This window comes from Leptodactylus fuscus, chromosome 2 (genome assembly GCF_031893055.1).
Source record: "Leptodactylus fuscus isolate aLepFus1 chromosome 2, aLepFus1.hap2, whole genome shotgun sequence".
NCBI lineage: Eukaryota > Metazoa > Chordata > Amphibia > Anura > Leptodactylidae > Leptodactylus > Leptodactylus fuscus.
The window spans coordinates 112,963,968-113,036,056 of record NC_134266.1 but is presented as its reverse complement, the minus strand read 5'-3'; positions in this window follow the sequence as shown (position 1 = coordinate 113,036,056).

Sequence of the window (72,089 nt, the reverse complement as noted above, 5' to 3'; positions counted from 1 at the left end):
GAAATGTGTACAGCCCAGCCATAAGGCATAAACTATGGACAGCGTGTAAAGCAATACAGCCACTGGCGATACAGCCAATCGACATCCATTACAAAGTTATTGAACATTTAGACACTCAAGAAATTGCTAAAAATGTGAGAAGTAAATACTACTGCAAGAACGCCATCAAATAAATATATGGAACATACACTTAGGATAACTTTACGCAGTCAAAAATAAAGAGGAATTTGAGCCATCATTAATTGTTACTCGTGGTTGATTAAGACCTACGTGAATGAGCCTAATGTACCGACTGTCTCTAGCCATAGAAATTTTTTCAGCATCCCCCTCCAATTTCAGAATACATTGGGAGGCAGAATCAGGGAGAAATCTGACACTAAATTTGGGGTGAAATCTGTCTCAAAATCAGCAGTAGACTTATGATACAGTCCTATGAAAAAGTTTGGGCACCCCTATTAATCTTAATCATTTTTTGTTCTAAATATTTTGGTGTTTGCAACAGCCATTTCAGTTTGATATATCTAATAACTGATGGACACAGTAATATTTCAGGATTGAAATGAGGTTTATTGTACTAACAGAAAATGTGCAATATGCATTAAACCAAAATTTGACCGGTGCAAAAGTATGGGCACCCTTATCATTTTATTGATTTGAATTCCCCTAACTACTTTTTACTGACTTACTGAAGCACAAAATTGGTTTTGTAACCTCAGTGAGCTTTGAACTTCATAGCCAGATGTATCCAATCATAAGAAAAGGTATTTAAGGTGGCCAATTGCAAGTTGATCTCCTATTTGAATCTCCTCTGAAGAGTGGCATCATGGGCTACTCAAAACAACTCTCAAATGATCTGAAAACAAAGATTGTTCAACATAGTTGTTCAGGGGAAGGATACAAAAAGTTGTCTCAGAGATTTAACCTGTCAGTTTCCACTGTGAGGAACATAGTAAGGAAATGGAAGACCACAGGGACAGTTCTTGTTAAGCCCAGAAGTGGCAGGCCAAGAAAAATATCAGAAAGGCAGAGAAGAAGAATGGTGAGAACAGTCAAGGACAATCCACAGACACCTCCAAAGAGCTGCAGCATCATCTTGCTGCAGATGGTGTCACTGTGCATCGGTCAACTATACAGCGCACTTTGCACAAATAGAAGCTGTATGGGAGAGTGATGAGAAAGAAGCCGTTTCTGCACGTACGCCACAAATAGAGTTGCCTGAGGTATGAAAAAGCACATTTGGACAAGGCAGCTTCATTTTGGAAACAAAAATTGAGTTGTTTGGTTATAAAAAAAAAAGGCGTTATGCATGGCGTCCAAAAAGAAACAGCATTCCAAGAAAAACACATGCTACCCACTGGAAAATTTGGTGGAGGTTCCATCATGCTTTGGGGCTGTGTGGCCAATGCCGGCATCGGGAATCTTGTTAAAGTTGAGAGTCGCATGGATTCCACTCAGTATCAGCAGATTCTTGAGAATAATGTTCAAGAATCAGTGACGAAGTTGAAGTTACGCCGGGGATGGATATTTCAGCAAGACAATGATCCAAAACACCGCTCCAAATCCTCAGGCATTCATGCAGAGGAACAATTACAATGTTCTGGAATGGCCATCCCAGTCCCCAGACCTGAATATCATTGAACATCTGTGGGATGATTTGAAGCGGGCTGTCCATGCTCGGCGACTTAACTTAACTGAACTTGAATTGTTTGTCCAAAATACCTTTATCCAGGATCCAGGAACTGATTAAAAGCTACAGGAAGCGACTAGAGGCTGTTATCTTTGCAAAAGGAGGATCTACTAAATATTAATGTCACTTTTCTGTTGAGGTGCCCATACTTTTGATTCTCCCAATCACAGAAATACCCCACATGTGAATGTAACTGATGTCTGTACACACGGCAGTACATAGAAGGGAAGGAGCAACACTGGACGTTTGCAAAGCAGATTTTGATAGAATAGTTTTCAGGTGCCATGTCTCATTTGCAGAGCTCCTAAAGTATCAATACAAAGGAAATCCCCAAAAAGGTACCCCATTTTGGAAACTACACCCCTTCCAGAATTTACCAAGGGGTATAGTGATTATTTTGACCCCACAGCATTTTCACAGATTTTATTAACATTGGGATGAAAAATGACTAGAATGTTACTTTATTCCAAAGTTTTCATTTTCACAAGGTGCTAAAGGAGAAAAAGCCCCCCACAGTCGGTTAAACAATTGCTCATGAACATGACAGCACCCCACATGTGGTCGTAATCTGCTGTATGGGTACATGATGGGGCTGAGAATGGAAAGAGCGCTATTTGGCTTTTTGGCAGGATCGACCAGGTACTGGAGACACCTAGCAGCCTGGGGTCACTGGCCAGACCCAGGCTGCAGAAGATGAATATGGGCAACCCCTCATCTCGACACACCGAGGGGGGCATTTGGCATGGTGGAACCCCTTGGTTCTCAGCTCCAATGGGAGGTTAAAGGAGCAGGGTGTTAGCTATCAGTTACAGCTAACACCCGCTCCTGATACTGCCCGCGGGTGATCCGCAGCTACTATCAGGGAAAGTTTGCTACTACAACCTTTCCCTGAGATGTGGCCATTATATAATCAAGACCTGAACCTGATCATGACTTTGTGAAAACCAGCAGCTAGTAGCGCTGTGTTCACGTAGTTCCTGACCCTTGGAGAGACCTCATCCCCAATTTAGCATTGTCAGTTTATAATCGTCAGCGCTGCACAAAGTCCAGCAAGAGCCGACATTTATCTACAGTGAGTCACTTACTGTATCATGTTGAAGAAGGCATCAGCTAAATGTGTGCGTTACTATTCAATGTTTTGTTTATTTTCCCTTTTCACGTCTACTTTTCATTAATATATGCCTCCTACGGGCCGATTGCAGCCCAGTCTGTGGAGAAAAATGTTGGAGGAGTCACGAGGAATGTTGGAAGATAAGGGTCTCTTGGAGACGGCTCAAGCCCACCTCCGAGTGGCACGAGCACTGCAAATTGAAGGATTTGAAGAAGTTACAGGAGAGATGGGGGGTGAATGGATTTATGGCTATGTAAAGAATGTCATGGAGTCTGAGATGGTTGTTTCCAAGAATCCTGCGCCACCGCCCTACCAAGATGGCGCTGAGAGCGAGCTGAGGGCGTGGACATGTTTTAACTGTGGTATGCAGAACCCTGACTGGCGTGACGTCTGTTCTGACTGTGGAACGCACAGACCACAGCTCGAGGGAAAGGAATCAAAGGCCCCCCTTCTTCCTCCTTCTCCACCACCTCCTCCTTCCTCTCCACTACCTCCTCCTCCTGGTGACGTGCCACACACTCAGCCCACCGCCCCTCTATATCCAGTGCTTACTCCTTCCGGTGCTTACTACCAGGGCCCTGCTTCCACCCCGGCCTCTGGTGAACCGCATGGTGACACGCAAGGCCTCAAGCCTACTACTGGCATTTTTCCAGTAGTACCTAATATGATGGACTGTTTTGGCACTCCGGAAGCATTAGCTGTGCTCCAGGCTAGAAGACAGGTGGTTGACCCTGAAGCCCAATCCACCAGTGACAGATCTGAGTGGGCTGACCCGGACGATGATACTTTGCCTCTTCCACCCAAACCTCTTCAAGAGCCACTGATCCTCCTTCCGCAAACCAACCCTAAGCGCAGGTCCTCAAAGCCTCCTCCTCCTCCTCCTCCTCCTCCTTCTCCACCTCCTTCTCCTCCACCTCCTCCTCCGGTTGTTACACCAGCCACTCCAGTTCAACTGGAAAAGATCATGAAAAGATCAGCTAGGCCTCCAGCAGCCCTGCTCCGGCCCGCTGAGCAATGGAGCAACAAAACCTGCAAGAGCTATGTAGGGAACACTGGCCGCCAGATTGTCTTGACCGTGGGATTAGGGGATATTACCACCACCACTGCTGATGTCATTGTGAATCCTGCCAATGAACAGCTGAAGCATACGGGAGGCCTAGCTAGAACACTGTCCCTGGCAGCCGGCCCAAGTCTTCAAAGAGACTGTGATCTGATAGTCGAACAGGGTTCAGTCCCTACTGGTGGGATAGCTGTTACTGACCCTGGAAACCTTCCAAATGTTCTGATTGTGCATGCAGTGGGCCCCTGTTATGACTCAAGTCGGGCTCATGAATGCGAGAAGTTATTACAGACAGTTGTTTGGAATGTACTTGATTACCTGTCCTCCACATCCTGCAACCAACGGGGTATCCAATCTGTCATCTTTCCACTGATATCCACCGGTTTGTTTAAATTCCCGGCCCAGAGGGCAATACCGATCCTCATGGATACTATCAAGACCTTTATCGCTACCCAAAATACACAACTCAATGATATCCGGGTGGTCACTGATGACCCAGACAAGTTGCCACTACTAGAAGCATGTTTGAAGGAGAATCCCACAGTCAAGCCCGAGAGGTCTGATACCCCCTCTCTGGCGTTTCCACCACTCATGGTGAGTACGCCACCCAATCAACCTCTGAAGGAGTCACAGACTAATCCCGACATGGAATCTTATCTCCAGTCACCAAATCCACTGCCACCCCCGGAGAAAGGAGAACTGAGATATGTTAAATTTACTCCTCAACAGGTATCTACCTTAGTGGCCACCATGCCTGACCCTGAAAAACAACCTATGCCCTTTTATAGACGCATGTGTCAAATTCAGAAGACATATGCAGCCACCTGGCAAGATCTGCAGGCCCTAACTGACATCAAGGCCTCTGACAGCTTCCTTCCACTGATGGCCTCAGCCTTTGATGCCAGCCAATCACCAGCAACTGATACCTTTGCCTCAGGGCAGTCTTACTGTCAGCAACTGAAGTTGTGGGCACAGGAAGCTCTCACTGAACAACAAGGGTCACTGCAAGATGTGGTACAGGGCCCCCAAGAGACAGTTGACCAATTTTCCTCCAGACTTAATCAAATGTTCGATGATTTGGGATTCTCACACCAGGCCAAGGCACACAGATTACTCCTTACCAAAGCCTTTGTGGAAGGCCTCCGGGAACCACTGAAAGACAGGGTTCTTGCCATCCGACCTGATTGTGTAAGTGGTACCATTCAAGATGCTGTGACAGTGGCCAAGGGGTTTGCCCGATCCATGACCAAAGAAGGGCCTGAGAAAGCCAAAAGGAAAGCTGCGGCCCTCATGGTGCAGGAAGAAAATGATGCTGATGCAGATGATTCCATTTTATGCCCTGTTCTTCCTGCGGTCCCCACATCAGCTCCCACTGGTCAGGTACCCCCACAACAGGCCCTGGCCCAGCAGGCCCCTCTTATTGGCCCGTATCCCCCTCCAGTCAATCCTTATCAGATTTATGGCCAATATCAACTACCTCAACTACATCAACTACCTCAACTACCTCAACTACCTCAACTACTTCAGCCTACGCAGATGCAACAATTTAGGGGAATCCCTAATGGACCAAGACCACTCCGCTCTTGTTGGGAGTGTGGACAGCTCGGCCACCTAAGGAGACAGTGCCCCCAAAGACCCAGGAACATCGGATACCGTGGAAACGATGTGCCCACTGGACCTGTCAACCAAGTTGGCTGGCCTCGCCAGTGACGGGGAGGACAACCTGGGCCCGCCATGGCTGTTGTGGGCTCATCTCCCACTTGTGGCAAAGTTACTTTGAACGTGGCTGATGTGCCTATGGACTTCTTGGTGGATTCAGGGGCGTCCACTTCTGTTATTCACAAGTCCAAGTTGCCTCTTACAGTTGAACTCTCTGATGATTGGATGTCCTGTATAGGACTTGAAGGCAAACGCCAGAAAAACAGGCTAACAGTCCCAGTCCCCTTGGGTCCTTTCCCAGATGTCACCGCCAGATTTCTTGTCTCAGACACGTGCCCACTGAACTTACTAGGCTCAGACTTACTGAAGAAACTTCGAGCACAGATTACCTATGATACTGATGGTATGCAACTCAGACTCAAGCGTCCGGATGATGATGACCCCACCACAGGAGTCTGCGTCCTAAAGGCTCTGCCGTTGATGATTCTCCAGGAGGAACATAACCCAGATTCTGGAATTCCTCAGTATGTTCTTGAGAGTCTTCCCACTACCCTGTGGTCTACCAGTCCTGACGATGTGGGGCTACTCCCTGTGCCTCCTGTAATGGTACATTTAAAGGAAGGTGTCCCCTTCCCTCGTGTTCCACAGTATCCACTCAAACAGGCCCAAGAAGCTAGCCTTGGAGAGCAGATTGCAGCATATCTGTCCATTGGGGTCCTCAAAGTCTGCACATCGCCCTGCAATACGCCCTTGTTCCCAGTCAAGAAGAAAACGGCCAAAGGCCAACCTGACAGATACCGCCTAGTACAAGATCTCAGAGCTGTGAATGCTGTCACTATACTTGAGACTCCTGTGGTACCCAACCCAAACACCTTGCTCAGTGGGGTCCCTCAAGATGCGTGTTTGTTTACGGTAATCGACTTAGCAAACGCATACTTCAGTGTCCCACTACATGAAAACTCACAGCTACTTTTTGCCTTCACCTTTCAAGGGTCCCAACTCACATGGACCAGAACTCCACAAGGAGCGCAAAACAGTCCTAATCAGTTCACCCAAGCTTTGAAACTTTGTCTTTCACCTTGGACTGCAATGCACCCTCAGGCCACCCTGCTCCAATATGTGGATGACCTTCTTTTGTGTGGTCCCTTAACCTACCCTGAAATGGAAAATTTGTCAATCTCCCTACTGCAACATCTCTCCATCATCAACTGCAAAGTCTCAAAGGCTAAAGTCCAGTGGTGCCTTCCAAAAGTTGTATTTCTGGGACATTGTGTTTCACAAGGGGTCAAGCATCTCACGGATGAGAGGAAACAACACATCTGGTCCATACCGTATCCCACCACAACTGCTAAGATGCAAATTTTCCTGGGACTAGTCACCTATTGTCGACAATGGATTCCAGATGCTTCAGAGTACATGCAGCCTCTCTATGAGACTCTCAAGTGCAGCCCGTTCCCTCCTCCTGACCCAGATGAAATCTGTGACCCCCTTACTCACCAGACTTACATGGGTTGTTTCCTCTTTTTGAAGAATGCCATAGTCCAAGCACCTGCGTTGGGCCTTCCAGACTACACCAAGATCTTCAACTTATATGTGTCTGAATTCAAGGGACATGCTTCTGGAGTCCTTACCCAAGAGCATGGTGGAAGGCAGCGCCCTCTTGGTTATTACTCTTGCCGCCTTGACCCTGTTGCCAGGACCTCACCTTCCTGCCTCCGGGTTGTCCATGCTGCACAAAGACTATTGGATAAAGTGGCTGACATTGTCCTGGGCCATGACCTGGTGATTCAAGCTCCTCATGACCTGGCTGCTATCCTCACACTCACCCTACCTCGACACCTCACCCAACAACGTCATCTTCGACTGCAGCTCTCCCTTGTGGTCCCCAGCCATGTTTCCTTCAAGCGTTGTACTACCCTTAACCCTGCCACCCTCCTGCCACAGGTTCCAAGGGGGGAGACAAGAGGAATGGATCCTGATGTAGCCAGACCTTACACTTTGGAACCTGATGAGAATGGTGAACACAACTGTTTGGCAACCCTTGAAGAAGAAACAGCAGAGCCAGAAAATATGGCCACCTCGGAAATTCCAAATGCAGACCTGGAACTATGGACTGATGGATCAAGATATGCAGATGGTGGTGGAAAATTCCACACAGGATTTGCAGTGACAACTGAAGACCAAGTTCTGGTAGCAGAAGCCTTGCCAGCCAGCAGATCAACTCAAGAAGCTGAGTTGATTGCCTTGCAAACCGCCCTGGAAATGGCAGAAGGGAAGACAGTGAACATAAGGACTGATTCTCGATATGCCTATGGGATTGCTCATGACTTTGGAATCATCTGGAAGAATAGAGGCTTTATCACTGCTTCGGGAACTCCTGTGAAGCATGCTGCATTAGTCCGAGGGGTGATGGAAGCCATGACCAAACCACTGAAGGTAGCAGTACTCAAAGTGAAGGCTCATGGGAAGATCAACAGCAGAGAAGCCAGAGGAAATCATCTTGCAGATCAAGCTGCAAAACAAGCTGCACTGGAACCTGTGGCAGTCAAGTGGCAGAACCAGGAGCTCCAGTGGAAACCTGGAGGGGCAGAAGTAGCAATGGTGACCACTAGAGCACAGAAAAGAAAAGAGGGGGATGAAGATCCCCCTGGAAAAGAACTAGAGACACCAGCTGCAGTCAAAATATCCCTCCAGAAGCTACAACAGGAACAAGCACAAACACCACCAGATGAAAGGAGACAATGGAAGAAAGATGGAGCAGAAATGGAAAAGGATACTCAGTTATGGAAACTGAACAGCGTCTACTGTCTCCCTAGGCGCATGTATCCAGCTGTAGCTGCTTAGGCACATGGAATGACACACAGAGGGAAGAACCAGGCTCTAGCCTTTGTGAGAAAACACTACCACGCGCCTGGAATCAGCACTACCCTGACTGCCTACAACCAAGCCTGTCAAGTCTGTCAAACTTGCAATCCAAGCAGCACTCAGCCTGTTCCTACCCAACACCTTGCCAAGCCAGACTACCCATGGCAAAGGATCCAAGTTGACCATATTCACATGCCTCCGGCTGGAGGATATGAATACGTGCTGGTCGTAGTGGACATGTTTTCAGGATGGCCGGAGGCATACCCAGTGAAAAATATGACGGCCAAGACAACCGCAAAAAGGATGCTGATTGATGCCTGCAGATTTGGTATCCCAGAGGTCATCAAAAGTGATCAAGGTCCAGCTTTTGCAGCCTCAGTGTTTTCAGAACTATGGTTCATGCTGGGTGCCCACCAAGGTCTCCATACACCTTACCATCCACAAAGTTCAGGGAAGGTTGAAAGGATGAATGGTACTCTCAAGACAAAACTTCTCAAGATGAGCCAGGACAGCCCTCTTCCCTGGCCAGAGTTGCTGCCCATAGCTCTGTATCATGTCAGACATACCCCACAGTCTAAGCATGGGCTCACTCCCTATGAGATTCTGTTTGGTTCCCCACCTAAGATAGCTGAGATAGAGACTCAAGAGTTGCAGAAAGGACAGGATAAGCTTGTGCAGTTTGTGATTTCTCTTGCTCAAGAATTGTCTAACTCCCGCTCTCTAGTCTCTGCTTCTTTTCCAGAGTCCACAGGTGACACGGTGCATCCCTTCAAGCCAGGGGATAGTGTATACCTGAAGAAGCACGTCAGAAAAGACTGTTTGGAACCAAGATTTGAGGGTCCCTATCGAGTCCTGCTGATCACTCCCACTGCTGTGAAGCTTGAAGGGAAAGACCTCTGGATCCACGCTTCTCACTGCAAGAGATCTTCACTCGAAGCAGAATAATGCATATCCTTTTTATAGTACTGAGTATCTTGACTCCAGCAGTACTCAGTCTTCCCAGTACACTTTTTTGGATAAATACCACGGCCCCTGTAGTCACCTACCAGTTTGATTTCTGTAATGTGGTTGAATGCCTAAATTTCTACTATGACCCAATGTACAGACAAGGGGGGGGAGGTCAAGCTTACTTGTGTGTCACCCGACCTGGTAATGAGAACTGTTATTACTGGTCTGATGTGGGTTGGAACACGGGGGCAGATTGGGCCTACCGTCCCCAAGAGGGTCTAGATAAGAAAGACAAGAATGGGAAGTCCCTGATAAGTCGAATGACACTGACCAAAGGGGTGTGGAACCCAGCACATTGCAAAGACAATAAGCCAAAGATCTGTCTCCCTTTATATCTAAACATAGAGAACCCATCCTCAGGGGATGTTGGGAAATATGTCCTGGGTATGTATGGGGGAATTTTAGCTGGAAGGCTGGGAGTGATAGAACTCAAAGATATCGCATCCAGGCCTACTGAAGCCCCAAAAATGGATACCCAAAAACAGGACCAGCTTGTCCAGGAGGTGATTCCCATCCCAGGCCTAACCTGGCAAGATGCATTTTCCATTGAAACCCAAACCAGCCCTAGGAAGAATCTGTGGGGTGGAATGGGTCAGGTATACAGTCAGAGCAGCAAACATCACCGTCAGTTGCCTGGCATGTGCAGCAGCCAATGTGCACTTGACCACCATTCCTTTTGAGCTACCTGAAGGGAACTCTACTGATTGCTTACTGAACTTAATGAGGAACCAATCTGATAATAGATGCCCAGAATACCTTCCCCTAGTCACTAGTCATCTGAGGGTGAGACCCCCAGGGGAGATATATGTCCATGATGGTAATTATACCTGTTTTACAGCCAATGGGGCAGCAGGGACTGGGCTGGGAATCTTTGGTCCAGATTTTTGTAAGAAAAATTCATCCATCCCCTCCTCTTATCTCCAAAACCTCACCCGAGCCCTGTTTGATATATTTTGGTTGTGTGGGGATGGTAGACTCAGAAACAAACTACCACAAACCTGGAGAGGTCAGTGCACATTGGTGAAAGTAGTGATGCCTTTCAGGATAACCCCTTGGGACCCAGAAGAAGGAGATCAGGGTTCTAAGTCGCAGACACCAACAAGGGAGAAAAGATCAGCCCTGTTGAAAGGTTCCATTGGAGTGCCAAGGGGGGTCCCTGATCAGTTTAAAGCCCAAGATCAGATTGCTGCAGGATTTGCTTCAATAATCCCTCAAGTGCAGGTTAACAAAAACACTGACTGGATTAACTACCTGTGTTACAATCAGCAGAGATTTGTCAACTACAGCCGAGATGCCTTCCAGGGGATAATTGAGGAACTAGGTCCCAACACTAGAATGACCCTTCAGAACAGATTAGCCATTGACATGATCACAGCAGAAAGAGGAGGAGTTTGCTCCATGATCGGTGAAGAATGTTGTACTTACATTCCGGAAAATACCGGGGTGGATGGTAAAATTACGGTGGCCCTAAACAAGATAAAGGGACTAGCTGGAGAATTAAAGAGAAATACTGGAGTTGACACCTCATGGGCTAACTGGATGACAGAATGGGCCGGAGGTTGGAAGCAATTCTTTATTACCCTGGGTATGGTGATGATGGGACTATTGGTCCTGGGACTGATTGCTCTGTGTTGTTGTGTTCCCATTTACAAGAGATTGATGTTGAAGGTTGCTAGCATAGAGATGGTTATCTCCACTGGAGAAGGAGACTCATTACTCCAGATGACTGAGATAGATATGCCTGTGGTAAAACCCCCAAGTTCTCAGAAGAACAATTTCATTTCACGTCAAGGATTGATTTAGGGACAGGTTTAGGGATTGGCAGACTCCCATGGTGTGATAAGTCTTGATGAAAGGAGTTGGTGTTTGTTAGGAACATTGGCTCCAGTAGTCAAGTGAAGTCTCCAGGTTACCCCTCCCCACCATGGGACAGCTGCAAAGGTCAACTTAGTCAACAACAGTATTAGGAAGAGAAAAATATAATTTAGGGGGGATTGTGAAGGTAAACCCATATATTCCTGTTTTTATATATCTCTTATACTGCTTAAGAAATTATATTTTTCTCTATGCAAGCTTATTATACCTTATACACATTAAGATGGCACCTGTATCCAGTACCGCGCCCAGATGCTGACGCACACGATTGTCATGTGGTTTACAAGAAAGACAATATCATTTTCCTGGGAATCGAAACTGGAGGAGATGTTGAAAATTCAAGAGCCAATGACTGACCGCCAGTGTATTCGGATACAAGACGTACACTCACCGGCCACTTTATTAGGTACACCTGTCCAACTGCTCGTTAACACTTAATTTCTAATCAGCCAATCACTTGGCGGCAACTCAGTGCATTTAGGCATGTAGACATGGTCAAGACAATCTCCTGCAGTTCAAACCGAGCATCAGTATGGGGAAGAAAGGTGATTTGAGTGCCTTTGAACGTGGCATGGTTGTTGGTGCCAGAAGGGCTGGTCTGAGTATTTCAGAAACTGCTGATCTACTGGGATTTTCACGCACAACCATCTCTAAGGTTTACAGAGAATGGTCCGAAAAAGAAAAAACATCCAGTGAGCGGCAGTTCTGTGGGCGGAAATGCGTTGTTGATGCCAGAGGTCAGAGGAGAATGGCCAGACTGGTTCGAGCTGATAGAAAGGCAACAGTGACTCAAATAGCCACCCGTTACAACCAAGGTAGCCAGAAGAGCATCTCTGAACGCACAGTACGTCGAACTTTGAGGCAGATGGGCTACAGCAGCAGAAGACCACACCGGGTGCCACTCCTTTCAGCTAAGAACAGGAAACTGAGGCTACAATTTGCACAAGCTCATCGAAATTGGACAATTGAAGATTGGAAAAACGTTGCCTGGTCTGATGAGTCTCGATTTCTGCTGCGACATTCGGATGGTAGGGTCAGAATTTGGCGTCAACAACATGAAAGCATGGATCCATCCTGCCTTGTATCAACGGTTCAGGCTGGTGGTGGTGGTGTCATGGTGTGGGGAATATTTTCTTGGCACTCTTTGGGCCCCTTGGTACCAATTGAGCATCATTGCAACGCCAAAGCCTACCTGAGTATTGTTGCTGACCATGTCCATCCCTTTATGACCACAATGTACCCAACATCTGATGGCTACTTTCAGCAGGATAATGCGCCATGTCATAAAGCTGGAATCATCTCAGACTGGTTTCTTGAACATGACAATGAGTTCACTGTACTCCAATGGCCTCCACAGTCACCAGATCTCAATCCAATAGAGCATCTTTGGGATGTGGTGGAACGGGAGATTCGCATCATGGATGTGCAGCCGACAAATCTGCGGCAACTGTGTGATGCCAGCATGTCAATATGGACCAAAATCTCTGAGGAATGCTTCCAGCACCTTGTTGAATCTATGCCACGAAGAATTGAGGCAGTTCTGAAGGCAAAAGGGGGTCCAACCCGTTACTAGCATGGTGTACCTAATAAAGTGGCCGGTGAGTGTATATGCTTACAGCCTGCCATTATCTTATCTTTCTTGCATTCCTGTATAAGATTTGTGCTTTTCTCAATAAACCTCAGTTCTGTGTGAATAGGCATCACGCTCATTGCATGGACTGGGATTAACCCTGATATACTTGTCAGAATTAATTCTATTCAGCGCGCACATGCATGATTAATTTGGAGCAGGTGACTGACCACTGTAAGTGACCCGTACTCTGGCGGGGGTTCTCCCTCAACACAAAGTCATGAATAAAGTTTGCATGAATAAGTTTTCTCCCAATCCCAGTCCTGTCCATACCTGAGCTTTCTACAATAAAATACGTTTCTAGTGATATCCGCTACACACTAAAATAATAGTAATAACGATTATCACTAGAAATGAATGTATAAGTTGCTAAAATTTTTATAGGGGGATGAAAAATAACATTTTTATGCAAAGTCCTATGTAATTTTCATGCAAAAAATGGGTTGGCGCATTTCTGCGATTATGGCATTTCTTTAACACCCACCCCTGTAAATATATATACTGTATACAGTGCCTTGAGAAAGTATTCGGCCCCCTTAATTTTTTCAACCTTTTGCCACATTTCAGGCTTCAAACATAAAGATATCAAATTTGAATGTTGTGGGGAAGAATCAACAACAAGTGGGACACAATTGTGAAGTGTAACAAAATTTATTGGATATTTTAAACTTTTTTAACAAATAAAAAACTGAAAAGTGGGGCGTGCAATATTATTTGGCCCCTTTACTTTCTGTGCAACAAACTCACTCCATTCAGTTCAGCTCAGTGAGGATCTCTGAATGATCCAGTGTTATCCTAAATGACTGATGATGATAAATAGAATCCACCTGTGTGTAATCAAGTCTCCGTATAAATCACCTGCTCTGTGATAGTCTCAGGGTTCTGTTTAAAGCGCAGAGAGCATCATAAAGACCAAGGAACACACCAGGCAGGTCCGAGATACTGTTGTGGAGAACTTTAAAGCTTGGGAAATCTTTTTGTATCCAAATCCAGCTTTAAACATCCCAAGGAGCACCGTGCAAGCAATCATATTGAAATGTAAGGAATATCAGACCACTGCAAATCTACCAAGACCCGGCTGTCCCTCTAAACTTTCATCTCAAACAAGGAGAAGACTGATCGGAGATGCAGCCAAGAGGTCCATGATCACTCTGGATGAACAGCAGAGCTCTACAGCTGAGGTGGGAGAGTCTATCCATAGGACAACAATCAGTCATACACTGCACAAATCTGGCCTTTATGGAAGAGGCAAAGTTCATAAAAACATCCAGCATGCCCCCCCAAATTTTTTTCATTCTAAAAAGTAACTTTTACTAAATCCACATTAAAACTACATGATGGATCCAGGATGCAAAACAGACCAAAAAAGCTTACGCGTTTCGAGATCTCATTTCTCGTCCCTTACGCATAGCTCAAATGACATACAGCAAGGAACCCATATAACTACTAGCCAAACCACACAGAGCAATTAAAGACTCAACCCTGTGAGTGCCAAATATAATGATCTCATAGTGGGCTATAAACACACAGTGCAATAACGGCAGAAGTCAGTATAAACAGTAGTACTAACAGATCACATACAACAATTGGAAAAATATTTGTATGACATGTTAACCATAAATAAATTGACTATATATACGGTAATAAACTTTTTGGCCACAATGCAAAATGATACGTTTGCCGTAAAAGCAACACAGCTCATCACCTTGAACACACATCCCCACTGACAAACATGGTGGTGGCAGAATCATGGTTTGGGCCTGGTTTTCTTCAGCAGGGACAGGGAAGATGGTTAAATTTGATGGGAAGATGGATGGAGCTAAATACAGGACCATTCTGGAAGAAAACCTGTTGGAGTCTGCAAAAGACCTGAGACTCGGACGTAGATTTATCTTCCAATAAGACAATGATTCAAAACATAAAGCAAAATCTACAATGGAATGGTTCACAAATAAACGTATCCAGGTGTTAGAATGGCCAAGTCAAAGTCCAGACCTGAATCCAATCGAGAATCTGTGGAAAGAGCTGAAAACTGCTGTTCACAAACGCTTTCCATCCAACCTCACTGAGCTCCACCTTTTTTTACAAGGAAGAATGGGCAAGAATTTCAGTCTCTCGATCTTCAAAACTGAATGTACATTTTGTTTGCATAATGGGATTGCTTGAGCCACGCTTTAGTGGCAAATTTGAATTTCTGTGCAATTTTTGCTTGCAATCTCTGTTTGCTGCAAAGTTGCATGAAGGTGGCTGTATATATAAATTATAAAATTGTGGTTTTATACACGCTATGCTGTGCAATCTCAAAAAATTTAGATTTTGGTGTCACAGTCACAGTTTGCTAGTTGCAGTATAGCTTTTTAACACATTAGTGAATAACAGCAAAATCTTGCCTGTCTTCTGTATTAGTGTTTTTGGGAGTCCGAGCTCTTGTTGTAGTTGATGTTTGCAGTAGCTATAGTATATATACATTGTCTACACCTTATGCTATTAGTTTAAATGTATTTTGTATGTGAATGTAAGATTGAATGAGTTTTAGGTGCAAATATGTGTTTTAGTGCATTTTTTCAAAAAATTATTTGTGTTTGTCACAAAGTTGCATGAAGGTGGATATGGCTATTGATGGCCCATTGAGAAATATGTATCTTCAGGTTGTATACTTTCAAAAAATATATAGGGTTTAGGGGTTCACTTGTTTTCCATGGTGTGTATTCGCTACATTTTATAGGATGATACTTTTATAACATTTCCAGCTTCAAAGCAGATTTTTGTTCCTTCCAGTTCTGGTGATTTTCTGAAGACACGTGCATGCGGGTGTAGGCCTTAGTGATATGTATGAACTCTGCGCATTTTGAACTCTTATTTTTAGGAGGTTTGGTGCATAGAATTTTTTGTTTAGTTTCTGCTTTTAGCAACTAATCTACGTTTATTTTCATTTTTTTTTTTTTTTTAGAACACATTCACTTTAACCCCTTAGCGACCCATGACGTACTATTACTTCATGGATGTCTGGTACTTAACGACCCATGAAGTAATAGTACGTCATGGATGTAAACAATTCCCGCAGCGCAGTGCGGGCGTTCTTGGAGCGGATGTTAGTTGTATCTGACACCTAACATCCTGCTCCATCCCCCTCCATCAGACATGAGTGCTGATTTTGGGTTTTAACCCGTTGATTGCCGTGATCAAACATGATCACGGCAAACAACGGGTTGCCCGATCTTGTAGGGATCCCCGGCACCCTCCGCTGCGAGATCGGGGGGTGCTGGTATCCCTACTATGTAGCCAGGGGTCTAATTAGTCACCCCAGCCAGCTCTGAGTCCCACTTACCTTTGTATCCTGGCCGGCGTCTTCTGGAGCTGTACTGTCCCGTCCGTCTGCACGAGCCGAGCCTCACTTCCTGTTTACAGAGTGATAACGTGCAGGCTCTTACTGCAGCCTGTGACTCACTCTGTAAACAGGATCAGTGATGCAATCTTTACTCATGTAAGTGTCCCATAGGGGACACATGAAAAAGTTAAAAAAAAAAGTGGAAAAAAAAAAAGTGTTTTGAAACAATTAATAAAGTTATCAAGCCCCAAAAACCCTTTTTTTTCTATAGAAAATGAATTATAAAAAAAACTTAAAAATTAATCAAAACAATACATATTTAGTATCGACGCATCCGTAACAATCTGTACAATAAAACTGAAACAATATTTAATGTACACGGTGAATGACGGAGAAAAAAAACGGAAAAAACCCGCCGGAAGTAGTGATTTTTCGCCATCTCACCTTACAGAATGTGCTATAAAAAGTGATCAAAAAGTCAAATGCACCTCACAACAGTGCCAATAAAAAGCACACATTGTCCCGCAAAAAATAAGCCCCCAACCAACACTGTCAACCAAAATATAAAAATGTTACGCCTCTCAGAAGATGGCGATGCAAAAAACATTGATTTATGTCTCCAAATGTGTTTTTGTTCTGCAGAATTAGTTACGCATAAAAAAATAATATAAATGAGGTATCGCCGTAACCGTACCGACCCGCAGAATAAAGATAATATGTTACTTATACTGTACACTGCATGGTGAAAAACTTAAAAGGTAAAACGCAATGCCGGAATTGATTTTTTTAATTTAAATCCAGCAAAAAAAGAGTCAATAAAATGTATTCAGTAAGTTGTAGGCACCCCAAAATGGTGTCATTACAAAATACATCTCATCCCGCAAACAACAAGCCCTTATATGGCCGCGTCACCAGAAAAATAAAGAAAATATAGCATCTAGTAATGCAAGAACAAAAACCCGCAAAAATCGCCAAATTATTAGAACTCAACTGGCTGCGTCATGTAGGGAATATACACTCACCGGCCACTTTATTAGGTACACCTGTCCAACTGCTCATTAACACTTAATTTCTAATCAGCCAATCACATGGCGGCAACTCAGTGCATTTAGGCATGTAGACATGGTCAAGACAATCTCCTGCAGTTCAAACCGAGCATCAGTATGGGGAAGAAAGGTGATTTGAGTGCCTTTGAACGTGGCATGGTTGTTGGTGCCAGAAGGGCTGATCTGAGTATTTCAGAAACTGCTGATCTACTGGGATTTTCACGTACAACCATCTCTAGGGTTTACAGAGAATGGTCCGAAAAAGAAAAAACATCCAGTGAGCGGCAGTTCTGTGGGCGGAAATGCGTTGTTGATGCCAGAGGTCAGAGGAGAATGGCCAGACTAGTTCGAGCTGATAGAAAGGCAACAGTGACTCAAATAGCCACCCGTTACAACCAAGGTAGCCAGAAGAGCATCTCTGAACGCACAGTACGTCGAACTTTGAGGCAGTTTGGCTACAGCAGCAGAAGACCACACCGGGTGCCACTCCTTTCAGCTAAGAACAGGAAACTGAGGCTACAATTTGCACAAGCTCATCGAAATTGGACAATTGAAGATTGGAAAAACGTTGCCTGGTCTGATGAGTCTCGATTTCTGCTGCGACATTCGGATGGTAGGGTCAGAATTTGGCGTCAACAACATGAAAGCATGGATCCATCCTGCCTTGTATCAACGGTTCAGGCTGGTGGTGGTGGTGTCATGGTGTGGGGAATATTTTCTTGGCACTCTTTGGGCCCCTTGGTACCAATTGAGCATCGTTGCAACGCCAAAGCCTACCTGAGTATTGTTGCTGACCATGTCTATCCCTTTATGACCACAATGTACCCAACATCTGATGGCTACTTTCAGCAGGATAATGCGCCATGTCATAAAGCTGGAATCATCTCAGACTGGTTTCTTGAACATGACAATGAGTTCACTGTACTCCAATGGCCTCCACAGTCACCAGATCTCAATCCAATAGAGCATCTTTGGGATGTGGTGGAACGGGAGATTCGCATCATGGATGTGCAGCCGACAAATCTGCGGCAACTGTGTGATGCCATCATGTCAATATGGACCAAAATCTCTGAGGAATGCTTCCAGCACCTTGTTGAATCTATGCCACGAAGAATTGAGGCAGTTCTGAAGGCAAAAGGGGGTCCAACCCGTTACTAGCATGGTGTACCTAATAAAGTGGCCGGTGAGTGTATAAGCTGTGCGAGCGAATATCAGGGGACACCCCAGATTTAGAGCTTACGAGGGAAAATATACCAGAAGTGACCCCCAAAGTGACCCCCAGAGTGACTCCCCCAATTATAGGAGCTACTGGGACATAGTAGGGAATGTGGTGTTCCCAATGTACTCCGCACAGCTTATATATTCCCTCTTCGCCATCCGCTGTGCAGTCACGTCCGGGATACTAATACTCACTACACCCCCTGATAAATTCTTTGAGGGGTGCAGTTTTCAAACTGCGGTCACTCCTTTGGGGAATCCACTTTTCTGGTACCTTACAGGCTCTACAAACATGACATGGCGTCCAGATACCAAACATCTGAATCTGTACTCCAAAAGCCGCATCGCGCTCCTTCCCTTCTGTGCCCTGCTGTGCGCCCAAACTGCATTTTATGCCACATGTATGACACATGTATGATACTGGTGTAACCAGGATAATGTACGTAATGTCATATGTGGGTATAAATTGATATTAGGGCACAGCCAGAAACAGAAGGGAAGAAGGTTATTTGGTTTTTGTAGCACAGACTTAGACGGTTTGGGGTTTTTTTTTGGATGCCATGACACTTTTGCAGAGACCCTAAAATTGCCCTTACAAAATGGGGTCACTTCTTGGGGAATTCTATTTCACTGTCACCTCCAGGGCTCTACAAAAACATCATGGCACCCAGAAAGTCCCTCTAAATCTGTACCCCAAAAGCTAAAAAGCGCAGTGCTCCTTCCCTTCTGAACCCTGCTGTGTGCCCAAACAGCAGTTTACACCCACATATATAATTTTTTGCCCCTCGAGATGGCCCACTTAATAGTTTTAGGAGTGCAGGTCTCTGACAACACAAAGTGGGTGCAACGTATTGGGCACCGAAAAGACATATTTCTTTAAAAATTAAAATTTTCATTTTGTACATTAATTTTTGGGAAGCATTTTTAGGCTCAAAATGATAATACCCCTTGATACATTCCTTGACAGGTGTAGTTTCTAAAATGGGGTCGCTTTTGAGGGGTTTCCATTGTATTGGTACTTTAGGGGCTCTGCAAATGCAACATGGCACCAGAAAACTGCCCTCAAAAGCCAAATAGCCCTCTTTCCATTCTGAGCCCCGCCATGTTCCCATACAGCAGATTATGACCACATATGGGGTATTGCCATGTTCAGGAAAAGTTGTGTAACAAACTGGGGGGCTCTTAATTCTCTAACTACTTGTAAAAATTTAAAATATGGCGCTAAATGGACGATTTATTGGAAAAAAGTAATTTTTCATTTTCACATCTCAATGGTAAAAAAATCTGTGAAACACCTGTAGGGTCCAAGTGCTCACTAAACCCCTTGATAAATTCCTTGAGCGGTCTAGTTTTCAAAATGGGGTCATTTGGGGGGGGGGGGGGGGGTTCCACTGTTCTAGCGCTTCAGGGGCTTTGCAAATGCAACATGGTGCCTGAAATAGATTTCAGCTAAATTTGCCCTCCAAAATCCCAATAGCGATCCTTCAGCTCTGGCCCTCACAGCGTGCCCATACATCACTTTACATCCACATCTGGGGCATTTCTGTAGTTGGGACAAAATGCTTGACAATTTGTGGGGTGCATTTTCTCTTTTATCCCCTTGTGGAAATGCAAAATTTGGGGTTAAAGCAACATTTTATAGCAAAAAATGTCACTTTTCCTTTTGTTGGGCCAATTCTGTTACACTCCTGTAGGGTCAAAGGTCTCACTATACCCCTTGGTAAATTCCTTGAGGGGTATAGTTTCCAAAATGGGGTCACATTTTGGGGGTTTCCACTGTTTTGGCACCTTGGGGGCTCTGCAAACGGAACATGGTGCCTGAAAAGTATTCTACCAAAATCTGGCCTACAAAATCCAATTAGCGCTCCATCTGCTCTGAGAGCGACCGTGTGCCTGTACATTAGGGTACCAGCACATATGGGGTACTGTCATGTTCGGGAGAAATTGTGTAACAAAATTTGGGGTGCAATTTTTCCTTTAACCCCTTATGAAGATGAAAAATTTGGGGCTACAGTGACATTTTATTATAAAAAAAAGTAATTTTTCATTTTCACATATCAATGGTAAAAAAATCTGTGAAACACCTGTAGGGTCAAAGGGCTCACTATACCCCTTGATAAATTCCTTGAGGGGTCTAGTTTCCAAAATGGGGTGACATTTTGGGGTTTTCCACTGTTTTGGCACCTTGGGGGCTCTGCAAACGGGACATGGCGCCTGAAAAGTATTCTAGCAAAATCTGGCCTACAAAATCCAATTAGCGCTCCATCCGCTCTGAGAGCGACCGTGTGCCCGTACATTAGGGTACCAGCACATATGGGGTACTGTCGTGTTCGGGGGAAATTGTGTAACAAAATGTGGGATGCAGTTTCTCCTTTACCCCTTAGTAAATGTGTAAATTCTAGGGCTAAATGAATATATTAGCGACAGAAATTGAAAAATGTAAATTTGACCTCCATTTTGTTGTAATTGTTGTGAAATGCTGAAAGGGTTAAGAAACTTTCTAGCTGCTGTTTTGGATTCTTTCAGGAGTGCAGTTTTTAGAATGGGGTGACTTTCGGGGGGTTTTATTAGAGAGGCCTTTCAAGTACCCTTCAGAACTGAACTGGTCCCTTGAAAAATGTGTTTTGGAAATTTTCTTGAAAATTTGGAAAATTACTGCTTGACTTGTAAGCCTTATAATATCTGAAAAAATGAAAGGGTAATTAAAATTTGACTGCTACATAAATCAGAGACATGATTAATTATATTTATGAAAAAATTTGGGTAGTATGGATTTCTATTTGAAAGGCTTGCAATTTCAAAGTTTGAAAACTGCATTTTTAAAAAAAATTTCACCAAATTTCCTATTTTTTCATAATTAAAGACAAAACATATCGACTAAAATTTATTACTGACATGAAGTACAATGTGTTACGAAAAAACAATCTCAGAATCACTTGTGTAAGTTAAAGCGTCTCAAAGTTATTGCCATTTAAAGTGACACATGTCAGTTTTGAAAAAAGAGGCCTGGTCCTCAAGTCACTTTTGAGCTGTGTCTCTATAGGGTTAAATCCAAATTGCATGAAGGTTTCTAATTGCAAACAGTACCAAATGGTATTCTGACAATGCTGCAGGTATCTATCCTAAGAAAAAATATATAGGTATGGGGGGTTGGATGTTTTTTTTAATGTTGCAAATTAGGTTTGGTTTGTCCATCTCAAAACTGTGAAAATTGCTCCGGCTATCAGAGGTGCAAAATTTCCAGAGACCCTTGGCAGTGAAAGGGTTAAACAACACTTCAATGTATTGTCTTGTCTCTTTGCTGCAAGATTACAAACACATTGACTCCGATGAAGCTGTGCCTCTGGTGTTAATTTCTCTGTCAAGATCCCAGAGTGTTCTGGACAGCAGGACAAAAACAGCTGTTTACGTTTGCCACCTCCAGTTAATGTTATACTAATACATTACTGTTGATAAGCGTCACAATAATATTTCTGTAAACAGAGTTGACAGCTCTTCCCTTTTTTATAGTAGGAACTAATGCTGTGCTTAAACACACACCGGTGTTTACAGGGTCTTGTAACCAGCTTTTAAAATTATGCCCTTTGTAAAAAAGCATTAAGACACGTGAAGGTTTAATAATGGGTGTTTACTGCATGAAAAGGATGCTAAAGTCAAGGGATTATCATTACAACAGACCGACAAAGAGATGACTAACAATCTGATAAACTAAGTAAAAGAAAAGAGGGCACTGCCACAAAAACCCGCTTAGGATAGGTTCACATCTGCTTTGGAGTCTCCATAAAATTCCTATGGTTAGGCGTTTTTAGGAGGAGAAATTTGAGTCAGTTTCCTGACCAAATTCCTGACCAAAAAACTCTGTGTGAACTCAGCCTCAGGAGACTGCTGCAGATTCCGTCAAAAACCGTTGGAGAGATAAGTGCTGCACAGAGGACTTCTTTCTCTGCTGGTTTCAGTATAAAAAACGGTGTAAACCCAACAGACACATTTTGGAAAATTGGTAACTTTAATATAAATAAATGTAAAGGAGGTATATCATACTAAACTACATATTATAAACATATTAATTTCATTGTTTAAAACAAGGGGGCCTAGGGATTCTGATCTCAGGATCCACCTAGCCTCAAGAGACTTGCAATGGTGGAGGAAGAATTAGTGGGACCCAAATGATGAGAGGTATCACTGAACTGAGAGAGGATTCTTTTCACTCCATCTCAAAATGGATATAGAGCCTTCCTCCATTCCACATCTCTAACACACCGGAGCAACTGAAGGAATCAGAGCATGCAGTTTCAGTACCAACGGGACAGTAACTTGAAGCTAGCTTCTTGATAACAAGAGCTATTTGAGGCCTCGTGGGCAAAGCGTATATGTGTTCGTTCCCTCTAGGCTTAAGGTATGAGAGATAAGTTGAGGTATGCCTGAGATGTCTGGGTGTGTCTGAATGTGACGAATGAATAGCTCTAGTGACAAAATGAAAATGAGTGGGGATAGTGGACAGTGCTGGGTGCCATTGGCAATAGAGAAGGGATGTGAGAGGAGTCTGTTAACCTGAACCATTGGTTCGGATTATCCCCAACTATTGGTTGGAAATAAAGGGAGAGAATCCAGCTCATCATTGCTTTCCTGAGTCTGATATGCAGAAATGTTCCCTCAATAAACTTCTAAGTAATGCCTTCAAAGGCCTTCTCAACATCCATAGAGGGAAGCATGAGAGGCCTGCTGGATATCTGAGCACTGTGGAGGAGGTCAATGGCTTTAGTGGTATTATCCCTGGCCTCACGACCAGGCATAAAAGCAACAAAAAAAGATCCATGTCTAACAGAGAAATCAGATGGTAGCTGGCGCAGAGCTTGGGATCTTTACCTGGTTTAGGGAGCACTGTGATATGAGTGGAGAGAGAATCACGGCGGAGTTGCGAGCCCAACGAGAGAGAGTTAAATACCTTTAAAAGGTGAGGTATGAGATGAAGGCCTAATTTCATGGCCTTACCCATAGCCATGTTCTTAATCGTTACAGTGAGCTCCTTGTCAGTTATAGGGGTTTTGACAGACAGTTTAGGAAGACCCAAAGAGACTAAATAGTCCTGAATCTGGTTACGGAAGAGTGCACTAATTGTAAGGATAAGAAGCATTCAACGAATACAGGGAGGCATAGTATTTCCAAAATGCTACTAGGATTTTGATGGGAAGTTGCGTCCTTGTGTGGCGATTAGTCTGAATTTGGGGGACATACATAAAAGGCTTTCGCCAATGAACGACTGAATTTATTTCCAAACTCATAAAATTTCCCCTGAGATTTAGCCAGGGTACTTTCAGTCAAGAAGGAGCGCAGTCAAGAAGAAGCGCAGTTCCTCCCAAGCCTTAAGATCTGGGCATAAGTGTTTGCCCCAACCTGTCATTTAAGGAGCAACACAAGCGTGTATATCTGTTGGAGAAGAGACTCTATCTGCAAAAGATGCTTCTATTTTTTAGCGATATTTGATAAGAACGCCATGCATCAGGCACTTGTGGGCCTCCCAAACCACAGAAGGATCAAGTCCTCCAATCTCCTCTCCTCACAAAATACTCAGGTGAGATTTAAGTTTCTGTGATGGAATCTCCAGGTTGAAGGAGCGGTATTAGGATTTTGCTGGAATCTGCTTCATGCACCATGTTGGATTTACTGAGCACTTGAAGTGCCAGAACAGTGGAAACACCCCCCAAATGACCCCATTTTGTATACTAGATCCCTGAAGCAATTTGTCAAGTGATATAGTGAGCACTTTGATCCTACAGGTTTTTCACTGAATTTTTTACCATTTGAATGTGAAAATGAAAAATTACTTATTTTACCATAAAACATCACTTTAGCCCCAAATTTTTCATCTTCTCACAAGGTTGAAAGGAGAAATTAAACCGCACAATTTGTTAAAAAATTTCTCCTGAGCATGACAATACATGGCAGCGCTTAAAACGGAAAGAGCGCTAATTGACTTTTGGAGGACAGATTTTGTTGGAATAGCTTTCAGGCACCATGACCCATTTTCAGAGCCCCCAAGGTGCCAAAACAGTGGAATCCCCCAAAATGTGACCCGATTTTTTAAAACTAGACCCCTCAAGTGGTTTAATGAGTACTTTGACCTTTCATACACTTCACAGAATTGAGCCGTGAAAATGGAAAGCAACATTTTTTCCTATAAAATTTTGTTTTAAACTCAAATTTTGCATTTCCACAAGGGGTTAAATGAGAAAATGCCCTCCACAATTTGTGAAACTTTTTTTTCCCAACTACAGAAACGCCCAACACGTGGATGTAGACTGATGTATGGACACACCGTAGGGTACAGAAGGGTAGCTATTGGGATTTTGAAGGGAAGATTTTGCTCAAATCTGGTTTAGGCATCATGTTGCATTTGCAGACTCCCTGAATTGCCAGAACAGTGGAAACCCCCCTCCCCTCCAAAATTACTGCATTATGGAAACTAGACTCCTCAAGGAATTTGGAAAGGGATATAGTGATTACTTCAACCATACAAGTGTATGGATGTGAAAATAAAAAAAATTACCTTTTTTATAATAAAATGTTGCTTTAGTAACATTTTTTTTTAAAAAGGTTAAAGGAGAACATGCACTTAGAATTTGTTAAAAGATTACTCCTGACTATGGAAATTTCCCACATGTGCATGTAAACTGCTGTATGGGCACACAGTGGGACAGAACACTTTTTGGAGAGCAGATTTTGCTGTAGTCTTCAGGAACTATGTCTCATTTGCAGAGCACCTGATTCTTTGAAAAGTGAAAATTCCTAACAAATGAACCCATTTTGGAAGAGTGATCCCTCAAGAAATTAATCAAGGGGTATGGTAGGGGCCAGAGGGGTACGGGACCCTTTAACAACTGGAGATGGCATTGGGAAAGCCTGTTTCCTTGACCACTATACATATTGTTAATGGAATTTCCTCCAGGAGTCTCTGGTCTTCCTTGGCTGTCATAAACACTCTCAATAGATGAGTTGATTGGATATACATATATTTTTTTGCTAATAAAGTGATCAGGGTCTGGGGATTTCAATGACTTCAAAGAGGAGATAGCTTTATGAACCTCCGACAAAGATATAAGGGGAGCCAACAACAATTTGTACATTTTAATGCCATATCATGTCTTCTTACTGTGCAGGTACTGGCAGAATTTAAGCCTCCCTTTGAAACTGATCAGATACTCATCTAATCATGTTCTGGTCTAAAATTTATGACACAACAAATATGGCGCTAAAGTGTTCAATGACTGTCCTATTTTGTACAGGCGGTCAAAGTTGAGTCACCTCTGGGGGGGGGGCACTGTGCATTATTGTTATAATGTAGAAATTACAGGTTCACTTCAAAACGTCTACTGGTTGTGACCATTGGATTGGAGCATTATATAAAATGTCTACACTCCAATATTGTCTAATTTTTGTTTCTTTTTGTACTATGCCCATATGTAGGACAAGACCTCAGAATATTTTCATCTCTAGTGAATTTACGGAAGTCCACCTCAGGGGCCTAGCATATGAAGAGATGGCATTTTCTTCAACAATTTGCTGGGAATATAATTTTGTTTGAGACATCAATAAATCTATAAAGTCAAAAAAGAAAAAGATTTTCTTAAATTATTGTGAATTCTTCAGTCTTAAATTGGATTCCTGCCCTGCCCAAAAAAATAGCTGAGACTGATAATTTTCATGGGGTTCACACAGGGTCAGTCTTTCAGAAGCAATTATTCTAAGGTGCCTCCTTTGGGGTCACTCATGAATGAAGAAGGAGGAGGGGGGGAGAGGAAAAATAAAGGAATTGGACATTCTCCTCTACTCCCTTGCTGCCCATATCAGCGTATTTGTATTTATATTTGTGTTGTACTTATAGGGCCTGTTCACACAGGCACAGAGGGGGCGGATTATGGCGCGGAATCCACATCATAATCCACCTCCTCACAATGGTGGTCTATGGAGACCACTAGCATTCTTTTTTCCGCTAGCGGCAAAAAAGAAGTGAGCTGCCCCTTCTTCAGGCTGATTCAGCCACGGTGCTCGCCTTGTGGCAGCACGATCCTGGCTAGGCCCATTCATTTGGGCCTGTGCCGGACCGGAGTGCCGCGACTGTCGGATTTTGGCCATGTTCTGATGCGGCTTCCCTGTACTAAAAGCCAACTAAAATTATCTATGGATAGACACATCTATCTATATACAGAGAAATTCTAAGGGCCCCTTCACATGGCTGATACGCTGGCTGCTTTAGAACGTGTAAACGTTCCATTCTCGTTGGAGTAACTAATTCTAAGTAGAAATGAGAGTATTAATATAAAAAAATAAAAAAATAAAAAATAAATAAAACTGTGCCAAAAAAATAGAGCAGAGGTCTGGGACACAGCCCAACAGTATGTTAAGGACCAGGCCTATTTTTTTTATGTGTCACTTTAAATGGCAATAACATTGAGACGCTTTAACTTACACAAGTGATTTTGAGACTGTTTTCTCGTAACACATTATACTTCATGTTAGTGGTAAACACTAATCAATATTTTTGTATTTATTTATTAAAAAAATAGGAAATTTGATGGAAATTTGGAAAAAAAAGCAATTTTCAAAATATGAAATTCTCTGCTTTTCAGGCAGATAGTTATACCACCCAAATACAGTAATAAATATTATCTCCCATATCTCTGCTTTATATCGGCATCATCTTTTGATTGTATTTTAATTTATTTTGGACGTTACAAGGCTTACAAGTGTAACAGCGATTTTCCAGATTTACAAGAAATGTAACTGTTTGTTTTTTTGTTTGTTTTACACACTTTATTTTTTTTTTTTAAAAAAAACAACCTTTTTTACATTTTTTTATTTGTGCTGCAAGCACACTAGAACCAGTGATCAGAGAGGATCACTGGTTCTATACTAACTATAGACTTGCAATACACATGTATTGCAGTCTATAGAGGAAGCTAGATATGCCGATGCATAGACTAGCTTCCTCTTGTCCCGGCATCCAAGGGGTTAACCCTCCCCCCATTGGAGCTCGCTCCGATGGGGGGAGGGATTAAGGAGCAGCGTGTAGCTGTAAATTACAGCTAACACAGACTCCTTATGCAGCCGGCAGCATGCTTTATAGCCGGGTAAACCCCTAGGGTGCCATGATCACTATGGTTCATGGCACCTTAAGGGTTAAACAGGGGGGGGGGGGGGTCGGTGCAATCACCGTCCCTGCTGCTACAGGGGAAGCCTGGCTGTCAGATACAGCCAGCCTCCCATGGAAATCGCACGGGCTCTGCTTCTGAGCCCGTGCGATCTCCATTACGTACAGGTACGTGGGAATGCGGGAACTAACCACATTCCCTGACGAACATTGTACGTGATTTAGCGTTAAGGGGCTAAGTAGAAATGAGAGAATATAAAAAATAAATAAATAAATAAAAAATAAAACTGTGCCAAAAAAATAGAGCAGAGGTCTGATCAGTAACTTATGTCACAGAGATGAGCAGTGGCAGGTGGTGGCAAAGGGATACTACAAAAAAGGAAGACGCAACAAAAAAAAAAAAAAAAAAGTAAAAAACCAAAAATCCCCCAAAGGGGCTGATGCTGGTTAGGGGGCTTACCTGTCTGACGCTTGCTTTCAGGGGTGCTATGTCAGTATTATGGTTAAGACATTTCTGAAATATGGTATTTATATAGTAAGATACATTATAGGGGAAGAAACATGAACCAAACCGAGCAGGATAGGGAGTTTGTATAGGAGAGGAATAGTTCACCCCACCTTCTTCCCATTCTTTTTTTGGTCAGGTCTTGCTCCTTGACTGTTTATTTTGTCACAACGATGCTATACCAATCATGTGAAGCAGCTATTTCACCATGCCTATTCTTCTGAATCAAATCATTCATGATTGTTTACCATTTCATATGTTAAATTGAATTATTTCTTCCTTACTTTGTCATTCATAGCTTGCTTCCATCACTAGTATGCTGTATATTGTGACATGTGCTAAAGTTGTAAAAAGCAACAAAAACTAATTTAGCATACATATTTTGCATGGAGTAAAAGCACTACAACATTTGCTCAGTGCTTAATAGGTTAAAATTGGTACATGAGACGTGTTTACTTGCTGTACACAGGGCATAACGTAACCTCAATCTCCTGTGAGTCAGCAATGTGTGCTGTACAATTTCTTATGTACAATGAAGGATCGGTACACACTAGCGTTTGGGCACTCTGCCCTCCATTCCACTTAAAAGTCCTGCCCCGATTCTGGGCGGAAACCGGACGGACTTCATTACAGGCTATGGGGTCCATGGGTATCCACTTTTTAAGTAGATAGGGTTTCCATTTTTCGGGTCCCAAAGTGGTACCGAAGAGCAGAAACTAGTTTAGTTTAGTTTGAACCCCGCATAACCTGAGCTTTAATACAGAACAAATAATAATAATAATACATTTTATTTATATAGCGCCAACATATTCCGCAGCGCTGTACAATTTGTAGGGATCAAATACAGACAGATACATTACAAAGAGAATCATTTCACACAATAGGACTGAGGGCCCTGCTCGCAAGAGCTTACAATCTATGAGGTAGAGGGGGTGACACAAGAGGTAGCAGGGGCAGTATTACTTATACAGAGGTCAGACACTTTTGTAATAGAGGTGACTGTCATTACACAAACATAAGACTTCATGAGCCGTCACCAGTCGTGTCCTGTAACATGTGGATGGAGCTTGGACCTATAAAGTTATCCTGAGATGACATCATATCATGTGGGGTAATGTGGGAGCGGGGACAGAGGATGGTTAAGGGTTTATGTTAGACATTGTGATAGGCTTGTCTGAAAAGATGCGTCTTTAGTTTGCGTTTGAAACTGTAGAAATTGGGAGTTACTCTGATTGTCCGGGGTAGAACATTCCAGAGAAGTGGTGCAACTCGGGAGAAGTCTTGTATACGAGCGTGGGAGGTTCTGATAATAGAGGATGTAAGTGTTAGGTCATTGAGTGAGCGGAGAGCACGGGTTGGGCGGTAGACAGAGATGAGGGAGGCAATGTATGGGGGTGCGGCATTATGGAGAGCCTTGTGGATGAGTGTGATAACTTTATATTTTATTCTATATTGAATAGGCAGCCAATGTAACGACTGGCACAGACCAGAGGCATCGCTGCAGCGTCTAGCCTGATAGATGAGCCTGGCCACTGCATTCAGAATAGATTGTAGAGGGGAGAGTTTAGTAAGGGGAAGACCGATTAGTAAGGAGTTACAGTAGTCAAGCCGAGAATGAATCAGAGAGACAATAAGTGTCTTTAGTGTATCTCTGGTAAGGAAAGGGCGTATTCTGGAGATGTTTTTGAGGTGGAGGTGACATGAACATGCGAGTGATTCAACATGAGGGGTGAAGGAGAGGTCTACGTCAAACATGACCCCAAGGCAGCGGGCCTGCTGCCTAGGAGTTATAGTAAGGCCTGAGACTGCAATGGATATATCAGGAACAGATCTATTAGATGGTGGAAACAGTAGTAGTTCAGTCTTGGAGAGATTTAGTTTCAGATAGAGAGAGGACATGATATTTGAGACAGCAGAGAGACAGTCACTGGTGTTCTGTATGAGTGCAGGGGTGATGTCAAAGTACTTTGTTCAACAAATGGATGACACAAATTTATATCTTTTCAGTATTTTACTGGAGAGCTTACCGTATATACTCGAGTATAAGCAAAATTTTTCAGCACAGTTTTTGTACTGAAAAAGCCCCCCCGACTTATACTCAAGTCAGCAAAAAAAATAAAATAATTTATTTTTATTTATTTATTTTTAGGGGGGGGGGGGGGGTCTATGACCAACTGCAATATCAATGTATAGAATCTCCCATAAAATAGTGGGGGGAAAAAAAGAACCTTTAAAAATAAATAAATAAATAAAAGTTCTAAATCACTCCTTTCCCTAGAATACATACATAAGTAGAAGATGACTGTGAAACACATACACATTAGGTATCCCTGTGTCTGAAAGTGCCCAGTCTACTGAATATCGGATATCTGCAGTGCTCCTATTCCGTCGGAAAGGGGTTAATAGGAGCACTGCAGATACCCTATATCAGGCATGTCAAACATGCATCCCGAGGGCTGCATGCGGCCCTTTACAGGCATATCTGCGGCCCTCACAAAAGTCTCAAACTGTCTCTAAACTTTAGAGACAAAGTCTGAGACTTTTGTGCGGGCCACAGATGTACAAATCTCACGATCAGCACTTCCGGCTCTTCATTCATTGGCCCATATCCCTGCATATGACCTGCTTACGCGATCAGCGGCTGCTGTTCACGTAAGCAGGTCATATGCAGGGATATGCAGCGCTGCACCTCTCATGAAGCGACCGCTTCAGGCGGCGCTATGCCGGGGCCCCGGGGGGGGGATTGCAATGCATGGTATTAGTGATCAGTCCCCTAGGCCCTAGCCATTAGCTGCCGTGTGCGGCCCTCGCAACAACCTCTTGTTACTCATGTGGCCCTCGGGATACCCTGAGTTTGACATGCCTGCCCTATATTCAGCCAGACTGAATTCCAAGTGGGGGAAAAAAACAGTCCTCAAGCTCAGGGAAGGGGCAGGCAGACAACCAAAACACCCCCTCCCCTTCCCCATCACCCAGCAACTACTGCACCCAAAAACTCCGACCATTTTATTTTTTCAAAATTTCCAGTAGCTGCTGCATTTCCCCCCTAGGCTTATACTTGAGTCAATAAGTTTCCCGGTATATATATACGGTACTTTACACTCACACTTGGGTGCCAGATCACTAATACACAATGGCCTGTCACAGGTCCAGCTAATTCCAGGTACTTTGGGAAAGTATGTGTTCTTACTTCACTAACCAACGTATTGCTAGACAAAAGAGGAAGGACCAGTTTACTTTTTTTGATCAGACTCCAAATACTATTTAGCAGGTGGAGATGACTAGAGCCGCTTTCTAACCGAGGAACTTGCTGTCAGGATGGCAGAGTCCTGTAACCAACTCACTAAGTGCAACTCAAGAATGTTTTATGCAATGTCAGGTTATCTCCACTGCTACTACAAGGAGAAGATTCCAGAGCCATGTACAGTCCTGAAAATCCCTCCCTTGGAAAACCTAACCTCTTGGTATTAGTTCCACACTAGGGAAAGTGGGGAGGGCACCATATCCAAAAACACAGCACACTCCTGCTTCCCCAAAATAAGAAACACACAAAATACAGCACTGAAAGGAACAACTATAATGCTGTGTTCACACATCAGTATGCCATCCATCCGTTTGAATTCAGTTTGGCACTTCAAAACGGACTAATGCACATACTGATTGTATACTGACACCTTTTTATGCTGATAGCAAACGTTCTCTGTCCCCTAGAGGACAGATAAGGGGATTAATCAGTGGCGGATCCAGGTTTTGCGGGGCCCTGGGCAATTGACTTTGGCGGGGCCCTACTTACTGGGGGTCTCGCACTTCTAACCTGTACTTCCCAACTGTTGAAGACTAGAAAGAGGGAACAAAACGTGCGGCGCGCAGCGCGCCGCAGCAAATTAGGCCCCGCCCACTTTTATGTTGACTCCACCTATTCTCATTCAATTTTCATGTGATTCCATACAGTATAATCCTCCTACAGTCACCCGTAAATTATATCTCCCCCCCATTTTCATATACACCCTTCATCTACCCCTAGTTTCATGTCCCCCCCTCTATCTCTGTCCCCAGTTTCATGCCATTCTCCCCCTTTATCTGCCCACAGTTTCATTTCCCCCCCGTCTCTGCCCCAGTGCCATGCCGTTCTCCCCCTCTTCTTCTGCCCCAGTGTCATGCCATTCTCCCCCCTCCATCTGCCCTAGTGTCATGCCGTTCTCCCCCTCTTCATCTGCCCCAGTGTCATGCCATTCTCCCCCCTCCATCTGCCCCATTGTCATGCCGTTCTCCCCCTCCATCTACCCCAGTGTCATGCCGTTCTCCCCCTCCATCTGCCCCAGTGTCATGCCGTTCTCCCCCCTCCATCTGCCCCAGTGTCATGCTGTTCTCTCCCCCTCTATCTGCCCCAGTGTCATACCATTCTCCCCCCTCCATCTGCCCCAGTGTCATGCCGTTCTCCCCCCTCCATCTGCCCCAGTGTCATGCTGTTCTCTCCCCCTCTATCTGCCCCAGTGTCATACCATTCTCCCCCCTCCATCTGCCCCAGTGTCATGCCATTCTCCCCCCTCCATCTGCCCCAGTGTCATGCCATTCTCCCCCCTCCATCTGCCCTAGTGTCATGCCATTCTCCCCCCTCCATCTGCCCTAGTGTCATGCCGTTCTCCCCCTCCATCTGCCCCAGTGTCATGCCGTTCTCCCCCTCCATCTGCCCCAGTGCCATGCCTTTCTCCCTCCTCCATCTGCCCCAGTGCCATGCCGTTCTCCCCCTTCATCTGCCCCAGTGTCATGCCGTTCTCCCTCCTCCATCTGCCCCAGTGCCATGCCGTTCTCCCTCCTCCATCTGCCCCAGTGTCATGCCGTTCTCACTCACACACACACACACACACACACACACACTCACCATTCCTCGTTCCCTCGCAGCTCTCTCCCTCATACTCATATTGTAGCCGCGATGTGATGACGTCATCACATCGCGGCTACAAATGCCGGAGGCCCGGAGCTCAGCGTTAAAGCAGGAGGTGAGCTGTGACAGCTCCGGCTTTAAACGCCTATGCATTCAGCTCATCGGCGTCCTACCGCCGATGAGCTGAAATACATAGGCGTTTAAAGCAGGAGCTGTGAGCTCAGCTCCTGCTTTAACGCTGAGCTCAGTTGGAGTCGGGACATGCCGACCGGGACCATTTTGTCAGGTCCCGGCCGCGCCGCGGGGCCCCGGGCGGTTGCCCGGCTCGCCCGGCCCTGGATCCGCCCCTGGGATTAATAGTAGAAAATTGTAAACAGAGTAGAGATAAGGACATTTATTATATCTCCTTATCTTTACTTTGTTTACAATTGCTACTTTTAATCTCCTTACGCTAGGTTCACACCTGCGTTCTGGTCTCCGTTCTATGGTTTCCATCTTCTGCATGCCAGTAGACGGAAAGCACAAACCGGGTCCGGCCATGAGCGGCGGTGAGCGTTTTATGCTCTCTGCCGCGAAACCAGATTTTTTAATCCGGACACAGAGTACTGCATGTCCAACTCTGTGTCCGGATTAAAAAACCCGGTTTCGTGGCGGAGAGCGCAAAACGCTCACCACCGCACAGCTTTCTCACCCATTCAAATGAATGGGTGAAAAAGACTCCTGCCGTTTTTACGTATCCTGCTCTGTTTTATGCAGGAAACGGAAACCTGCAGAACGGACACTTGGGCGCAGATGTGAACGAGCCCTTATCTGTCCTCTAGCATAAAAAGGTGTCAGTATACAATCAGTATGTGTATCAGTCCGTTTTGAAGTGTCAAACTGAATTCAAACGGACGGATGGCATACTGATGTGTGAACACAGCATAACAGAAAAGTTAATGTTCCACAACTAACATGCAACCCTCTGAAATTATGTGTCCCTAGCAAACTACAACAGTATTCAGAAAGCACAAATGAAGGTTAAGAAGACACTCAGCATAGAAAAATGCAAAAAATCTTTATTAATAATCAAAAAATACAAAAAATATTAAAGGGGTATTCCCAACTCACTTGTTCACCAATCTGCATGCTGTGTGCTCTGTTCACTTTCTGGTTTTCGCCGTGAATTTTCAGGGGCGGGGTTTCACTTGCTGTCTCCCAGACAAAGTCAGCTCTGCTATCTCTCTTCATAGCAGTATATGTTTGCAGTAAGTAATGAGGGATGATTGTAAATAAATTAGCACAGTATCACTGGAAGATGCACAATACGAAGCTGATGTAGCAGAGCTGCCTTCGTCAGGGCTGGCGTTGCCGAAACGCACGTCGGGTACAAGTCAGCCAGGCACCCTCCCTCTCTCCTTGCCAATCACCGATATATGCTTCAGTATGGGTAAGATACATCTTCCTGGTTTTGGGCATACTGATGTTGCATGAATGTTAGTGTGGTATTGACATACAGTCCTATGAAAAAGTTTGGGCACCCCTATTAATCTTAATCATTTTTTGTTCTAAATATTTTGGTGTTTGCAACAGCCATTTCAGTTTGATATATCTAATAACTGATGGACACAGTAATATTTCAGGATTGAAATGAGGTTTATTGTACTAACAGAAAATGTGCAATATGCATTAAACCAAAATTTGACCGGTGCAAAAGTATGGGCACCCTTATCATTTTATTGATTTGAATTCCCCTAACTACTTTTTACTGACTTACTGAAGCACAAAATTGGTTTTGTAACCTCAGTGAGCTTTGAACTTCATAGCCAGATGTATCCAATCATAAGAAAAGGTATTTAAGGTGGCCAATTGCAAGTTGATCTCCTATTTGAATCTCCTCTGAAGAGTGGCATCATGGGCTACTCAAAACAACTCTCAAATGATCTGAAAACAAAGATTGTTCAACATAGTTGTTCAGGGGAAGGATACAAAAAGTTGTCTCAGAGATTTAACCTGTCAGTTTCCACTGTGAGGAACATAGTAAGGAAATGGAAGACCACAGGGACAGTTCTTGTTAAGCCCAGAAGTGGCAGGCCAAGAAAAATATCAGAAAGGCAGAGAAGAAGAATGGTGAGAACAGTCAAGGACAATCCACAGACCACCTCCAAAGAGCTGCAGCATCATCTTGCTGCAGATGGTGTCACTGTGCATCGGTCAACTATACAGCGCACTTTGCACAAATAGAAGCTGTATGGGAGAGTGATGAGAAAGAAGCCGTTTCTGCAAGCACGCCACAAATAAAGTTGCCTGAGGTATGAAAAAGCACATTTGGACAAGGCAGCTTCATTTTGGAAACAAAAATTGAGTTGTTTGGTTATAAAAAAAAGGCGTTATGCATGGCGTCCAAAAAGAAACAGCATTCCAAGAAAAACACATGCTACCCACTGGAAAATTTGGTGGAGGTTCCATCATGCTTTGGGGCTGTGTGGCCAATGCCGGCATCGGGAATCTTGTTAAAGTTGAGAGTCGCATGGATTCCACTCAGTATCAGCAGATTCTTGAGAATAATGTTCAGGAATCAGTGACGAAGTTGAAGTTACGCCGGGGATGGATATTTCAGCAAGACAATGATCCAAAACACCGCTCCAAATCCTCAGGCATTCATGCAGAGGAACAATTACAATGTTCTGGAATGGCCATCCCAGTCCCCAGACCTGAATATCATTGAACATCTGTGGGATGATTTGAAGCGGGCTGTCCATGCTCGGCGACCATCTAACTTAACTGAACTTGAATTGTTTGTCCAAAATACCTTTATCCAGGATCCAGGAACTGATTAAAAGCTACAGGAAGCGACTAGAGGCTGTTATCTTTGCAAAAGGAGGATCTACTAAATATTAATGTCACTTTTCTGTTGAGGTGCCCATACTTTTGCACCGGTCAAATTTTGGTTTAATGCATATTGCACATTTTCTGTTAGTACAATAAACCTCATTTCAATCCTGAAATATTACTGTGTCCATCAGTTATTAGATATATCAAACTGAAATGGCTGTTATAAACACCAAAATATTTAGAACTAAAAATGATTAAGATTAATAGGGGTGCCCAAACTTTTTCATAGGACTGTACAACACAATACAGGTTCTGGTATTTGTGCATGCTTTATTGTTATTTGACACTTTCTAGACCGGTTCTTATGGGTCATCTTTGTCTATGTTTTTCCTGTTATAGAATGAGTTACTATAGGCGATATATTTGGTTTGATCATTGCATTATATAATACTAGCCTCTGCCTGCGACTTCGTCTGCGTATTGTTGGCGTCAATGATCTGCCTATATTCAGCAAATTGCTGCCATCAATGATTTGCCTGTTCCAGCATTTCGGCAGCCCCCAAGCTGGCCTGCTGCTGAACATGTTCCTCTCATCATGCCTGTGATTGTTCCGGCATCTCAGCAGCTCACTGGGACGCTATACGATGAGTGTGTTATTGGCGTTGATGATGCGCCTGCTTCGGCGTTTCGACAGTTGTCAAGCTGGCCTGCCGCTGAACTCGTTCCTTACACTGTGCCTGTGATTGTTCCGGCATCTCAGCAGCTCTCTGGGAAGCCATATAATGAGCAAGCTGTTGGTGTTGATGATCCGCATGCTCCAGCCTTTTGGCAGCTCTCAAGCTGGCATGCCGCTGAACTTGGTCCTTGCACTGTGCCTGGGATTGTTTCAGCATCTCAGCACCTCGCTGGGACGCCATATAATGAGGGTGTTGTTGGCATCAATGATCCCCCTCAGCTCCAATTATGGAGAGCTCTGTGACTTCTGGCTACCTTTATAGCTCTCGTTTTCTCGGCATGTTTAAAATTGGCAAACTGTCAATTTGGACTAAAGGTGTTTTCCCATGTCAGTGTGTCAGCACTGCCTGGAGGAGATCAGATAATATGCAAATGCATGTACACAATCCACTGAGGGTTAGCTGAGTGTTTACACAGAGAGATAACAGACCTGGCTTTATCAGAAGCTGAGATAAGCTGCTACAACAGCAGTGTATGGGCTACCATTCAGTACTCACACCTACCACGGAGGTGTGGGGAAAAGCGGTTTTCACTGCTGTTATCAGGGAAATGGGCGGTTGTATTAATATCTGACCAGCTATACAGCAATAGTCTCCTGAGGAGCTCTGCCAATGCAAAGCGAAACGCGTTGAGACGTAGTTGTGGGTGCCGTGGTGGCATTATATCATTACAGCGCTGTAGTAGCAACAGGGAGAGGTTAAGTCTATGACACCCTTGTATATATGTCCTCTGATCTATTTATCTGCATGACCATGGGTCAAGTTGGGTCAAGTGATAGTTTGTTGCAGAGGGCGTCTCTAGTTCATCAATAGAGGGTCCATCTGTGATGATGTTGCAACAGGCTTTCTAATACAACTCAAAACATTCATTGAGTTGTTTACAGGTGCGAGATATGTAGCAGCTACGGTGTTACAGTGTTTTTTGCATTAATGTAATGGGCTATAAGTCATCTCTTTGCCATTTGAGATACAGCCAGCCGTTGGTGCAATATTAGTCATCTCTCCTAGGGCAAACTTCAGGACTGGGGAATACCAAAGACTTGGGATCCCAGGTATATGTTGCTTTTGGGTTTTGGAGGTCTTTTTGGAATGGGAATGGTAGAATAGTATGTCATTCTGAACATCAACCAAAAAAGACACCAATACACTATCTGGAGAGAATATTTTAGTAAATTTAATATATTTATACCCAGGATATACATTTTTTTACGCATATCAATAAAAATTTATTATTTTATTATTTTTGCCATTTATTCACATAGAATTGAAATAGATTATTTGTATAATATAATACACATATAATGTAATACACTGTAGTATGTGAACATAAATCCATAACATCGTGAAGCTGTGTCATTTTCTGGGATAAAAAGTATCCTATGTTTTAATCAAGGTTACAAACTATCTATGTGCCAAATTTTATCCAAATCCGTTTAGCCGTTTTGCATGATTGAGTAACAAACATCCAAACACACAAACTTTCGTTAGTAGGCTAGGATATTAGTAGGATAGGATTACAAATCACTTTGTGATTTATTAATGTGAGGTTGATCTATGCCTGAATGCCTTTTTGGCTATTTACATTACTACCTGGTAACCCATTCTTATACACTGTACACCATACAATGTATGGCTCTGCATCCATAAACAGTTGTGGACCTGTAAATATATGATGGTAGCCCTTATTATGGTTGATATAATTACTATTTGAATGGCAGTTGAGTTTGAGGTGTGTATTCTATCTAGCTGACTCGGTATGTTTCCCTGTGTGGTTAGATTCCTCTCTGTCTGTCTGTCTTAATATATTTATGTAATTTTTTTATTATTAATAAAGATTTTTTGTATTTTTCTATGTTGAGTGTCTTCTTAACCTTCGTTTGTGCTTTCTGAATACTTCCCCAAAATAAAAGAACCAAAAGAAACAACATGACTAGTTTCAAGCACAGAAGGCCCACTGTAAACATCTCAGTCTTTTTAATGGGGAGAGGCATTCATTTTTACTACCTTAGATCACTGAGGATAGGCCTGTGAACTGACTACCAGGACTGACTGTACATAATGAGACTTTCCAACTATAATAACAGGATTGTCCATGCATTACAGAAAACTCAGGAGTGTCTAGGGTAAGAGTAAAACAATAACAAAAAAGGCATGCTTAACTATCCCCAATACTACATTGCGTGGTTATGTCCTGGTCCACTTTACCTTACATAGTGGGACTTGTCCAAATGGGAAAAGAGAGGCTCACATAATCACTGAGACCGTTCAGTGACTCCAATGGTCACTGGTAAGGAACTGGTGACATATGTGGTTACTTTGTTGAGATCCATTAGTGGTCTCAGCGGTCATGTGAGCCTCACCACATCTAGCTGAGGGAAAGAGGACCGCACAAGAGAGTTTTAAAGGGCTTTTCCAGGCAAAAAATGTTTTGTTTTGTTTTTAAATGTCTGGTATTGCTATTAATGGGTTAATAAATACACCCATATCCCTTTATCTGTGTTTTGAGTGTTTTTTGGGTGTCTCTGGGAGCTGCTGGTGTCTCCCACTTTTGTTTACATACTTCAGCTTCCTGCTATGTAACTCCCACACTAACCCCTCCAACCTTACTCTCCCCTACTTCCTCTCTTCCCCTCTCCCAAACACCCCCTCTCTGTCTCTCTACCTATCCCACCCTTCCCTACCTACTCAGCCCAACCCCAGACCTATATTACATGCTTACCCTCCATGCTTCTTCCTATGAGATGGCCCCGCCTCCTCATGTACTGATTCAGTCTTCTCTACTGATGATCCACCTCTACTGCGCATGTGGGGACACGCAGAAGAGGTGAATTACCAGCAACGGCGCGCACAGTGGAGAAGAATGCACATAGACAGAATCATTACAAAGGGAGGAGCTGTCTCACTAGAAGAAGCCTTGATGGTAAGTATAATGGGATGGATGGGGGGAGTAGTAGTGAAGATCCATTTCCGAAAATGGGGAAACGGATCTTCACCGGATAATCAGAAAATATCCCTGGGGTGGTCATATGACTGCCCCAGGGATATGTGTAACTATCCATTTTTGTTTGCTAATGTTATTTAGAAAGAAGGACGGGGTGGGTGTTTAGATTAGTGTTGGGATTTCTAGTTATCCCGGACACCCCTTTTAAAGAGGACCTTTCATGGATTTGGGCACATGCGGTGTTATATACACCACTTGAAAGCCGACAGTGCGCTGAATTCACTGTCAGGAATGTCCTTCTCCACAACAGCACCTATAACGCTGTACAGTGTGAGCGGGGCGGAACGCCCCCTCCCTCTCCTCACAGTGCTCATCCATAGACGAATATTATCAGGAGGGGAGGGGGGAGTTCCTCCCCGCTCAAACAGTACAGTGCTATAGACGTTGCTGTGGAGAAGGAAATTTCTGACAGTGTCAGAAACGCCTTTCTGACTGTGAAGAGCTACGGTACTGGAACCAATAGCTCTTCACCCGGGGCACAGATGAATTCAGCGCACTGTTGGCTTTCCAGCGGTATATAACACCGCATGTGCCCAAATCCATGAAAGGTCCTCTTTAAGTGGATGTGTATTTTGCCCTCTGTACACAGTTAATATAAGAGGGATGGGGGCTGTCTGACATATTCCCTCTAAATTTTATTAGCATGTCACACTAAGGTCACACATTATTTACATGCATTGCCTGCAGTTATTTCTCATCAGCTTTTAAAATTCTGCCATGCAAATTTACATCCCACTGTGAGGAGCTGAATTTCTTTCTAGTAAAGTCTCTAGTAAATACCGCCCAGGGTTACACTGGGATATGTGAATCTATGATACGATAACATTTTCTCCTTTATTTAACCTGGAGCACAAATCATCCTTATATGGTAAAACTTTGGAAACCCTTTCCTGAGTGAGTTTATGTGTGTTCAGAGAAAGAAACAATAGTCGGTTGTACACATAATTGCATACCATGGGACTGCTTGAAAACCATTCTGCAGTTGCATACATCTGATTCCCATTAAAAAAAATGTACGGTGTGTTTTGCCATTTTTCTTTTACTGCTCCATTCATCTTAGTTTGACAATATTCAGCAGTCTCATAGAATTGAATGGATGGATAGCTTGTATCTGTGACTGCCCAAATAGTGTTTAGTGAGGTTGAACGACTACTAACCTACGAATTACCCTACCCAGTGGATATATGTTTATGACCTACTGAAGATAGATTTACAAGTGAATTCTCATCATCTAGACTCAATAGTGTTAGTTAAATACGTATGTGCACACTTTAGGACCCCACTGAATTTACTCTAAACTTTATTGTGGTAGGTTAGGTATTTTGGTGAGGGTAGAGGTACAGCCACACAATATTCTATATACATGAGATGTGCAACATATTTGGAAGAAGAATCAGCTACCAGGGACAGGAATAATAATATGATTACGGCTAAGGGCTCATTCACATCTGCGTTGTCCTCTCCGTAATGCAGGTTTCCATTTCCTGCATAAAACAGAGGCAGGAGACGGAAACCTGCAGGAGTCTTTCTCACCCATTCATTTGAATGGGTGAGAAAGATGTCCGGCCGTGAGCGGCGGTGAGAGCTTTGAGCTCTCCGCCGCGAAACCGGGTTTTTTAATCCGGACACAGAGTCGGACATGCAGTACTCTGTGTCCGGATTAAAAAATCCGGTTTCACGGCGGAGAGCATAAAACGCTCACCGCCGCTCACGGCCGGACCCGGTCTGTGCTTTCCGTCTTCTGGCATGCAGAAGACGGAAAGCACAGAACGGAGAGTAGAACGCAGGTGTGAACCTAGCGTTAGGCTGGGTTCACACCACCACTACGTTCGGGTATTCCATTCCCCTCTGCGCATGAAAAAGGGAGACAGAAAAGTGCTGCAAGCAGCGCTTTTCTCTCCTCATTTTTCACCCGTTTTGGGCGGAACACAGGCGGACCCCTTTTATAGTCTATGGGGTCTGCAGGTTTCCTAAGGTAAGCGCTATTTTAAGAAGATTAGGTTTTTTGGGTCAATGGTCTCCTTTGCAAAATGCAGCATTCTCTGGAAATGATGATTTTTCATGTGTTTTCCGCAGACTTGTCTATAACAAAAAGTGAGAAAGGTGTGAGTGTGAAAATCTGCGCATACATGAAAAAATGCCAAAAAAAATATTAAAAAAGGATGAACGTCATGATGCTTTACAAGCAATAATATAAAACAGTGTAGAATCCCCTCCTCCGAAAATTGGTATTAGGCTTATTACTGCTGACAGACTCCCTTCAATAACTATGGCACAGCTCAGGCGCTACATGTGCTGGAGTCTATGTAAGCGAGGAGGTTACGTAATGTACGGCATTTCACTGGTTGTAAATTACAATAATTGTACTTCACCAAACCCACATTCTTAGAAAAGTGCGCAAAACTGCCAAAAAGTCACAAGTTGAGCAAGTGGCATTAGCAGCAATATGTGTGACTTTCTAGAAGACGGGCGTACGGGGACGAGGTGTCCTATACATATATAAGTGGAGTTATATATTGCTGGACGCTGTTTCTGTACATTAGAATATTGTTGGCAAATCTTCAGATTTCAGATTAGTGGTAAAAAAAATTGTTTGTTCATTGCAGCGGTTTTAGGGTTAAAACCCATCAGTATCATTGTATACATAGTATAAATAAATAAATAGACATACTGGTGAATGACACCTATATATGTGCACGAACATGATATGTCATTTACATCCGGATTTTCCCGCTTTGGACGTCGTGGCTCTGACCAGCAGCCACTGGACCCTCACTGGACACTTCCAGCCTCAGCCCACGCCCTGACAGCAGCGGCAGTGAAAGGGTGTCCCTCTCCTCAGCGCCTCGCACCTGTCTATCTGCCGCCGGTGTCCCATGTGACAGTCACAGCCTGAGGAGTCAGGTGAGCGTCTCCTGCCTGCATACTTCTCCTCCAGCCCCGGGGTTCAGGCAGCCTCCCTCCACCACCACCACGTCCTCCGTCTGCCTGAACCGAGGGACCCCAAGTCTCTGGTGGACTACGAACCCCCCGCCACAATGTCAACTCCAGCATCGGACTCCTCCAGCGGAAAGAAGCAGGGGCTGAAGAAGAGACTGCTCCGATTCTTCTCCAGGAGTGACAGCAATTTAAAGGAGAAGCCCAGAACGAGAAGCGAGGGTGACAACAAGAGCCCCTCAGCTGGGGAGGCAGGACCCCCGGGCCGTAAAGGAATCATCAGCTGGGCCGACAAAAGGACTAGAAAGGAGAGGTAAGAGACCAAGCATGGCCGAGGGGAGAGAGACAACTCACACCGGTCCGGGTGTCCGGAGGGGCTCTAACCTCTGGGGGGTTTAATGCAACCTGACATAGGGGTAGGCACAGAAGAATGGTTTGTATGGGGGGGAAACCTCATGTATAAGCATCATAGGGATGTAAATATGGCGTCTATCCATTTTTATGGCTCATAAAAGTGCATTGATTGTGGACTGTTACCGCCGTCCGTTCATGACCGTATTGGTCAGAGTCAAGTATAAGATATTTATTTGATAAAATCAGATTTTTATGTAACCACTAACGTCCGGGCCAAAAAAACGTACCGGGCCGTATGTGGTTCAGGACCAGACACCTTTTCCAGGTTCTTGTATCTGCAGTTTTTAGGGCTATAACATTTTTATCATTTGCGATAGTCAACTAATTTCTGCGTCTTTTTTCAGTGACACATGGGGCTTTACTTTTATGTTGTTTTTATTTTTGCATGTGTTTTAATTTTTTTTTTATATCTGGGAAAATGTAAACAAAAGAGGAGGGAAAACGTTATTTTTCACTTTTATTTTTTTTATTTAATAACACAAAGTGCTACTAAAAAACTTTATAAAATAGTTTTTCCTTTCCGTTACGGTCATTTTTATATTTTTATGGTGTCATCGAGTTGGGGCTAGAACCTGTAATAAGGGCATGTTATTGACGTAATATTACTATTATTATTATTGATTTTTTAAATTTTATTTAAAATTTTTTTTTTACCTTTCTATTTTTTCTTGGTGGGGGAGCCTGATTTCCCCTGTAACTAGGCTGGTACATTTAACCCCAGTTACAGGAGGAATACAGCCCCCTGCCCATAACTTTAGAGCTGATCTGGGTCCTGTAGTACCCAGCAGCTCTTACAGACTCTGATCCCGGCAGATCATGTGACCGCTGGGGGAGCCACATTATGGCGGCGCCCATTGCTTTGTATACAGCGCTCATTGAGCACTGTGTACACAGCGATCAGGAAGGCAGGGATGGTAATAAACCTTAACTGCCTTCTTTATGGGAGCTCTTACCGTAATTACAGCTGTCTCCCCAATTCAAAAGCTGCACAATTTTGTTCAGCTGCTAAAAACTCCTTGGATGTACCAGAACGTCCTTGCAGAACAAGGCAACCACTCTCTGGACGTATATACCAATGGGCGGTCCTGAAGTGGTTAAAGTCTAATTCATCTGCAAAATCCTGTGGACCTATTATAACTTAATGGGATGTGTCAGGCAATGGTGGTCTGGAAGGGAGTTGAGGCTTCCTTTATGAACCCTATAACAGAAACTTACACATCTGTGTTTGGTAATCCGTTCGAGGAATCAGCATGGAGACCCCTGAACGGACTACTGAACGCATTTGCAAGCGGTGTGAAGTGAAAGCACACGGACCCCATAGACTATAATGGGGTCTGTGTGCTTGCCGCGAGATTGCCGCACTAGTCATGTGGACAGGAAAGTAGACTGTGAAGTACTCTCCTGTCCGCATGATTCGTGCAGAGATTTCACGGCAAGCACACGGACCCCATTATAGTCTATAACAGGGGTCGGCAACCCCTGGCACGCGTGCCAAGACTGGCACGCGAGGCATATTTTGCTGGCACGGCAGCCAGCCTGCAACTTTCATACAAATTGAGAGAGAGACAGCGTCCCTTCAGTGCTCTGCTATAGAGCTGCAGTGTAGGACACGCCCCCTTCTCTCCCTGCCACCAATCAGAGGTGAGCCTCTCACTGCACAGGATAAGGGCTCCCTGGACCTGCTGTTACATGAGGAGCTCCTGCCGTCTGCAGCCCTGAGGAGGAGAGGAAGCACCTGGGGAGCAAAGTGAAAGTAAAAACACCAGGTACATGTGTTACTAACTATTCTTATTAATGTCAGGCATTTGGGGTTATTACTTTAGTTTTAGTAACTCCATGTGCCTCACATTAATAGCAGTTAACCCCATCATGTCCCTCACATTAACCCTGTGTGGCTCACATAAGGGTTACTGATGTGTGAGACATATGGGGGTACTAATAAAGGACCTATATAATGAAGATATTCACTTATTACCTCCATATGTCTCACATATCAGTGTCCCTTATGTAAAGCACACAGGGGGTTAATGTGAGGGACATGATGGGTTTAACTGCTCTTAATATGAGGCACATTGAGTTAACCTGCAATGCACATGACCAGACTCTATCTACAACTGTGGATAAAAGTACAGACCTATATATTTCAATTGACCCATATATACAGCCATTCTTTTTGTGGCTGTGTATCTGGGCCAAATTGAAGAGCTGAAAACTATTGAGCAGGTCCTATATGTGTCCTATACATCCCCTATATGTGTCCTATACATACCCTATATCAGTCCTATACGTACCCTATATCAGTCCTATACGTCTCCTATATCTGCCCTATACATACCCTATATCTGTCCTATACGTCCCCTATATCTGTCCTATACGTCCCCTATATCTGTCCTATACATCCCCTATATCTGTCCTATACATACCCTATATCTGTCTGCATTTGCAGCCCTGTCAATTCATTTTTAATGTATAGGTCAGTGAAAACCACATGCGTGCCATTTGTATGCAGGAGGCGTAAGGCTGAGGCCCCACATTGCAGAAACGCAGCATTTTTGTTGCAGATTTTGATGCGGTTTATTTCAACCAAAGCTAAAAATGGCTACAGAAGGAATGGGAAATATATAGGAAGCTTCTTATACGTTTCCCTTCTGCTTAATCTACTCCTGGCTCAAGCTCAGAAAAACGCAGCAAAATATGTAACAAAAAAAGCTGTGTTCCAACAACGCGGGGGCCTTAGGCTAAAGCCCCACGTTGCAGAAACAGCTTTTTTTCGTTGCAGATTTTGCAGTTTTTTTTTGAGTCGAAGCCAGGAGTAGATTGAGCAGGAGGGAGACATATAAGAAGCTTCCTATATATTTCCCATTCGTTTTCTAGCCATTCTTGGCTTTGACGTAAAAAAACCCCGCAGCTAAATCTGCAATAAAAAAGCAGCATTTTTGTAATGTGGGGCTTCAGCCTTAGTGTGATTCTATTGGGTGGTGACACTGTAACTAGATGCAATTAAAGCCAAATCCAGTTCCTGGGCACCAGTGCGGCCACTTTGTTGAAAGTGTGACACCCATTTATTCCTGGCTGGGGTTTTGCTGTTACTGCACCGCCAGGAACTAAAAGTGACAAATTAATCTGCGTTTCACTTAGGGAGCGTTCACACTACCGTCTGTGTCCGTCAGGCAATGTCCGCTGCTAATGTCTGTTCAAAATCTTGTGTGGACATTAGCAGCGGACACTAGCTGTGTCCGTGACATTTTGCATTGATTTAAATGGACATCGGGTGCGTTCGTTTACTGTTCGTGGGTGTCCTTAACTGTCCGTTCCCAAAGATGTCCGACTTTTCAAGAGGACAGAAAAACCTACATATCGGGTTTTGCTGTCCGCTTGAAAAGTCGGACATCTTTGAGAACGGACAGTTAAGGACAGGCACGGACAGTAAAAGAACGCACCCGGTGTCCATTTAAATCAATGCAAAATGTCACGGACACAGCTAGTGTCCGATGCTAATGTCCGTGCAAGATTTTGAACAGACATTAGCAGCGGACACTAGCTGTCGGACACAGACGGTAGTGTGAACGCTCCCTTACAGAAAACTGAAGTTACTAACGGCCAAGGACTGGATGGAGCATACAGGTACATTGTGTGTCAGCTCTTTACAGGTAAGACCTTACACTGCTCCCAGTCACATACATTACCACTAATTGTGGGTTACGCATGTACTTACATTGCTTCTAAAGGAAAAGAACATGTGTATCCAGGCAAATAGTGGTAAGCGCATGTGGCGTGGAGCGTATGACACAGCGTATGAGAGCACCCCTATGTTGTGGTTTGTGCTATATGACTTTAGTGTAGGTGTCGTCAGCTTTACAATTATTGCCCGGCACTCCGAGGACCTCATCTTTGATTTTTTAATTTAAATCGGCACGCCGAACAAAAAAGGTTGCCTACCCCTGATCTATAAGATCTGTGTGCTTTCACTAGCGCACTGCTTGCCAGTGCGTTTGGTATTGGAGTACACATGAGGTTTGGAGTACACATGAGGACCCCCCCGAATGGATTACCAAAGCAGATATTAACAAGGCCTTAATTCAGTGGGGGAACATCTGACAGGATTTACACCAGAAATGGAGTTAAAAAGTAGTACCAAAAATGTTAGATTATTTTGTTCTACATGTCATGTTTTTGATAAGTGAGCATGTTGGAGGTGGAGCTTCGCAGCGGAGGGGGATGTGGCCACCATCAACCAAGCATATTTACTATCATTTACACTATAAACTGGAGAGAATTATAGCTGAAGTCCGGTGTAAGATTCATTTTGAAACGAGTCTTGATAAATTACTCAAACTCGGGGGGAGTTTCCCCAATGAATCAAGCGTGACCGAGCTTCACAGATATTATATTCTTCAGTGCACTGGGAGAATTTACTGTAAGAACCTTTGCTGCGAAAAAAAAAATGCTGTGTCTTACAGTACAAGCAAAGTGAATGAGATCTTGGTTAATCTCATCGACAAATTGCGGCAAAAAAAAAAAAGCTGCATCAATTTTAGCTGAAGAAACAGAATTGTTTTTCCTATATGATTAACTAGCTGGTACCCGCAACTTCGTCTGCGGTGATTGTAGAAGTGGGTATTTACAGGCGCGGGTAAGGTTTTCGTACTGTGTATAAGGTAAGGGATATGAAATGTAACTTTGTATCTTGTTTTTGCTATAATCCAGAGAATACGGGAGACTTTTGTGTTGAAGTTAATTTGTATTTGAGCTGCTATACGGTGTTGTTATAAACTGTACATAGTGTCTTTGGGACAGAGGGATTTGAAGTTAATAGACCTCGATATACGACATTATATGATTTGTTATTTTCTGCCAGTAGTGTGTTGACATTTTTTTGTTTGTAAAAGTTGCCATATTCTGACAGCAGTCACTTTTTTTATTTGTCTGTGTCGGGGGATGTCTTTTTTTGCGGGGCCGGGTGTAGTGTTTAGTTGTTGCATTTTCGGGAAATGCTATTGGTTTGATCACTATTGATTGATATTTGTATGATAATGAAAATAGTGAAAAAACAGCGGTTTTGGACTTTTCAGTATGTTTGCCGCTACCGCGTTAAGCATCCAGGCAAAATATTTGTATAGCTTTGTAGAGCGGGCGATTTCGGACACAGGGATACCTAACATGTATGTGTTTCACAGTATTTAACTACTTTTATATGTGTTCTAGGGAAAGGGAGGGGATTTGAATTTGTAATACTTTTTATTTTGTATTTTTTTTTTCCTTTTTTTTTTGGTTTTTGCATTTATTAGACCACCTAGGGGTATTGACATGGGTGGGCGGTGTTGCGGATTGTCAGAGCAGTGGGGGTCGGCAAACATGGCTGCTCCGGAGCGTTAAAGAGAGCCTCTTGGAGTATCGTTAAGGTGAGGGGCAAAGTGGTAAAGTATATGTATATGTGATTGTGTGGGGTTAGGGGCTAGGCTGTAGACGGCAATATGAATTTTGTGGCTTGCTATGGTCCAAACTGTGTGAGATTGCAGAGATGGTGGTGTGAGTTTGGGTTTTGTGGGGGTCCTGGCACAAACGTATGTGCGCTATTGTGACGAAAAGTAGCCTATTGCACAATCGAGTGTAGTGAGTATGTTTGTGGAAAATTTCAGCCAAATCGGTGGAGCGGGTTTTGCGTGATTGAGGAACAAACATCTTTATAATATTAATAGGATAACAATGAAAAACACTGCAGAAAAGAAAAGCAAAAGTGTATTTACTGTATTTTTTTTCTTCAGAGTTTTTTTTAATTGCCTTAATTATAGTCTTAATTAGTATTTTAGTCAGACTGTATTTCTGGAGACATCTTTCTGTATTGGCAGGGCAACCCCTTAATTGTGGATTTTTTCCCCCATATATACTATGTACATATAAAGTGCAGTTCCATTGTATGTAAAATGTTACCGATACATGTCAAGAAATGAAATTAAGTGTTCATTTGTTAGTTGTAAGCAAAGTACATTGTGGGAATGTACATTGTGGTGAGCGAGTTTCCGTGTGAACCGCGGGATTCATTATTTTAATTGTTTGATCAGGGTTATGTCTGGTTATGCACCGCAGTGAGTAAACAACACATGCTTAGACAATATGTACTGTACAATATTACAGTAATAATAACTGCCTATGAGGTGAGCTCTACTCTGCTCCGCAAAGAATATGGCATCTACTATACATTCCTTATGAACTTTCTGTCAATTTAGTATATTTCAGTCTTTCAGCTCTGGTGAATAGTGCTGTCACTGTACATGGATTAGTACTGACAGCGCTCAACCTTCTACATAAAAGAGACATACCCTGGGCTTACAGAGATACCAATTATGTATTATAGCAGCTTCCTCTGGAGTCTGGAAACACCCAGAAGCCTACCTTCTGAGGCAAGCACTGGGTGACATGTGACACTGCTGCTGACTTCTCTTACTTTGTGTGTAATAATTTCCTGACATTGCTTCTGATCCTCCTCCAACTAATTTCAGATTGTGTCCATTGTTTAGTTTTTTTTTTTACTAAGAACATCCATCCTAAACATTATTTATACCTTTTAACATATTTAATATATAGTGTATGGTTTATGTACTATTTACAGTGTAAAAAAAAGGATTGTATATACATACACACGTAAAAAGGATAAAAACAGAAATAGATGGTGGCAGTCAGAAAAAACACCACCTATGCAAAGGGCAAACACTCTCCATAGATGCCTCTTTATCTGAAATAATACATAATAGCAGAGGGTTAGCTAGGGGTTCAGGTGTACCAATATCATCACTGTACAGTAACAATAAAGTGAAAGATATCAGATATTTACAGGGCTCTACAGATTCTGAGAGAGAACAGTATGGGAAAAATGTAATGATTTATAGAGTCATCTTTGACTGTAATCGTTCACAATTCCCGTCTCTTCCATCTGTAAAGGACCAGTACCAGACCAAAATGAATGAACCAGTGGTAAGGAAACCGCGCTCGACAGGTGAGAAGAAAAACGACTTTATTGAATGATTATAGCACTACGCGTTTTGGGCATCAACTCCGCCCTTCCTCAGGTGCAAACAAATCCATGCAGATGGTTGGGTTTGAGTTCATCCTCCACACATGGTTTTGTTTCCAAAGACAGCCTAGTCGTGTTCCACCATCGTTGTCTCTTACAATACTACTCTACGGGCCGCTCAGTGTTTTCTCTCTTTTTTGTCTTTGAGACGTCTCTTCCATCTGGATTGGACCAACATGGCTACTTTTTCCAGCTGTGACTTGGTTATCAATTTTGGAATGCAGATATCTTTAACTTCTCACTTTTCCAAGCATCTAAGACTACGTTCACATCTGCAAAATCTCCTTTGGAGACTTTGTCACAGTGTCTACCAAAGATTTGTGGAGGAAAAAGTCCTGCACGGAGTACTGTTTTCTCCACCAATTTTATGACGACGGACATCCAACAGAATCCATTATAGCCACCTGGGTCCGTCGTACTCCGTGATCATCTATTTCAATCCATATTTTACATCCATTAAAGGGATGTATAAAACGTGATCTGAATAAAGCCTAACACAAACTTCCAGTCTATTGGACCCAGACTCTGGCTAATAGGCTTCTATCCATGGCATTGCAGGATAACACAACGGGAACAGATAGGCTGGGAAAGGGAACGTCTTCCTTCTGTCTAGCCACTTTAAATGTCACAGTTGCCATTGTTCACAGCATGAAAAGAGTTAAACTACCAGTCAGAGTTATCCATCCCTGGCAGTGTGTGCATCAGCCAGGCTTTTGCCAGTGACATATTGTAATCGTTAAGAAACATTATCTGCCCCTTGATCATGATGAATATAATCTTTATAGAGCGAGAAAGGGTGAAAACCAAAATACAAAATAAAAGCTGTGCTGTGCTTTGTTGTTACAGACAAAAAAGAAAGTGTTTCCTCTTTTATTTCTGTCCGTTAAAAATGTTGTATGTGTAGACTTGGCAAAGTATTTTTTTTTTTTTAACGTAGATTGTGAGCCCCACATAGAGCTCGCAATGTACTCCCCCCCCCCCATCAGTATGTCTTTGGAATATGGGATGGAAATCCATGCAAACACAGGGAGAACATACAAACTCCTTGCAGATGCTTTTTTTGGCCTTGGTGGGATTTGAACACCAGGACTCCAGCACTGCAAGGCTGCAGTGCTAATCACTGAGCCACCGTGTGGCCCCCTCCAAGTATTTTATTTAAGATGGTTTTATTAAAGGGGTCTCCAGCTCATTTTTATTGAGGGTCTATTCTCAGGATAGATCATCAATAAGGCTGGATTCACATCTGCACCCTGTCTCCACTTGGAGTTTCCATTCCCCATTCCGCTTTAAAAATGTGGAGAGAAAAGTTCTGCCAGCAGGATTTTTCTCTCCACATTTTTCTGCCCTTTTTGGGTTCAAACCTTCAGAAACCTGGCGGATTACGTTATAGTCCATGGCTATTTGCTTTTTTAAGTGGATTAGGTCATGGGGTCCCTAAGCTGACCCCTCAAATGTAAACCCGAACGCAGGTTTGTACCTAGCAGAAGAGATCAGTGCACTTCCCACTGATCAGAAGTTTGAAGAGGCCATGGCACTTACGCTGGGTTCACACCAGCGTTCGGATCTCTGTTATCAGGTTTCCGTCTTCTGCAGACAGAAGACAGAAACCTGTTAGACCGTGACTGGCAGTGAGCGCCCGTGATCGTTTTATGCTCTCTGTGGCAAAACCATTTTTTTTTTAAACTGAACACAGAGTACTACATGTCCGACTTTGTGGCCGGTTTAAAAAGAAGGGTTTCGCCGCGGAGAGCATAAAATGCTCACGGGCACTCACGGCCGGACACTTTTCAAACCCTTTCAAATGAATGGGTTTGAAAAATGCCTGCAGGTTTCTGTCTCCTGCCCAGTTTTGTGCAGGAAACGGAAACCTGCAGAACGGAGACCCCGGCCGCAGATGTGAACGAGCCCTTATTTACATCACACCATGCAATTTAATTACAGCCTTGTGACATAGAAGTATATAGGCTGTAGTTACATCGTATTGGCTGCTATGAAATAAATTATACAATGTAAACAGAGATATATTTTATAATTGGGAAGCAGCAGGATGGAGACTTTATGTAGATGAAGACAATGTGGGTAAGGATCATTCACCTATATGGCCTGCAGAGCCCTGTATAGAGTTGGTATCTGCCACTATACGATTACTGTATAGTGATAATATTGGTATACCTGAGCTGGGGGCCCACCTGGACTTGTTTGCCAACCGCCTCCTACCCCCCACACTCACACCTTTGCCGAACCCCAAGCCAAGCCTTTGTGCAGGCGGTGTATGTTTTAAATAAAAAATCCAAATACGGTAAACAATACATTTTTATTGTATTTGCAAAGTAATAAATGACCTCTGGGAACATTCACATGTATGCAGGTACTAGCATGATAAATTGACAGGCAGGCAAGACGCATTTTTCTAAACCAAACTTTTAGTTAACCAGCTATCAACAAAGCCACAATCCTTTATTTGGTGACACAGCCCAGTTTTTGGTCTGAGGCCACTGATTTGGACCATGCAGGAGGCCCCACCAGAGTTTAACTGTGCCTGAAGAAACAAGCTATCAAATGTGCATTTGTGGGTGATGGAGGGGGGTTACAGTGACTTTGGTTTTCCCAGAGCATGCCAACTAACAAGCCTGTGATGTAGGTTGTGTTTTTTAACTGTCCTTTAGCAAGAAGAAAAAATATACACATAAATTTGTTCTATTTCACACTTACAGTGCAGTACATGGTAACCCAAAATCCTACATCATAAACCCTAATGCTGCATATCTATATACTTGATAGATACCCATTTTTTATAGAACAGTACACAGTCTCTGGTTTCACAGTGACCAGTGGGAGCTTTAAAGGAAGCAAGGGGTGATAACTAGCTGCTGACAACAGAGGACTGCCTAACACACCTTATATAAACATTAGTGATGAAACAAGTCACTGGAATTGCTAATATGGATCTGCCAAGGCCCTGCAACAATGTTCCCTCTATTCTTTGGTAGCTGCTGAGTGGAGTGGCCAGTGACTATAGCAAGGGGACATCCTCTATGCTTAGTGGAGGGAACATTTCCCTAGCAACGTATACAGAGATTCTTTACTGTAAGAGCAGTGGGGCATTGTAGCATTATAGGTTAGACTTGATGGACCTGTGTCTTCATACAATCTCATCTATTATGAACGCTATGTAAGTTTCCATCAGAGGTGAACATTCTTGGCAACTTTTGGAAAATGAATTCAGGGAAGAAAGAATTGTTGCAGATATGTTTTCAGGCCACACTTCCTTGTTTTTATGCTGTGCCCCCTTTAAGTGACAATACAATGTCCTATTATGCCATCCACACATAATGTCTTCTTATGCTTCTCGCAATGTAATGCTCCCCACACAGTATAATGCTCCATAGTGTGGCAGCCCAATTCAGCCAATCACAGGGCCTAAAAATATGTTAAACCAACTTGTCCATGATTTCAATGTCTATTATGTAATATTATGCATGACAATAAAGCTTGGTTGATCCTGCTGTGGTGGGAGGAAGTCAGCATAGGCTCTATACACTGCAATACATGTGTATTGCAGTGTGTAGTACTGAAAAAAAAACTCAGTGAAGTAATGGTTTTGAACCATCTCGCATTCAAAATATAGTATAAAAAGTGATCAAAAACTTATATGTACCTCAAAGCAGTACCAATAAAAAGCATGGACCATCCTGCAAAAAATAAGTCCTCAACCAACTCTGTCAATCGAAAAATAAAAATGTTACATGTCTCAGAAGATGGTGATGCCAAAATAATTGATTTATGTCCTCAAATGGGTTTTTGTACTGCAAAATTAGTAACACATAAAAAGAACCCAATATAAATCAGATGTTGCAGTAAGTCTACCTACCCACAGAATAAAGGTAACATTCTACTTTTCCTGTACACTGCATGGAAAAAAATTATGTTTTTTTTTTTTTTTTACTTCACCAAGAGTTAGTAAAATTTAGTCAATAAGTTATAGGCACCCAGAAATGGTGTTAGTGCAAAATGCATCTCAACCCCAAAAAACAAGCCCCCTTATGTATACATCTCCAGAAAAATAAAATAAATACAATTGTACAGTGTGAAGACAAAAACTCAAAAATGGCCAAATCACGGGCTATGAGGTCTGTGTGCTTTAACTGTTCAGCGCATGCAGTTGTGATTGTATTCCGTCCAGAGGGGTCCTTATGCGGACTCCTTCCGGGCGGAATCCAGATGCTAGTGTGAACCGGGCATAAGCTGTGCAAGCGTATATCATGGTACCCCCCTGATGTAGAGCCTACAATGAAAAAGAAACCAGAAGTGACCCACGGGGTGACACCCCCCCCCTTTTCAAATTATAGAAGCTACTGAGGAAATAGTAGGGAATTTGGTGTTCCCAATCTACTCTGCAAAGCTTACATATTCACCATCTGATATGCATTCACTTCTGGGAAACTAATATTCATTGCACCACTTTATAAATTCTTTGATGGGTGCAGTTTTTTGAAATAGGTCACTCCCTAGGGCCGTGATGGTGAACCTATGGCACGTGTGCCAGAGTGAGCACGCAGAGTCCCCTGTGATGGTACACACGCCGTCGCCCAAATCAATCACTAACGGGGAATCCGGTACAGGATTCCCCGTTAGTGAGCGAACACTGCTTTCAGCTGGATGTGCAAATGCACAAACAGTTGAAAGCTGTCAGTGTAGGCCGCGCGGTCCTCACAGCCTACATGGACTACAGAGTGTGACCTCTACCCCGGTGCGATGACGCAAGTCATCACCGCCTGCAGTCAACAGGAGAAGGATGCCCGGTGGATCTTCAGGTAAGTATATTTGTGTGTGTACTGTGTGGGGAGGGGGACTACTGAGGAACATTTCATACTGTGTGGGGAGGGGGAACTACTGTGCAGCATTTAATACTGTGTGGGGAGGGGGCTACTGTGAAACATTTAATACTGTGTGGAGAGGGGGAACTACTGTGCAGCATTTATTACTGTGTGGGGAGGGGGGCTACTGTGGAATATATAATCCTTTATGGGGGGTCACTGTGGGGTAGATTGTACTTTGTGGGCACCACTGTGGGGCAGATTGTACTGTGTGGGGGTTACTGTGGGGCAGATTGTACTGTGTGCTGTCACTGTGGGGCAGATTGTACTGTCTTCGGGCCCTTCACTATTTATATCACACAGTATCTGTTGTATAGCAGACGTGATATTAGTATGGGCCGTAATAACATTGCACGGTCACTATAAAACAGATCTGTGTAAATAGTGAACATTAATTATTCAAAAGTACCAAATGCACAGATCTTTACCTTTCAGTACAAGCTCTGTAAAGCCCCATTTACATGACTAATTTGCGGGTCTGCAATTGTGGATCCACAGAGTTTTAAGGTTAAATTGCCATGTTGGCATTCTGCGATAATTTATTGAGTTTTGGGTTGCAGTTTGGGCACTCAATCTCAAAAAGGTTCGCCATCACTGCCCTAGGGGATGCCACTTTACTGGTACCCTAGTGGCTCTGCAAACATGATATGACATTCAGATAACCTCAGAACATCTAACTGTGCACAACATGCCACACAGTGCTCTTTCCCTTCTGTGCTCTGTTGTTAACCCAACCTGTTTATGTCCTCATGTATGATGCTATTGTACCCAGAATAATATATTTAATGTGATATGTGTGTCTAAACTGCTGTTTGGGTACAGGTGGGCACAGAAGGAAAGGAGTGTTATTTTGGTTTTTGGACATCATGACACTTTTAATGAGTTCTGAAATGTCAGTAAAGTGTGACCCCATTTTGGAAACTACACCCATGAAGTAATTTTTCCAGGGGTACAGTGAGCATTTTTAACAACCAAGTGTTACATTAATTTAAATGCAGATGATGGGGAAAAGTAAAAATGGCAATTTTTCCAGGAATACGTTATTTTAGTCCACAATATGTTGTGCCCAGCCTATATCAGAGATGAACGCTCCAAAAGCTATTGTGCCTGGGATACCCACTTAACAGTTTTTGGAGTGTGTGTGTCTTTGCTGACACAAGCTGGGCGCGACATATCCAACACTAAAATGGTGTATCTCTGGAAAAATTGCAGTTTTCACTTTTCCATATCAGCCACAAATTCACTTCTAGAAATTAAAATAATGCATGCTCACTACACCACTTGATATATCCCTTCAGTGGTGTAATTTCTAAACTGGGGTCACGTGATTGTGTATTCCGCTTTAATGGCAATTTAGGGTCTCTGCAAAAGTGACATGATGTCCAAAAACTAAACTGTGCTTCAAAAACCAAAATATCGCTCCTTCTCAGCAGTTTATACCCACATATTACATTGTTAAGTACATTATCCTAGATACAACAGTGTCACACATGTGGGCATACATTGCCGTTTGGGCACACAGCAAGGTACAGATGTAAGGAGCGCTATGTGCTTTTACAACGCAGATTTAGATTGTTGGTTTTTGAACGCCATGTCATGTTTGCAAAGACCCTAAAATTGCCCCTTCAAAATGGGAATTCCAATTTACTGGCACCTTTGGGGTTCTTCAAAAAAAAAAAAAAAAAAATGGTGTCCAGAAAGTCCCTCTAAATTTGTACTCTAGAAGCTAAAAACACAGTGCCCCTTCCCTTCTGAGCCCTGCTGTGTGCCCAAGCAGCAGTTTACACCCACATATACAACTTTTTTGTATCCAGGATAGCCCACTTAATAGTTTTAGGAGTGCAGGTCTCTGATGACACAAAATGGGCACCATTAAAATGTCATATTTCTCTAAAAATTTCAATTTTGTATATTAATTTTTGGGAAGCACTCTTGGGCTCAAAATGATAATACCCCTTGAAAAATTCCTTAAGGGATGTAGTTTCTAAAATGGGGGTCACTTTTTGGTGGTTTCCATTGTCTTGGTAATTTAGGGGCTTTGCAAACATGACAAAGCACCCGAATACTATTCCAGCAAAATCTGCCCTCCAAACGCCAAATAGCGCTCATTCTATTCTGAGCCATGTACCCATACAACAGTTTACAACCACATATGGGGTATTCCTGTGTTCCTGTGTTCAGCAGAAATTGTTTAACAAACTGTGGTGTGTTTTTTCTTCTTTAACCCTTTGTAAAAATGGAAAATTTGTGACTAAATGAAGGTTGCAGTGTTCCAGAGAAATTGTGTAACAAACTTTGAGGAACTTTTTCTCCTGTATCCCCTTGTGAAAATGAAAAGTTTGGGGCTAAATTGACAGTTTGTCAGTAAAAAAGTAAGTTTTCATTTTCATGTTCCAAAATTAATAAAATCTGTGAAACAACTGTGGGGTCAAAATGGTCACTATACTCCTTGATATATTCTGTGAGGGGTGTAGTTTTTAAAATGGGGTCACTTTTGTGGGGTGTTCATTGTATTGATACTCTAGGGGCTCCACAAATGAGACATGGCATCTGAAAACTATTCCAGCAAAATCTCCCTTTCAAACGCCCAGTGGCGCTTCCTCTCTTCTAAGTGCTGCCGTGTGTCCAGTCGTCAGTTTACATCCATATTTCTTTGCTTGGGAGAAATTGCATATCAATCTATGAGATGCATTTTCTCCTTTAACTCCTTGTGAATGTGTTAATTTTAGAGCTAAATGAATGTTTTATTGAAAATAAATTAAATGTCTAAATTTCACCTCCATATGGTTTTAATTTCTGTCAAAGGAAAGGGTTAACAAAATTCCAAAATGCTGTTTTGAATTATTTGAGGGGTGTAGTTTTGAAAACAGGGTAATATATGGGGGGTTTCTAATATATAGACCTTAAGCACTGAAGTGGTCCCTTAAAATTTTGGGAAATTGTCTTGTAAATCTGGAAAATCGCTGTTACAGTTGTAAGCCTTCTAATTTCTAAAATAAATTAAAGGATGATGCCAATATAAAGCAGAGATATGGTAGACAATATTTAATAGTGTATTTGGGTGATACGACTGTCTAAAAAGTATTTCACATTTTGAAAATTGCAATTTTTTTTCAGATTACCTTTTTTTTTTTTTTTAATGTAGATTGTGAGCCCCATATAGGGATCACAATGTACTTTTTTTCCTATCAGTATGTCTTTGTAAAATGGGAGAAAATCCACGCAAACACAGGGAGAATATACAAACTTCTTGCAGATGTTGTTCCTGGCAGGATTTGAACTCAGGACTCCTGCGCTGCAAGGCTGCAGTGTTAACCACTGAGCCACCGTGCTGCCTCCAGATTGCTTTTTTTTTTTTTTTTTTTTTTTTTAAACACAAAAATATTGATCAGTGTTTTTACCACTTACATGAAGTAAAATGTGTCACGAAAAAAACAAACAATCTCAAAATCACTTATGTAAGTTATGATATCTCAAAGTTATTGCCATATAAAGTCTGGAACATACAGTCCATTATTCCTCTTCATTGCTAATAAACTGGAATAGGTATAGGTCATACTAGCAGTCAGTGCCATTAAGTGGCAAGGAGTGATTTTTTCTAATAAGATTCTTCTGATTTTCTTAGATTTGTTGTGTTTCAGACCAAGGGCCCATGTTCCAAAAATACTGCAGTTCTGTTGTAGATTTTGCAGATTTTTTTGGAGCCAAAGCCAAGAGTAGATATAACAAAAGTGGAGGTATAAGTTCTTCCTTTATATTTCCCATTCCTTTTTAAGCAACTCTTGATTTTGGCTCAAAAAAAAAGAATGCCACAAAATCTGCTTTTCTGTAATATGGGACTTTAGCCTTATGCAGGAAGCACACACTCGATAGTCCATTGGTGACTATTTTACTAGCTTTAATTCTGAACAATGCAGGACAGTTGTTATCAATGCCGTTCTTGATATTATCTGTCTGTAAAGGATTCAGCCAATTTTGTCTCCTTATAAGGCCACTTGCAGACAACCATGGTGTAGGTCAGTGTGCTATTTGTACAGGGTGGCCATATAATAACCTCAGGTGTTTGGAGTCGTGTGCAGGCTGACCCAATGAACGGAATTGCCTGAAAATTTGTATGTGTGCTAATCAAGGCATGGTGAAACGGACGGCATGAAAAAAAAAATGTAATACGAAAAAAAAAATTTAATACGAAAACTCCCCACCAGGGAATAATGTGGCGCTGTACAGTGAGCGCGCGGCGCAAAACCCATCTGTCGATACTTGGGGATGTCCCATTTGGACAAATTCCTCACCATTTTCTTCTGTGTGAATGGACCCTTAAAGTACCAGTGTAAACACCTGAGGTGCTCTGTAAAGTGGAATTACCAAGGGACTGACTCCGTTTTGAAAAATGCACCGCTCAAAGAATTTATCAAGGGGTGTAATGAGCATTAGTTTTCCTAGATGTGAACATACCGTGGATGGTGACATGTGAATATGTAAGTACATTGGCAATACCAAATTCTTTATTATTTTCTTAGTAGCTACTATGTTTAGTGGTTGGTCACTTCTGATATCTTTTCTTTCGTAAATTCTAAGGGGGCATTCACACGATGTATATTGCTCACAAGAGAAATAAAAAATTATAGCTCATAGAATGTGACAACAAAAAACAAAACAAAAATAGCCATTTCTTTAGCACAAAACTGGATGCAGTAGGAACGGAATGTACATAAGCCATGTGGCCGTACTGCCCAGATTTAGGGGGCATTCACACAATGTAATGCAGCGTTGGTTCTGTCACGTAAACTCGAGTCAGAATCAGTGCTGCAAAACAGAATCCCATTGACTTCAATGGGTTCCGTTTAGCGCATGTAACTCATTGAAATCAATGGGTTAAAAAGCCTCCCATGGATTTCAAAGTGTTACGCATGCTAAACGGAACCCATTGAAGTCAATGGGATTCTGTTTTGCAGCACTGATTTTTTTTATTTCTCTTGTAAGCAATATACTGGGGCTTGATTTTGTGGGATGCTATGCATTTTCTAACAAAACTATTTTGGTTATGTCTATACCATATTACCTCTTTCTGGGGGGAGAATTGAAAAAAAACATTCTAGCATTGCTTTTTTAACATATTAATTTGTTTGTCTTTCACCAAACAACATAAATAATATGCTACCTTTATTTTATAGGTTGGTACAATTATGGCGATACCTAATGTATATAGTTTTTCTATGCTTTACTATTTTTGGAGAATAAAAATCTATTTGGAAAAAAAAAAATAGTTTTTGTATCGCCATCTTCTAAAAGGTCTAATATTTTTATTTTTCTATTGACAGCTGATAGAGGGCTTTTTTTGCGGGGCAGTTGTGCTTTTTACAGCTACTATTTTGGGATGTATATGACTTTTTGATCACTTTTTATTCCATATTTTGTTAGATGGCAAGTAATTGTTATTTTTTTATGATTACAAATTATTAGTTTAGTTTTATAGTACAGTTCATTACGGATGCTGCGATACGAATGTGTGGTGTTTTATACTATGATTTGTGTTTTGATATCATATACAGGATAAGGGGCTTTTTTAACAGGTTTTTTTTTTAATACTTGTAAATTATTTTTTTACTTTTTGTCTTGAACCATTGATCTTCTGATCACCGGTTCTGTCCTATACACTCGAATACAGAAGTAGTGGAATGTTTAACATCCATTGCCTATGCATAGGCTAACAGGCCTAGTCAATCGATCCTGCAGAGACAGGATCAAGGCCAGAGAGGATGATCACAGGGCCAGGGCCTGGGCTACAGAATGGGTATCAAATCTTTCCCCCTGGAGGCCATACAGGTACTGGGTCATGACTGATCGCAGCATCTAAGGGGTTAACACCTGCGCTCAGAGCTCCGGCTGCAGGTGTTACAGGTTTGTATCAGCTATTTCTTACAGCTGACACCCATGCTCAATTTTTCCCGCCCAGCGTCTGAAAGGGTGACATCGCCATCATGTAATAATAGGTTATAGTGCTGGAGGGGCTAAAAAGGATCTTTCACCACCTCCGCCTAGTTCAGATCTTTTCAACAGTTTAATAGGTGCTTCTCTACTAATTCTTGCTAGGTTGGAATTTTGTCTGTAGCCCCCCACTTTCGCCGACCAATAAGTACTATTAGTTTTGGTGCCTGATGTGTTATTTAGGCTCTGTATTGTCAGGTGAACAGTGTCTGGCAGCAGCAGGCAAGGGGATTTGCAGCTCGGAATCATGCCACTTTCCTTCTCCTGTCTGATACTGCCCATCTGAAAGTACAGAGCCTAAGTAGCCTATCAGGCACAAAAACTAACTGTAACGTCTCTGCCTGTTTGGGTCTCTGTGCAACCCTCCGCTCGCATATTGGAGGCATGTACAATTTGATTCTTTGCTTAGAGTTTTTCATTGTACTGTATGAACACTGCTCTATTATCTTTCCTCTGTATTTGAATTTCCCCCACTCCCATCTCCTGCACCTTGTTTCTCTCTGTTCATCAAATAGTTAATTATAACCTTGCCTTTGTGATTGACAGCCTCTCTACCAATCAAGTCTAGTGTGGGTCCTGGGCTTTCTATATACAGGTCATCAGCCCACACAGGCTTGCCGGCTACTGTGACTCTGTCCTTAGACTGTGACTCTGTCCCTGCTAAGTTCCTCTTCTGCTACTATTGTATTATATCTCTGACCCTTGGCTTCCCTTGTGACTATTCTCTTGGATTATGATTTTGTACTGCATTGCTTGACTGTTACCGGATCCTTGGCTAGCTGACCTCCCTTTGTTGTTCTCTTCTCTGCATTCTGTGTTGTCACGTATATATAGGAAGGGCTTGTCGACCAGTTCATCCTCTACCAACTAGAGCAGTGAGGCAAGCAGGTAGGGGGAGTGGTGGGTTCAGCTTAAGGTTCACTGTCTTGTCGTGCCCCTTCCCCCAGGGTTCACTAGCAGCTACTGGGGAATTGCTCCTATTGCAATTCCTTTACAATAATAACACTGATTGCTCGGGAACAGTGAGAACAACAAACTGTGCTGGAATCAGTAGAGCATAGTGTATTAAAAGATGTTAGGTACTGGAGTTGGTGGTGATTAAGAAAAAAGTATAAAACTTATTTCTTCCTATTATCAAAACAACCATAAAGAAAAAAGGCTGGCATTAAATTTTGTAGCTTGCGCTAGGTTCATACCTGCACTTGGGTTTCCGTTCTTCGAGTCTGCTTGGGTTCCCGAAAAATGGAAACACAATGCACTTAAAAAGATTATAATGGGGTCCGCCTTTCTCTCCGTATTTTTTAAGTGGAATGAGGGACAGAATCCCCCAATGGAAAGCGAGTACTGGTGTGAATCCAGCCTTACGTGTTCAAAGTGAACACCACTTAGTCATAGCATAAAATTACACTAGCATAAAATCAAAATTTTAAATAAACATGACATCATTGCAGCTAGGTGAAAACACAAAATCAAATTCCTCTGGAACATAAGCATGTCAAAACAATAGCAGCGAAGTCCAAATTAAAACAAATAAACGTATCAATCAAGTTGCAGAGTATATAAAGAGATTATAAAAAATATATATCTGATCCTATACTTATAATGTATATGCGGAGTATATATCAAAATGAGATTCTCTACACTAGGCATAAACCTCTCCATTGTACTTACCATTATCCTAGTCTAAAAAAAAAGGCAACATGAATTGAAGCCAAATATACAAATAAATCCATAGATGAAAAATAAAAAGAACCATAAATATAAATGTAAACATGTGTAATAAGGCATTTGTAATACATGTTAATTAAATTATGAATTAAAAAATATATACATACTAGCTGGTACCCGCGACTTCGTCTGCGGTGATTGTAGAAGTGGGTATATACAGGTGCGAGTAAGGTTTTCGTACTGTGTATAAGGGATGGGATATGCAATGTAACTTTGTATCTTGTTGTTTCTGTAATTCAGAGAATACGTGAGACTTTTGTGTTGAAGTTACTTTGTATTTGAGCTGCTATACGCTGTTGTGAGAAACTTTACATAGTGACTTTGGGACAGAAGTATTTGAAGTTAACCCTTTCCCGCCGATGGCATTTTTGTGATTGTGGTTTTTAGTTTTTGACTCCCCTCCTTCTAAACCCCATAACTTTTTTATTTCTCCGCTCTCAGAGCCATATGAGGTCTTAATTTTTCTGGGACAAATTTTTCTTCATGATGCCACTATTATTTATTCTATATAATGTACTGGGAAGCAGGGACAAAATTCAGAATGGGGTGGATTTGAAGAAAAAATGCATTTCTGCGACTTTCTTACGGGCTTTGGTTTACGGCGTTCACTGTGCAGCCAAAATGACATGTCCCCTGTATTCTGTGTTTCGTTATGATTCCGGGGATACCAAATTTATATGGTTTTATTTACATTTTGACCCCTTAAAAAAATCCAAAACTATGTTAAAATTTTTTTTTTGGAAAAGTCGCCATATTCCGACACCCGTAACTTTTTATACGTCCGTGTACGGGGATGTATAGGGCGTCTTTTTTTGCGGGGTCGGGTGTACTTTGTAGTTCTAACATTTTTGGGAAATGTTATTGCTTTGATCACTTTTTATTCAAATTTTTATCAGAATCAAAACAGTGAAAAAACGGCAGTTTAGCACTTTTGACCATTTTTCCCGCTACGGCGTTTACTGAACAGGAAAAATATTTGTATAGCTTTGTAGAGCGGGCGATTTCGGACGCGGGGATACCTAACATGTATGTGTTTTACAGTTTTTAACTACTTTTATATGTGTTCTAGGGAAAGGGGGGTGATTTGAATTTTTAATCCTTTTTATTTGTTTTTATATTTTTTTTACTTTTTTTTAAACTTTTTTTTTTGCATTTATTAGACGGCCTAGGGGTATTGACATGGGTGGGCAGTGTCGCGGATTGTCAGAGCGGTGGGGGTCGGCAAACATGGCTGCTCCAGAGCGTTATAGAGCGCCTCCTGGAGTATCGTTAAGGTGAGGGGCAGAGTGGTAAAGTATATGTATATGTGATTGTGTGGGGTTAGGGGCAAGGCTGGAGAGGGCAATATGAATTTTGTGGCTTGCTATGGTCCAAAGTGTGTTAGATTGCAGAAATGGTGGTGTGAGTTTGGGTTTTGTGGGGGTCCTGGGAAAAACGTATGTGCGCTATTGTGACGAAAAGTAGCCTATTGCGCAATCGGGTGTATTATCTATGTTTGTGGAAAATTTCAGCCAAATCGGTCAAGCGGGTTTTGCGTGATTGAGGAACAAACATCCGAACATCCAAACTCACAAACCCACAAACTTTCACATTTATAGTATTAATAGGATACAGGGCCGGCTCCAGGTTTTTATGGGCCCTTGGGCAACAGAGCCTCAGTGGGCCCCCTTGTGGAGGAGGCGGGAGTCAGGACACTGCGCACCGCTGCGCGCGGACGAAGCGAGTGACGTCACGCAGGAGTGCGGCGTCACCTACGCCATACCTCCCAACGTTTCGCTTTGGCAAATTTTATGTTGACTCCGCCTATTCTCTTCATTTTTCATGTGCTCCCACACAGTATAATCCTCCTACTGTCACTCGTAAATTATATTGCCGTGAAGACGGTGCGTCTGCACTGAAACGCGTAGCAATATTGGACTCTACCTTGCCACTTTTATGGTCTTCATGGACCAATTTTTAATGGATTGAGAATAAAGATTCAAGTTTTTAACTATTTTTCGGACTTTGGATTCATACTTTCTCTGGTTGGAGCTGATTTTTATGGTCTACAGTTTTCATCCGTAAATTATATTCCCCGCCTCCATCTCTCCCCCAGTTTCATATACACCCTTCCTCTGCCCACTGTTTCATGTCCCTCCCTCCATCTCTGTCCCCAGTTTCATGCCGTTCTCCCCCCCTTCATCTGTCCCAGTCTCATGCCGTTCTCCCCCCCTTCATCTGCCCCAGTGTCATGCCGTTCTCCCCCCTTCATCTTCCCCAGTGTCATGCCGTTCGCCCCCCTTTATCTTCCCCAGTATCATGCCGTTCTCCCCCCCTTCATCTGCCCCAGTGTCATGCTGTTCTCCCCCCTTCATCTGCCCCAGTGTCATGCCGTTTCCCCCCCTCTTCATCTACCCCAGTGTCATGCTGTTCTTCCCCTTCATCTGCCCCAGTGTCATGCCGTTTCCCCCTTTCATCTGCCCCAATGTCATGCCGTTCTCTCCCTCCCTTCATCTTACCCAGTGTCATGCCGTTCCCCCCCCCCTTCATCTGCCCCAGTGTCATGCAATTTTCCCCCCTATTCATCTGCCCCAGTGTCATGCTGTTGTTCTCCCCTTCATCTGCCCCAGTGTCATGCCGTTCTTCTCCCCTTCATCTGCCCCAGTGTCATGCCGTTCTCCCCCCCTTCATCTACCCCAGTGTCATGCCGTTCTCCCCCTTCATCTTACCCAGTGTCATGCCGTTCTCCCACCCTTTCATCTGCCCCAGTGTCATGCTGTCCTCCCCCCTTCATCTGCCCCAGTGTCATGCCGTTCTCCCCCCCTTCATCTTACCCAGTGTCATGCCATTCTCCCACCCTTTCATCTGCCCCAGTGTCATGCCAATCTCCCTCCCCCTTTTTTTCAGCCAAAGACAGCAATAGCTACAAAAGGAATGAGATATATATAGGAGGTTCTTATACTTCTTCCTTCTGCTCAATCCACTCCTGGCTTTGACTCAAAAAACCGCAACAAACTCTGCAACAAAAAAAGCTGCGTTTCTGCAACGTGGGGCCTTAGCCTTAAGCAAACTAGGGGATAAAAATGTCCCTGACTGATTGTCCTCATCTTGCCACATATTGGCCCCCTTCTTGTAAACTCAAATTCAAGTTTGGGTCTTATTATAATATTGGTAACTTGTTTTGTATTACTCCAATTATCTCTTTGTATTCTGTACTGAATGTGGTAGAAAAAGTAACCTTATTCATTTTCCTGCTGTTGATCATAATATTCAATACTGGTACGTTAACCTCTTCTATTTGCAAAAGAGGTGTACAGGACCGATTTGCTTCTACATTTTTGGCCCTATCCAATGATCATTTGGGGTAACCCCTTTAGAGTATGTTCACACTGAGTATTTTGCAGGCTGATTTTGAGGCAGAATCCATTTCATAGATTTTTTTTTCAGCTAGAGGAAAAAAAGCAACATGATTTATTCTCATCTACCGTATTTAAATTAATTGAAGGTGGAAAAATGCGACGCAGTTTCTTTGTTGCAGTTTTTGATGCGATTTTTTTGCTAATATTTTTTTAAAAGGAAGTTTCTAGGTCCATACAGTGTGCTTGAGCAAAACAACTCAGCAAAAACCACAACAAAAAAAGGGCGACAGAACCGCATCATGTAAAACAAAAGTGTAAAAAAAGTTTCCTTATTCTTGAAGCAGATTTTTTTCAGCCTGCAAAAATCTTTGTCTGAACATACCCTTGACTCAGCCTAATAATTGTTTGTTAGCACTGTGTTTGATAGTCCACAGTTGAAGAGTATGCCCTTTTTGTACATATCAGTTCTCCCACTAGAATGGCCTTAATAATATGTTGGGGATGGTAACAAAATGGGGGTGGGAACTATATGCATGTGTTTTCTATAGAGTGAAGTATGTATTATCCTATTTGCACATTGAAATTAGCTTTTTTTTTAACAGTATGGAATCAGGCAGTACATGGAAACATAAAAGTCTTTACTTTAGGTGAAGCATACAGCAGCAGACAAAGCTAGAGTTTATGTTTGATTACCTCCCCTAAGCTTAGAAGTTTAATTTCAGACTTGTTTGGTACAAACAAAACTGCTGGGCTGTAATGCTGGGGGTTGTCCTCCGGGGGTTGAGCTCAAGGGTTCCACCATGTTATTATCCCCCATCAGTACCGCAACGGCTAGATTATGGGCTTCCGTTAATTTTTTTCTGCAGCCTGTAGTCTAGCAAGTGACCCTGTGCTGCTAAGAGCCCCAATCCCTAGTTGGTCCTGCCACCAAATGGAGGATGTCAGCCTAAGTGTCTGCATACACTGACTTCCTCTGTACACTGCAATACACATGTGTACAAATTGTGGGAAGGTGACAGGCAAATTGTTGGAGTTCTGGTATATTCTGCTTTATGATATATATGTGTGTGTGGTCTTGAATAGGCTTCAGCCCCAGGTGTGGGTCCTAGGCTCATTACTGAGCCATAAAAGGCTGAAGAACCTGCATTTCAGAGCAGATCCTGGGAGTGCGAGGAGGAGCCTGGCTCTGTCCTGAAACACTGAGAGTCTTGTGAGATTTTACCATGCTACTTTGTTTTGTTCATGTGGTTGGCAGTAAGCCACATGTATAGTTAGTTTTGCTACTTTTTAGTTAGAGCTCGGACGAGCAGGGTTTTGTTTGCTGTTTTGCCTGAAGTTAAGGCTGTGTTTTTTGCTTATTCTGTGCCTGACGTGAAGGTTTATTTATTTTTTGATGTTTTTCCAAATAAACCTGTTTGCACCAGACATCGTGTCCCTGTCTCTGACTGGTTGGGTCCACACAATTGCTGCTACTGAGCTACCTTACCCGCAACATATATTGCAGTATGTAGTCAGTGCATCGCTGGTTCAGGTTCCTTAGTGGGACATCAATAAAAAGTAAAAACAAGTCGAAAAAAAAATTAAAGTATATTAAAAAAAATTAATAAATATAGCCCTAAAATGCCCCTTTTTATATAAAATGAATTATATAAGAGAAAACACCGAAAATGACTAAAAACAATACATATTTGCCATTGTCACGTCCATAACAATTCATACAATAAAATTGATGCAACCTGCACATGGTGTACTTCGAGAAAAAAAGTCGGAAATAACTATTTTTTTTTGCCATCCCGCCTTTCAAAATAATGCTATAAAAAGTGATCAAAAAGTCATATGTACCCCGAAACAGTACCGATAAAAAGCACAGGTAATCCAGAAAAAAATAAAAGAGTCCAAAAGAAAAATGTTACACATCTCAGAAGATGATGATATAAAAATAATTGATATATGTCCTCAAAAGGGTTTTTGTTCTGCAAAATTAGTAACACATAGAAAAAAAATAGGCATTAGGTATAACCATAGATTTACCAACACACAGAATAAAGGTGATGTGTTACTTATGCTGTACGCTTTGCGGGAAAAAAATAAAAGGTAAAAAAGCTATGCAAGAATTTTTTTTTTTAATTCACCAAGAAAGAGATAATAAAATGTAGTCAATAAGTTATAGGTACCTAAACATGGTGTCATTACAAAGTCATCTCATACCAAAAAAAATTAAAGCCCTACATCATTAGAAAAATAAAAAAATATATAGATTTTATAATATAAAGACAAAAATCGCCAAATCTTTAGAACGCTACTGGCTGTGTCAAGAAGGGAATGTATTTACTATCCAAGCATATACTAGTAAAGGAAACCAGAAGTGACCACTGAGGAGCTACTGGGGAAATAGTAGGGAATTTGGTGTTCCCAATGTACTCTGTGTAGCTTGCATAGTCAGTTTTCACCATTTGCTGTACTTTCACGTCTGGGATAGTAATGCTCACTACACCCCTTGATAAATTCTTTGAAGGGCGAAGTTTTCAAAATGTCACTTCCTATGGGATTCCACGTGTCTGGTGCCTTAGAGGCTCTGCAAACATGACATGGTGCCCAGATGCCAATCATCTAAATCTACACTCTAAAAGCCACACTGCGCTCTTTTCCGCCTGTGCCCTGTTTTGTGCCCAAACTGTATTTTATGCCCCCATGTGTGACACAGTTTTACCAAGGATAACGTACTCAATGTCTTGTTTGTGTATAAACTGCTGTTTATGCACAGCCGGGCACTGAAGGGAGGGAGCGCCATGACGTTTTTGGAGCACAGACTTAGTTTGATTTTTGACATCATAACACTATTCCATAATTCTTGAAATGCCAGTAAAGTGGAATCCCTTGACATGTGACCCCATTTTGAAAACTACACCCCTGAATGATTTTATTCAGGGGTACAGTGAGCATTTTAATCCTCCCCAAGTGTTGCTTTAATTTATTATCCATAACTGAATATGCATCTGATGGTGAAAGGTGAAAATGGCAATTTTTTCAGGAATACATAATTTCAGTGTGTAATATTGCATCAAAGACAGGCACTCCAAAAGCTGTTGTGCTCAGGATATCCGCTTAACAGTTTTTGGACTGTATGTCTCTGCTGACACAAGCTGGGTACATCATATAAGGCACTGGAAAAATTGCAATTTTCACTCTTCATTATCAGCTGCGCATTCATCCCTGGAAATGAAAGTAATGCAACACTCAAGAGTTAAAAATGCTCACTAAATCCCTTGAGTGGTGTACTTTCCAAAATTAGATCACATGTATGCAGATTACAGGCAACTCAGGGGCTCTGCAAAAGTGGTATGATGTCTTAAAACCAAACTGGCCTCCAAAAATCAAATTAGCGCTTCTTCACTTCAGTGCCCAAATTTACCCAAACAGGACTTTAATCCTGGGTACAATAGTGTCATACATGTGGGCATAAATTGCTGTTTGGGCACACAGCAGGGTACTGATGTGAAAAAGCAATATGTGCTTTTGAAGCACAGATTTAGATTGTTAGTTTTTGGACACAATGACACACAATAGGGTCACTTCTTGGGGACTTACAGTTTACGGGCACCTCCAGGGCTCTGCAAAACAACATGCATCCAGAGAGCCTGTCTAAATCTATACTCCAAAAGCTAAAACAGTGCTTCTTCCCTTCGGAGCCCTGCTGTGTGTCTTCGAAATAGCCCACTTAATAGTTTTAGGAGTGCATGTTTCTGATGACAGAAAGTGGGCACAACGTATTGGGCACTGAAATTGAACATTTCTTTCAAAATTTAAATTTTCAATTTGTACATTGATTTTTGGGAAGCATTTTTAGGCTCAAGATGTTAATACACCTTTAGAAATTCTTAAGGGGTTTAGTTTCTAAAGTGGGGTCACATTTTAGGGGTTTTATTGGTACTTTAGGGGCTCTTCAAATGAGACATGGGATCTGAAAACTATTCCAGCTAATTCTGTACTCCAGAAGTAAAATAGTGTTCTTTCCTTTTTGAGCCCCCCTTCCTCTCATGTATCTATACAGCAGTTTACAACCACATGTGGAATATTCTTGTGTTCAGGAGAAATTGTCGAAAGAACTGTGGGAAGTTTATTCTTCTTTATACTCTTGTGAAAATGAAAAATTTGGGGCTAAATTGATGGTTTATTTGAAAAAAATACTTTTTCATTATCACGGCCCAATGTTAATAAAATCTGTGAAACAGCTGTAGGGTCGAAACTATACCCCTTGATATGTTCTGTGAGGGGTGTAGTTTCCAAACAGGGTCACTTCTGGGGGCTTCCATTGCATTGGTACTTTAGGGACTCTGCAAATGGGACACCCCTAGTCAAAATGACTGTTATTGTGATCAGATAGCAAGCTGAAGATAAAATGATCTTCAAAAGGCAAAACATTAAAGCTGGCACATTCCCAATGTAGTTTTTGCAAAAAAATAAATAAATTACATTTTCTAAATAACAAAAAATGAAAATGGCCCAATCCAAAAGTTTGGGCACCCTGCATGTTTTGTGTAAAGTGGCATCCACCTTTTGCAGCTTATAAACGCTTTTTGTAGCAAGCCAAGGGTTTTTCAATTCTTGTTTGAGGAATATTTATCGATTCTTCCTTGAAAAAGACTTCCAGTTCTGTGACATTCCTGGGTCATCTTGCACGCACTGCTCTTTTGTGATCTAGCCACAGATTTTCAATGCTGTTCTGATCAGAGGACTGTGAGGGCCATGGTAAACCTTCAGCTTGCGCATTTTTTAGGTAGTCTATGGTGGATTTTGATGTATGTTCAGGATCATTATCCATTTGTATAAGCTATCCTCTTTTCAATTTCAGCTTTTTTACAGAGGGTGTTATGTTTGCTTCAAGAATTTGCTGAAATATTATTTACACTTTACAAAGCATGATTGATCCACCCCCATGTTTGATGGTTGGAGAGATCTTCTTTTCCCGAATTTCTGTGCCTTTTTTTCCCAAGCATACTTTTGATCATTATAGCCCACGAGTTCTATAATAACCTCATTGGTACACAGGACTTGTTTCAAAAATGCATCAATTTTGTTTAGATGTTCTTTTGCAAACTTCTGACACTATATTTTTTGGTGAGGTCGCAGGAGAGGTTTTCTTCTGATGACTCTTCCATGAAGGCCATATTTGTGCAGGTATCACTGAACAGTAGAACAATGTACCACAACTCCAGAGTCTGTTAAATCTTCCTGAAGGTCTTTTGCAGTCTAGCAAGAGTTCCGATTAGCCATTCTGGCAATCCTACGAGCATCTGTAATGGAAAAAATACAATTTTTCATTTTCTGGCCCAATTCTGTAAAACATTTGGGGCATAGTGTCCATAATCGTCTTTTTTTTTTCTTGGTACCTCAGGGGTACAACAAATGCAACATGGCAACTATTTCAGGAAACTCTGCCACCCAAAAGCCAAATAGTGATCATATACCCATACAGCAATTTACAAACAAATATGGGGTATTGTTGTATTCAGAATAATGTGTAACAAACTATGGGGTGCTTTTATCTTTTAACTGCTTGTGAAAATAAAAAATGTTGGACAAAGCAAACATTTTATTTGGAAAAAAGTATCTTTTTATTGTCATGTTGTTGGTAATAAATTGTTTGGAAAAACCTGTGGCGTCTCACTCGCTATACCCCTTGATGAATTCTTCTTTTTGGGAGTTTCTTTTGTTTACGCACTTTAGGGGCTTTGCAAATGTGACATGTTGCCTGAAATAGCACAGTGGCACTTCTTTCCTCTCTACCCTCTATTGTACCAATACAGCAGTTTGCATCCATAATAGTGGGTACTGTTTTACAAACTGTCAGTCATTTTTTACACCTTTGTGAAAATGAAAAATTTGAAGTTAAAGTAAGATTTACTAGTAAAAAATGTAATTTTGCCGTTTCACAGCCAAATTCTGTAAAAGACCTGTACCTCTTGATAAAGGGGTTTAGATAAAAGACCTTCCTTAAGGGGTTTAGTTTCTAAAATAGATCTTTACTGCTGATTCTGGAGTGGAATACACATTGGATTCAATGCGGAAAAACTCCTCAAATCATCCTTCTATTATGGAAAAGCATCACTTTATTTTTTGCATCATTTTTTACAGAAAGTCCAAAAAAAGTTTTCCTTTGT